Here is a 72,089-nt window from a genome sequence, read left to right as displayed (position 1 = left end):
GGCCTCCTGTGATTAAAGCCATTTCCATCAGAGTGAAAATGGAGGCAAAACTAATGAGGAGAAAACAAAAGAGACTGTGGAAAACAAAAGAAATATGGTTTTCATTTACTTGTGTAAGGTCCAAATTATATGCTCTGTTGTCTGCTGAAGTCAAATGGAGTGTCTGACAGTTCAGAGCACTGCAGTTTCGCAAGAGAACTCTGCTGTTGTCTCAGATGCAGCACACCTTAAAATTTTCAGTATTTCATGTTAGCAACCACGTATGCCTACAATTTTATTGCAGTTCGCTTTTCTTAGTGTTCGTATTTCTCAGGCTGCAGCAGGTGGTAAAATTACCTCACTCAGATTCCTGTGCAAGACCTGTTGCCTCACTTGGTGTTAGTTTTCCTGTGGTCTATGCTGAAATGCAGTCATAGCTGCATGCAGAGTGCACTTCTGCATTTTTGTGATCTTCATGATATAACTGCAGTTAGATCCACCCCAACTCGTCTGTGTTGGGATGGCTGTCACAACCATCTAGGCAAAACCTGATAACTAAACAACTGTTTTATTCATATTTATAATTCACTCAAAGAAATAAAGGATGTTTTCAAAAGTTAACATGAATTCTCACATTATTGCTGCTATAAGGTGGCATTGCTAACTCGAAAGCAGAAGAATAATCAGATGAAAAATTAAAAAAGGTGAAGTTTCAAAATAAGACAAAGAAATAGAATTCTCTGAAATTTTGATTTAGAAATAAAGGAATTTGGGTGAGCGAAGAAATACTAAAAATTCTTTCATCCTCCTGAGGCTTTTCTTGTAAGTTTTCTAGTGATTACTATCTCTTTTCAGGCTGGAAAAGATAAAATTATATTTTAGAAGACATTTCAATGCTTAATTTTAAACCTAGCCAGAAAAAAATGCAGTTATGAAAAAAAAAAAAAAGAGGGGCAAAATGTTTTCTGAATTACAAATTTTCACTTCTAGCCATTGGATGGTTCTGTTTTAGTGGAAACACCTTTTTCCAATGTACTGTTTTATATTAAAAATCCTTAACTACTCAAGTATAAAATATTGATTTTAAAGTCTAAAAATATTACTATCTCATTTAGTGGATGTATATGTTTTACAGCAAAAAAAAAAAAGAGGAAAAATTTTAAAAAGGCTTCCTCTGCTCTAGCTTCATGAGGGTACGTATGCTGTTGGATGCACAGTAATTGGGCTAATACACATGAAGAAATTAGTCATGCTTTAATTGATTCCTGGATTCAGAATCTGCATTGTATGAAAGTATTTCCATATAAACTATTTTTTATTGTTTTTCTCTTAACATTGATTCCTACTTAGGTAATTTCTACGAGTCTATTTCTAAAGTTTAATTTGTTGTTTTTTTCTTTTTTTCTACAGTTTAAGCTTTGTGTGACCTTTCACTTTTCACTTTGAGCTGTTGTGTTGAATTTCATGTCTTTAAATCTTCTGAGCACCGATTCACACATGTAAATCTCCAGCAAAACGTCGGCTTAAAATGCATTGTTCCTATCAGAAGAGAAACTTTGTTTTTATAAAGTGTGAACAGCTGTGCAAAATACTGACCCAACTTTAAAATCAACGTCAAGAACAAATGTTCAGGCCTTTTGATTTTTAAGTTTCTAAGCTGGGCTATCCAAACTCTGACAAACAAGGAAAATGAGAGGGGGGAAAAAAGAAATTAAGTGAAGCTTATATCCTCATGTAACAGGGAAATGTAAACCACTAATATTCAAATATTATTTAAAAATATGGAAAACATTTAACATCTTCTACATATTACTATTTTTGCAAGAGTATATAATATATTTGTAATTTAAAATTTTTTATTTGGCTTAGATTAGTCTGTTAATCAACAGGTGCCAGGTGGAAACTATCAATACAAGGCAATAGAGTTCCTGAGGCTGTCTTCCTGGAGAAAAATCACTGTTTAATTTAGTACTGTGGAAGCATACTGCTGTTTGTGGAAGGAATATATCTGAACCGCTTCCAATCTCTGAAACATTTTAGTATGAGAAAAACACAAGTAGCCTGTTAATCTCAAACGGACGAGAGGACACTGCAGAGAAGTTTTAACAAAGTTTTTTTTTTCTTTCTTTCCTTTTTTTTTTTTCAGAATAAAAAAAGATGTCACAGATCTGATCTTTCATATTTAATGTTGAACTGATATTCCAGCGGTGGCATTTGTATCTCTGGCTAGTTCTGATTTGAATACTCCTTTCACGTTCATCTTAAAATATTCTCTTCCCAAAATAAATTGACAAGGGAGAACCAAAGGAATTATGAAGGACTACTGAAAAACACTGGCTATGTAGGAAGCAAATGCAGTCCAGGGGATGCAATAAAGTTTTTTTGTGGGTAAGCAAAGAAAGGTAAATGAGATTGTTCCTGGAGCTGTGGGACATTTGTGGTATTGAAGGAATACAAGCCGCAGGACACAACTGCAGACAGCTGTCTGACACACGTGTGAGTCCATGGTGAACCCATGAAAAAGAGAAATGCGTCAAAATACACAATTTGTGTGACCTGAGTGGAAATACCTTGAAAATTTTCTATTTTCAGGAAATAATGATTTAAATACAGCACTCCTTTTATATTTTCTGCAGTTACATGTTCAAGAAAATAAAACTAGTTATTATTTCTAAGTAGACAAGACTGCAAACATTAAATTGGTGAAGGATAAACATTTTATACTAAGAAGCCCAGATACTGTAATCAGAATGGAAGCTGCAGGCTAAGATACACACATAGAAGGAAAGCTGCACCATGTTACACATGTTCTTTAATACGTTTTACACTCATTACTGACTTACCTGTAAATTATCTTTCGTGTATAATATTGAACTGTTGGGTGAAGTAATGGTTTTAAACCAGATTTTATTACGTGATCTCAGTCTTTGCAGACAATATCAGTTAAATGCATATATACATGTATATAAAACATTAAATATATTATTTTGTAGCATGTCAAAGAAGAAATATCAGTCTTGTTCAGTTTCCACTGACTTCCCTAAAAATATTTTTACTTTTACATAAAAATGCAATCCTATGCAACTTTGCATGAGTCACAGATTCTGTTAAGAAAAAGCTGCTCAGCTGAGGGTATTCCAGCTCATACGGGGACAGTGCATTAAGTTAGATTTCCAGCCTTTTTTTTTTAACCACAATTGTCCATATTTGTGATCAATAAATAGATCATATGAATATCAGTCCTGCTAACACTTAGAATGGGCTACATGAGGAGATCATCTTAGGTAAAATGGTGAAAAAACGTAGGAAAGTGGAAGGATAAAAGCTTTCTTAAACTGCTGTAGTAAAATGCTGTTTTTCTAACCAGGTTTTTTGTTAATTTTATGAAGCATCATAAATACCTACAACGATGTGTAAATAAGAGAGAGAAAAAGTTATCTTTCGGATATGGCCATCTACTAACCTGAATCTGTCCTGACCAAATTACATCACCTATTCACAAAAGATCTTTAAAATTGGAGAAATCAGATCCCAGTTAAAAGTATGGGTCATCATGAAGCATTTAAGACTCAGATTTTTGTCTTTTGTTTTTCCTTGTTGTCTTTCAGCAATGGCACATCTGATAGCTCCTTTTCAGCCTGTGCGGACCACAAACCTGGCAATGCTAGGAAGTGCCTTTAGTAGAGTTTTACAATATTTATTATTTAAATGTTTGAACACACCCTGCTTGTCTCATAAGAAATCGATAACACTCCTCCCTCTGTTGCAAAAAAAAAAAAAATCTATTAAAAATATTTTTTTCCAGAAAATTAATCGACATTGACTTTTTGGTGGCCGAGTAGACAGATTTTGCAAAATAATATTCTATAGAGGTACAAGTAAGGCAAGCAGATGTGCTCTTAGTTTTCCTCTCAACATCAGCTCTTTCAAAATGGCATTTTATCTAAAAGCATTAAAAAATTCTAAAACAACTTCAGAGAGAAACATACACTCATTCCTTAATTATATACACAGTCTGAAAGCTCTACTGCAGAGTGATGTAATTCAGTGTCTGAGGACTGTGGCTTCCCTGCTCAATCCTCCAACATGGCTCTTCCTACAAATCTTTCAGCATTCATAGATATTCCACTATGAACAATAATATTTCAGTTGAAATAATCATCCCTTACATCTATTTCAGATGTTTTGGGTTGCCATTCTTTTACTTTTCCCGACACTTTTCACCACTGGATTTGATTTTGAAATTATGTCTGCCGTACATCTTCAAAAAACGTCTTTGGCTAGAAGACAGACAGGTTTTGCAATGTTTGTGTTATCTCAGTTCACCTTATAATTGTATTTTTCAGATAATAAAAAAAAATCAGGCGGCTGTTGGGAACTACTGTGGGTGTTCACAACTTGTTTCTAATATTGCTTCAAATAACATAGGAAAAAATTTATGCAGAAATAATACATTTCCATATTATATTTCACCTTTCTGCTCCCTAAGCTCAAAAATTAACTGATATGAGGTGAGCATCGCTTTTCTGACTGTGTTAGTGTTCTGAAAGTGCTTTTGTGGAGCTAAAACATGCTTTCAGAGGAATAAATGACTTTTAGTTTTTTAAGCCACTTGTTTCAGACAATGTAAAATTGCATAAATTTCTATTATGGCTCAAGAAGATTCAGAGTAATTAAAGGCTTGAATAAGTTATTATTGATACGTGAACGTAGGACAGAAAGCCTGGAGAAAAGGAGGCTCCGGGGAGACCTGATAGCGGTCTTCCAGTGCCTAAAGGGGGCTGCAGGAAAGGTGGGGAGAGGCTGTTCAGTAAGGCCTGGTGTGACAGGACAAGGGGTGATGGTTTTAAAATAGAGGGAGGTAGATTTAGGTTGGATATTAGGAAAAATTTTTTTTACAATGTGAGTTGTAGAACACTGGTCCAGGTTGTCCAGAGAGGTGGTGATGCCCCATTCCTGGAATCATTCCAGGCCAGGCTGGCCGGGGCTCTGAGCAACCTGATCTGGTTGGAGATGTCCCTGCTTCTTGCAGGGGGGTTGGACTGGATGGCCTTTAAAGGACTCTTCCAACTCTAACCATTCTATGATTCTATGATTCTAAAGTATAATAATCTTCATAGATTCGTATGGATCAGAAAACAAGGATATACTCAAGACTAACAATTCTTCTGTTGAATGGAGCAGGAAAAAAAGGGTTTACGGGCTAAATAACTGTCATCTGAGACCTCTATCTGAAAAGTCGTAATGTACTTTACTCTTAATATTCAATGTTAAGAAAATACTTCATACTCATTGAAATTAATACACATACTGAAATTAATTACACATTCATATACTCAAAGGTTGCAGGGTACTTTTGGTATCAAGCCATGCTAGTTCTAATACTAGCAGGACTCGCGTAACAGATTATTAAAACTGTGGTCTTATTTCCTGTGGGCCTGCAATGGTGAGGAATTAGCACAAAAAGATCATCTGTCTGTTCCAAAATCAAACCCAAGTTTTTCTCACAGCTCTAGCACAAAGCCATTTCCTAAATTCGTGCATATCCTGGTGATACCATTCAATTTAAATCAGCAAATAACATACAGCCTGATTATTGCTAGTGCTGTCATGTCTTATGTACTCTCTCTCCAGAGCAAGATGAGCACAAACCAATAAACACATGGGTTAGGGTAGATAACCACAGAGAAAAAGTGATGAGCTATTCCAGTTTGTAGTACTTTATTTACGTATTTTAAATAAAGCAGTATAAATAGTATTGTGAGAGAACCGGCTTGAGATTTTAAGATATTAGTTTCACTTAACAGTCTTCCATTTTTTGTATTGTCTATTAATGATGCCTTTTGCATTAAGATCTGCTTGCCTGACCACAAATTCGTGGCACCAGCAGATGGAAAAAACATGCTCATTTCAACGGATTTGGTCCACCTCCTTTGCCAGCAAGGAGTGTTCACTTCAGCACAGTTTATGTTCTATTTGGCATGAGCGCTGCAAATGATGGCAAGTTGACCACTCCCTCTGGAACACCAGAGCTTGTCCCAGTCGTGTGGAATACTGAATTTCTTTCCTGTGGCTTGTTTCCCAAGGAATAGATTCTGGGAAGCTGTGAAGGTCTTTCAGTTTCAACAACCTAGCCCGGTCATACACAAATCCTTATTTTATGCCATCTTTTCTCCCTTATTAGATAATTCTTCTTGTCATAGGGGCAGTCCAGCTGGTTTGGTCATGTGGTTTTATATTGTCATGGATCTGACACGTCCAACTGAAGAGCTGGTTCCTCCCGGTATCCTGCAAGACCTCTCGCGCATTGCGCCCAAGAGAAAAATTGAGCTTGCAGGTTTTGCTTGAGGCAATTAGCAAGACACTGGCCTCTGCAGATACGCACGCACATCCCCCTAATGCCTGTAGAATAGTATTTGGAGAAGGTCCGTTGTACTGACTGAGCTTTCTGGAGTGTCTTTTTATGTGCAGACGACACGTGGAGGAGAAGAGAACATATTACAGAAGTGAGTCCCTTTATACAGCTTGTTCCCCTCTGTGAGGCTTTATCAGTGGAAAAGCTGCAGGCAGTAAAAACAAGATAGCCTGTGACTGTGTTTGATTTTCATTTGAGAAGACTTTTAGGCCATTTCCAGCAAGTATGCCATCGCAAACTTTGATGGAGGAAATTTTCCTTGGGAAGATGATGTATAGTAATTTTTGGAGCAGATAATAAATATCGTCTTTTTCTAATGCATTCCATTTTATTAGCTAGATCAATATTGCTGTAATTTCTAGCCATTAGCATCTCATTGCTGCATAGTACATAAAAATATTTACATTAACACTGATCAAAATTGCTACAGCATATATTAAAATATGAATGACATATAATCAGAATTTTCTGTTTCTACTGCCTCCAGTTATTTGTGACCCCAGATATGAAGTTCAAGTTTACACTTAATAGCACAATTATGTAAATCTGTAATTCTAACACTGAATTACAGCTGGTAATGATCAATAATTATATTTATGTATGATGTGAAGTTAATACTGCCACCATAGATTAATGTAAACAACAAAATTATTTCTGCAGTCAAGAGCTAACAAATCATCATAAACAAAGAGAACTAAAACAATCTCTTCGGAGCTTAATTCCCCCAGTGTAGTAAACAGATTTTTTATTTCCAATGAATGTAAAAGCACTGATTAAAGAAAACACATCTCTACAGAAATTGTGCAATGGTTGTGTCTGCTAGCACAAGTTTTTTTTAAAAAAGAATCTTTGAAGCAGTTTGTTTGATGGAACGAATAATCTCTCCAAAGAAATCTGGATAATAATTTTGTTGGAAGAATTCTGGGGTAAATAAACTCTGAGGAAAAAAAGAAAGGATTAAAAAGAAAGCAGAGCGAGGGATAATCAAAACAAGATTTCATAACTTTGGAGCTCTTTGGAGTTCACTCACCTGTTATATTGTTCTCTGCTGAAAAGGACAACAGGGAACTGTGAATCAGGACAGACCCATCCTTGGCGAAGCTGGGAGTTGGCTCAAGCAGGTTATATCAAAGAACATTTTTCCTGGTTTGTTTATTTTTTCAAAAATACAAACACATAATAATAGTAAGAACTTTCAAAACCTTCCATCTCAATTTTTTTTTTTCCACCTCACCTTTGATGTTCTTAATATGCAACAGATTCTGCACGGCTGTACCAGAGAAAGAAGGAAGCGCATGGGAACCTTCTTCTAGAGCTGGTCTTGCCCTGAAAAATGGGGCTGTGAGGTTGCCCAGAGCTCCACAATTTTGTCAGTGCTCCAACCTGGGTCTACCACCTCGATGAAGCCATGTCTGGTTAGTTAGAAAGGTGATCTGTGCACGCTAATAACCTGATGCCACCCTTGCAGGATTGGTTCAAAATTTGCCATACAGAAGCTGTAAAACCCAAAAGTTGTGGATGGCTGGTTGAAATAGGATGCACTTACTCTTCAAGTAAGAAGCTTGTATGCCTATCAGCATAAGTAGCAACAGTGCAGAAAGACACTGGATGGTTGAAGAAGTATTGTTAGGGTATTCTTGGGGAGGAACAACATCTGGTTGGAGCTCCAGCAGGCAGTTCCTCTCTTCTCCTTCAAAAATGTTCTTCATGGCTACATGGTGGGAAATTCGTTCAAGTGAAGAAAAATGGTGAAATGCGATCACAGACTCAGAACAGGGGAAGTAATTATCATCTATATTCAGAAAATGTCAGCAAGCATGGTTTTGGAGCACTAGTTGAGCTTTCTCTGCAGGGCCAAGAGAATGATCCAAAATGTACCACAGGCCTTCACTAATCTCAGCAAACTTTGTCTCACTCCTTAACTCTGTTTTTTCTCTGATAGATATAGTCACAATTAATTTTTTAAAATTTATTGCTGCTGTTGTGCTTCTCTATAACCCAGATGAGGCTTATGTGTTCATTAAATGTTTCTCTCTGCAGAAGGAACTGTAATGACAGCTTTTAGCCAAACGTCCTTATTTACAGGCTTGAAATAACTGTAAGACCATGAGTTCAGTAGGAAGCCTGTGCTGCAGAGGCCTGAAGGAACATCAGTTGGGTGGAAATTTTGTTTAGTCTTACTAATGTGGTTTTTTAGGGTTTTAGTAAACATGTAGGAACATGGAAGGGAGCATCTAATTATGATAATTCTTTAAAAAAAAAAAAGTGGTAATTAATTACAAATAAAATAAAAAAAAATGTTTTTTTTTTTTAGTAGCCCTCTTTTTGGCACTTGAACGATAGAAGAAAGCTGCCAAGTTTATTACTGCTTTCTGTTTTGTTGTCAGACAGTGCCCTAAGTGGGTGCAGGGTTGGCTCACAGCTTTTAATTTCATTTCTTAGGCAGTTAATTTCTGCAAGCTCCTGTGAAGATGAGAAGATTAAGAACTAAATATCTAGGAGGAGGGTAAACACCTCTTGTAACAGGGAAAATTGTTTGAACAAAATAGGGAGAGCTGGAATCATTTCAGTATTAATTTTTTTTTAAATTGTTTGTCTTTCCTTTCATACCTCTTTTCACTTTACTTCCATTCTATCCATAATATTTCCTTTTAAATTAGCTTTCTGACTAGGAGAGCTCTTGCTAAATAAATAGCAAAACATTAAAAAAACATTTAGCTATACAATAGAATCAAATGGGGAATCCAAAGAAACGGAAAACAAAACCAAGAGTAATAGTCTTAAGCCCAAATCAAATCTTACAACAACATTAAACCTAATCCAGAGTCTTTAGAATAAATTTAAAGCAGACTCAAAGTTTATAAAAAGGGCAAACTGAAGGATTAAAAAAAAAAAAAGAAAGAAATAAGAAGTCCTGAGAACAAGTCTCCGTGAGGCTCAACGGTACCGATTTAAAAAATTGCTGAAATGGCTCTAGTTGCAGTCATGTTTTTTTTTATTCACTTAGCATCTGCAGGAAAACCAGGGAAACCTCGTGCTATGGCAAACACTTTATGAAAGATGTAGTGCCCAGCATTGGGAATGACTCTGCAGGAAATTTTGTAGAAATAAAAAGCCTCCTGAATTCTTTTGATTTATGTCCACAGTAATTTCAGTGGAGAAAAGAGGTGTATGACATACTAGAACAACAAAGAGGATCAAGCAATTACACTCAGAATTGAAATAATAATCAGTTTGCCTCAAAGGATGAATTTAGCGTGGGTTTAGTACAGGATACTTACCCAGTCTGCTTCAGAATAATGACTCACTCTGAAACCTTCTCCCCATCCACACTCAACTTTAAAACTATGCCAAAAGAAGGAGCCTGGGAAAGTATTTCTTTGGGAATCTTTTCTTCCCATAAAACCTTCATGAAATTTTTTTATTATACCAACATAATCCAGAGTTTTATCTAATTCTGTTAACATGAAGAGCCAGTAACATTTGACATACTAACGGTATGGAAGACTATCGGATAATTCAGGCAGAACTTATATTGACCACAGCTAGGACAGAGTTTAAAGCAAAGCACCTGAAGAGACTTCTCCTTTACCTGGGTCATCATAAAACATATATTGCTTCCCTCCACACCTGATAATATTCCCTGGATGCCTTTTTGGGTGTTCCTTATCTTGTAGGAATTATTCATTATTTGAGATGGAACAAGCAGTTTGCATTTGTTTAGTGGTCTTCATGTGGTGAAACAAAGAAGAACGGGTTAGAAAATATGTATGTTTCAGCATGAAAGGTTTTATCAGTGCATGTGAAGGAAATAATTTAAAATACTTTCATTGCTGAGTACAGAAGTTCAGAAAACATTCCTAGAAATACGTGACTAGAGCATCCATTAAAAAAAACAAAACACAAATGGAAGAACCATTTTAATTTAAGCCATATGCTGAAAGACGGTAGTTAAACTACTTAAGTCACATTTACCACAGTAGAAAATAATGTGGATCACGATACAGAGCATAAGTGCACATGTTACTGAAATTTTTTCCATCTTTCTGACAAATTTGGAAACTGATATAAAAAAACTTGTAAAGATGCAGAACAAATATTCAGACGTATCATACTTGAGGGCTAGCCAGAGGCAAAGAGAAAAGTCATAGTTTCGAGTTCTCCGTTATTGGCCTGTTTTGATAGTTTAACCGTTGTGGGGGATGTGCTTCTGTGCAAAAGTGTCACATTCATGAAAGACACCTCGCTATCAAATCATTCAAAATGAAGGGCCAAAAATATCCTTCTGATGCTTTATGTAAAGGGATATATTGCCAATGTGGTTTTGAAACGGTGGTCGTGCTGCAAGTTTTGACCTCTGCAGCACAACACAAGTACGAAATGGAAACTCTTCAGCAGAACATAGCAACCCTCTTAAAATTATCCCTGTGAAGACACAAAATTTCTGATCAGATGTTAAATTAAACTCAAAGTGCTCAAATTTTGTTTATATGAGAGATGGCTCACAGTACTCTGCGTCAAATGGAGGACCACAATGAACAATAAAGCCATTGCTACTCAAGAAAATAAAGCAGAATGTCCTGGTTTCAGCAGGGATGGAGTTAATTTTCTTCTCAGTAGCCGGTGTGTTTTGGATTTTGTGTGTGAAGAATGTTGATAAAAACATTCTGATGATACGAGTTGTTGTTAATGAGACCAAGGACACTGTCTGGCTTTCCAAGTCTCGTTAACGTGCAGATGCGGGAAGCTGGGCAAAAGACAGACAGAATAATTGATCCAAACTGGCCAAAGAGAGTATTCCATGCCATAAACGTCATGCTCAGTATAGAAGTGGGGGTTGCCCATAGGAGGGGGCATCATTTTCTGGTATTCCTTTTCTTTTTGGACATTCTTGTCGGGTATCTGTTCGGGCACCCTTGGCATCCTTTTCTTCTCTCTTGCTTGCTGGCGTCGTTCCCTCTACCTTGCTAGCTTGCTCTCCCCCCTTTGCTTGCTGCTCGGTGTTGTTCCTGTGATCGCTGCTCGGGACGGGCTGCATCGGTCATTCGGACATCGGGTGGTGAGAAATTGTACATTGTTCATTTTGTATATTTTGTATATATTAATATCCTTATATCCTGTTAGCTTTGTAGTTTTTAGTATTTTTAGTAAACTGTTTTTATCTCAACCCACGAGTTTTCCTTTCTTCCCAATTTCTCTCCCCCGTCCCACTGGGTAGGGGGAGGGTGAATAAGAAACAGTGTGGTGATCCGGGCTAAACCACCACACAGAAAAATGACTATTTTTCACTATTGTTGAATATAGAAAGATGTTGTGGAAAGAGTCACCCAGCCCATTGTTTGTGGCTAAAACATAAAAACAAGATTGCAGTGAAAACTAATTTGTTTACCTCCAGCAGTAATGGCTTCATTAAGATGATGACAGCTCATAAATAGATGTAAGAAATGTATTATGGCAGGACAGCAAGGTTGCTTTCTCCCCTTCAACCCTGGTGAGCAGGTAGAAGCACAACAAGGAGGGAATTAGAAATTTGCTCAGGTCTTGGTCAAATAAATTGTTAAAAAACAAGGACAGTTTATGTTCAGGAGGTGTCAGAAGCGCATCCTGAGATCTATTTTGAAATTAGTAAGCCCAGCCACATTAGCATGACGGAAATATCCCTGTTTGTGAAGGAATTTAAAAAAAAAAACAGTCGAAGAAGGAGTGAGAGCTGCTGGGAAAGGCGCTAAAACAGACCAACTACTCTGCAGAGAAACTGAAACCCTCCTGTACGGAGAATGACTCAGTGGAGGGAAAAAGAGGACACAGCCTATTTCCAGCCCCAGCCCTCCATGTACTTGTAGATCGACACAAACCAACCCATAACCTGTGCTGAGGGTTGATCTCTCCTTCCCAAGATTTTTGTGAGCAGAATGAGGTCAGGAAGGGCTGGCCAATCTCCGCAGGGTGGTCTCTTGTGGAGACAGCAGAAGACTGTCTGAGACCTCAAGTTTTCTGTGGCACCTCTACAGCTCTGAAGAATGCCTTCACTGCTCAGAGCTGTGATGAGGCCTTTGGTGATTAATGGCATTGGTTAATGAAGAGAGATTGCTGCTCAAACTCTTTTGCTATTATAGTTTCTTGTTTCTGTACTGTAACACAATGCAACACATGAGATATTAATGTAAAAAGACAGAAATACGTCTCGATTTGGTGCATATTTGGCATGCCTCCCCTTCTCCTTGGGTTTTTTTTTTTTAATTATTACATTGATTTTCAATGCAGCAGTGAGTAAAATTTAGCAGAGCTTTACTGTTTGTTCTGCAGCCTCCCTCTACTTGTTCACATACACAAGCTCCCTCTGCATTATACAGAAGAACCATACACTGGCAACTTTATTTTGGGGAATTATTTTGGAATAGTTTTTGCTCCACGCTTGCGTTAAATTGAGTGTGCTTTCTTCCTATGCTCAATACCACCTCTTGCAGCTGGAAGGAAGTGCTTCCCAAAGTTCAGTATGGTCTTTGCTTCTCTCAGATGAGACTATAAGTGGTCACCTAAAAAGTTTTCCATTACGACTCTGCATTGCATTCTTTTGCTATAATTTTTGTTAGAGGATTCCACCTTTAAGAGGCGTATTTCCAATGAGGAGTCAAGATTTGCCCCTTATCCCACTGCTTCGATGTCTTTTACCAGTTAGGTCAACACTTGGTGTCTTGCCTTTGGCAAACTGCGTGCACTTGTGCTCATGCACGAAGAATACACCAAGGGCTAGGGCTGAGGTGTTGGTAAGAACATCTAGGGTAAGACATTTGAGGAGGAATCATCAAAAAAAAAGGTCAATCCAACTGTAGTAACCACCTGAATGAACCGGCCTTTTTGGTATATGCCACGGGTTGCTAACAGTTGTCTAATACACTCCAGAAACAACATAGAGGATTTACTCAAAATTGTTTTGTTATCAGTCTTAGAAATCCACAGTTAGCATTTATTATCACTTGTAAAGTACCAATGACTAGCACTGCTAAAATCCCATTTTTATTCTTACTATTGCATTATGTGCAGCGGTTACATGCAAAACAGCACAACATATCCATCAGACTCTTTAAAAATACAAATTTAAATCTTAAGTAATCTTTCCCAAAACATACACCCACTGTCCGATGCAATTCACATCAGTGCCTGGTATTTCTACAGCAGCATTGATATAATGATTTAAAAGCTGTCAAACAACCAAAGAATGACTGGAAAAGAAGAAATCAACTGGAAAAATTATATATTTTCTGCATTGTGATGAAGATTCACTAACAAAAAAAAAAAATATTACTTTAAAAAAAACCCCAAAAACAGTGATTACTTTGTTTTGCTTACTTCAGTTTCCTCAGGCAAAACACCTAATCTTGCAATTTCCCAGCACTTCAGAAATCTGGCATTTGTGGTGCTTTTGTATAGGGAATTGTCAACAGTTTATAAGTGAGCTCAGGCTTTAGAAGGTAGGCTTTCAGGGAGGTTGTTTATTTTCTATTTGTTCTAATTCTCATTGAAAACCTGAAAAACAAGGTTTTTCACAGAAATACTCTCAGAAACAGATTTTTTTTTAAATTTAATTTTATTTAATTTATTTATTTTTTTTTTCCTAGCTGTGCCAGAGACCTCTCCTATCCCAATCAATAGGGAAATAAGGCTGGTGGTCAAACCCAAAGCATTAGTAAAGCCTGCAACTGTTATGGCAATATACTAACTTCATTTACAGGAAAGCAAGCAACATTCTCCATAACTCATGTTTTTACCTTTCTGCCATTAGGAGATGTAGTGGCTTTATCCAGGTGACCGTTGCTTCCAAAATAAATCTCCCAGATACACATTTTGCTCTTGCTTTCTTCACAGCACTATGGATGGGCCATAAATATTTGTTCTTTTACTAAAAGTTGTACTTTATACACTAACTGTACTGTATATATCTGTAAATCACCATGCAAGAGAGGAGTAAATAAAGCTTCATTTCAAAGAAACTTTCAAAAGCCCATGGTCAATTCATATCTTAAAACCCGCAACTTTATGTAGTTAATTACCTTGCAAATTCCTATCTATCTGGTGTGCTTCCTTCTTTTTCAGCAAAGAAGCTGAAACAAATACTCTGCAGTACCAATTATCAGCTGTTGCCGACCTTTGACCCCTACCACTTGGTAAAGAATCTGTGGTTGATGATCCTACCTTCATCACCTACAAGTAAAGACCATTGACAGTGCTAGACTTCGAGGCGATGTTTGATCACTATCCTTTAGGAGGCTGAGTTTGTGATCCGTCAGACGCGATGTCCTGAAGGAACCCTTACTCTGCACCGAGATCCTTCACCTTTTGCCCAGACTTATTCTTCATACTATTTATCTCGTAAAAAAAGAGAGAGTGGGCTGAAATACAGCGATAACCTAGATGACCGTCAACTCAATGCTCATGTTAAGTTGAACGTTTTTTTCCCACGGGCAAGCCAAAATAAGAAACTGCATCGATACTCAAGGACCAAAGAAAAAAAGGTGGGAGATGCATTTTGAAGAGAACATCACTTGTATATCTGAACTGTTAAATATAATGGGTACTCAAAATGCTATGGACATAGTGTTCATGTCTATCTGCCATTGACTAAAAGATCATGTTTCATTTTACTTGACACCTGCAGGCTCCTGAAGATCTCTATATTTGGGTTTCTACTTCTTATTACAACCCATTATATGCAGAAATAAAATGATTTACTATGAAAGTTCAAAAGGTACAAGCTGTCACAAACCATCTGCTTAACAGCTTAGTTCAGCACGACAGCATCATGAAAGCAAGACACTCTCTGTGAGGAGTCTTACTTTAATGGGACATCTATTTAAGCGTTTTATAAAAATATAGAAAAGCTACCCATAGCATTAGCGCACAGTAGTACAGATCACACGTGGCCTTTGAGGATGACCGGGTCTTTCACATGAACTAAACTTGTGTGGAGCCAAAGTAAAAGCATCAAAGAAGGATGCCTGATTTCACCTGGGAGCTTGGAAACAGGACACGTGCGCCTCAGTCACATCCAAAGCTGAGAGAAATTCATAAAAAGTACATAGGACACTAGGCAAAAGCATAACTCTGATAATGAGAAAAGTTTAAAACCCAAGTATGGTTTGATTTTTCTTTACAAGCTGTAGGAGAAAAGGGTAGAAAAAAGTAGAATATTTCAAGTATACAGATGCGTGTGCTCAATTACACATAGTAGTTAAGGCCAGGTAGGTCTATACCACTTCCTCACATAAACAAAACAGTTATGACACTGGAGGCAAGAAGCTCTGTTTTTGACTATCTGGTGTAAGAAAAAGTACTAAATACAATGGGAGGGAATGAAAAATAAGATATTGTGTTGAAACAAGGATTTTGTTGTTTTGATGTCAGCCTCTTTTTAAAGCAGAGTGGTCCTACCAGGAGAAGACAATCACATCACAAAAAAAAATCTTTGACAATAATTGTCTACACTTCCAATGCCTAAATCTGCAATACAATGTGCATAATTACTCCTACCACACAAGCACACTATATTACACATGACTGCACAACAACTTAAACAGTTCCACCGGCCTGTCCTGTCTCATGGTGCAGCGAGGTCAACAGCTTTTATTTGTCATCCCATCCATTTCCACAGCAACTGACCAATGGCAGTCACTCAGACTTGTGATGCCTCTACCAGGTCAAGCAAGAGGATGAGGTCCAGCACGAGAAGAGAGTTTTTGTGCCAACAAAACCAACTTTGATAACAGCAGAGCTGTAAGAAAAACACTAGCAAGTAAATTATCTTTTTTTGGCATGCTCTGGAATACCGGGAGTTTCCTTTCCCTGCTGAAATCATGCCCACCATGTCTGCAAACCTCCACGCTTTAATAAGAAGGAAACTTATATCTTCTATCAGAAATCTCTCCAATGCAGATATTCCCAGCAAAGAACAAAGACAATTCTGTGTCCTTGGAAATAAGATATTGCTTTGGGTGCAAGTAACCGACATGGGATGTGGGACTGAAAAAATCTAAGAGACTGAAATAATTAGGTTTTTTTTATTAAAATATGTTTCTTTGATGCTCAGCTGTACAAAGAGTGGTGTGAATGTTTATATACTGTAATTGCCTCTTCCTCTTTCTCTCACATGTACATCCATGACATGCATAGCCCTGTTTGTTTTAACTGTCTTGGCGTAACCGCACTGTGGAGGTTGAACTTCAAGGTCTTATGAATTGGTCACTTGCTTCTTCCGGCAGGATTTGGCTTAAAACCCTTGCAATCAGTTCAGAACTAAACACTCCTGTAACTGAATCAGGAAAAGTGTTCTTCCCTCCCTCTGACACATTTAAACTGCAACTGGCCTTAAGAACTTGCAGCCAGACATGGATACGGAGACCAATATTGTTATTATTCCCTCTCTGTCAAGCTATGCTTCCAGCAAGAATTCTGTATTTGGGCTCCCTTCCTGTTTTCAAGAAAGTTTTAAAAACTAACAAAACAGTCAGAAGAAATTTAATTTTTATTGTCGTTCCTTATTTTGCCCATGTTAATTTCAAATACTTTCTGTATTTCTACACTTCTGCCTGATTGTCTTTTTTTATTTTCTCTTGCTTCTCCACCTCTTCTGTAACAAATTTCATCATCCAGTTCCCTTCCCACTTTTTTTTTTCTATTTTTTTTCTCTTTTTTGTCTATCTCACACCATTTCCCAAGACAACAGCTCTACGGTCTTGGTTCTTCTAATTTTTATTTCATCCTCTCAATACTTTACCCTCTTTTCCCAGTTTTCTGCTTCTCTCCTGTAGGATACTGTGTAAGAAATATGTATTTTTAATGCCATACAGCAGAGAACATCCTTCCAGAGGCAAAAATAATGTAAGATTATACGCAAATAGGAAAGTTTGGACAGAGAGTAAATTAAAGTAACTCAGTATATGGGTGAATCAGAGACATTTTAAGGTTTCATTCTTTTTCATTATGCTTTGAAACCTTTCTTTCTTTCTTTTTTTTTTTTTTTGTGAGTTTCTGCCCCTTTCACTTGTCTATTGATTTTAGAAACCTTTTCTGTGTTTTTTTCCACAGGAATTCTTGTCTCTTGACCATTTTCCTAGACTCCAGACATAGCAGCAAAGAAATCTCAGCCCTCTGTTCACAAAACCCCAACTGAAAATGAAAGAAATTAAAACTGTCTTTTAAAAAAAGCAAACTTAAAATATTATGGAGTGGGTGAGCTCTTGTGGAGGAAAGCTGAGCTTACAGTTAGCAACAGTGTGGGTAAGAGAATCAGGAACTAAACATTAACTTTTTTCATAAGTGTATTTTAAACATGGGATTTTTTTTCTGCTTTATCCTTAGGGAAATTAAGAATGGCAGAAAAGAAAAAATTGACTGCCCTAAGGAAACAATGGATAATCTGAGATAACAACTGGGGGCTTTATGCATATCCAACCTAAATTAATCTTCTAATTTTTATGGTTTACCAAACATTAAAGACAATATTGAACAATTTTTAATGGACAAACAACAAATGTGTAAATGGACAAAACTACGGGTATTAAATTTTTCTCTAAGAGACAAGTCCAATCTTTATGACTGTAGGAGACTGCAGGAAATTTATTTTACGTAAAATATAATAACTATCTCATCAGATTGTTCTTGAATCTGAGAGTTCAGAGAAACAGACATTTCAAAGCCTCTGTCACCACTACTTGAACTATCCCTTAGAGTCCCACTACTAAAACTAGTTGCAAATCCACACCAGCATATTTTTCTCAAATGGATAATTGAGGTGTTCTCTGTGATGCTTCTTTGTCGTAATTACTGAGCTTATGAAAAAAAATCTAATGAGCAGATTTTTATCAATTAAATTGTTACTTTAAGCAACAAAAATCAGAACATTCATACTTAGGACTAATGTTCTGTCTCTAACTCACCTAATTATAAGCAGGCATTTCAAAAAGTGTGGCGTACAAAATCACCCATTTTAATATTTCAGTACGACACGTCCATTTTTAATTGGTAACTGAAACTTTAAGGTGGTCTCTGGATGAGACTTTAGCATAGGTTTTTGTATTTAAACTTTTTTTTTTAATTTTTGCTGTACACAAGTACAGTGGCTGAAACATGGGAGGCAGCCAAAGATAGTGTATAATTATGTATAAAACCTTAGGAAAACAACAGTAATCCAAATTTCAAATGTTGTTTTGGAATTATTTTACATCTGAAATGAACAAATTAAGTCGAGAATGGTCTTTTGTGAGCTGGCATTCACATAATACAAGGATAACAGCCCACAGTTTGTGACGTGCAGGGGTTCAATTTTGGTTTTTTAGGTACTTAAAGTACCTTAAGCACCTGCCTTGCAAAATGTTATCAATAAGCCATTCATTCAAGGCATGTAGGATACTTATCCATGTATAGTGGGGTATGTAAATGGCAGCAGAAGAAGGGAAGCATAATCTGATTTACCTTGCAATCCTTAACCCTGTTGCCTTCAGTAGAGTTAACTCCTCGGGAACAAACAGGAGTAGTGGAAAACCAATCCTGCATACGGCCTTTTACAGTAAATAAAAACCCTCTGACAAACCCAGCCATGCTAGAACCAGGGCAATACTATATTATAGTGACCAACTCACCGTTTCTGCATAATGGCCACTGTTTTTCTCCATCAGTGTTCCTTTACAGTTTTGTGTCTGGAGGGAGTGAAACTGCATAGGCTAATTTAAAAATCATCCTGTTAGTCCCAGTTGGTGGGATTATCCTCTGAGATTTCCTTATTTAAGAGGACAAATGTAAAGGGTAAAAATAGGAACTTCAGAAACTAAAAAATTAAAAACTTGCGTGCTAAAAATAATTTTCATATTTCATAAATAATATCTTGGGTGCTTCCAAAAAAGCCTTCATGTACCTATAGCATGTAATGGGCGCGTTCTTATATTTTCCAAGGAAAAGTATTACCCAGATAATTTATCTCCAAAATTATTTTGCAAAAGCTGCAAAGATTAAAGATCATTTCACCTACACAGCTGCCGTCTCATTTAAATTTGCATCCAATCTACAGTAATTATGAACACACACACGCACGCACACATACACTGTAGCTATCTACTAGGTTGAAAAAAGATCCCTAGTAAATGAGACCTTTACATGCCTCTACGAGAAGCTACAAAACTGAATAACAGGGTGCGTCAGGCTGCATTGTTTTGGCTTTCAGAGTCGGTACTAAACACTGACAAATACTTTTCTCCCTAAGAGGAAGGAATAAGTGAAATTAATTCAGCTTCGAAGATTTATTTCAGAAAAGATGACAGATTTCTGTACGTAGACATCAGCCCACTTTTGCGATGCACAGGACGACCTTCAATTGAACTGTGGGAAGTAAATGGCAGGAAAGTTTCCTGAAAAAGTTTAGTGAGGATATAAGAGATTAATGAATGTATTTGTGTTGGACACTCTCCCCTGTATAGCATATTCAGAGTGATAGAATCATGTTATTTATTGTATTTTTCAGATCATTTGCAATGTTAATTTATATGAGTTTGATATCGCTTTTGTCTTTTAGTTGTGTGTTATTCTGAGAAATCCCTGGGGAAGGAAAGGATTTATATGCTTTGTGTACACATTCTGCAGACTAAGCACTCTGGCATAATTATTTTTGGCACTCACTAACTGATTAAAACATCCAATTTAACTCATGATCAGTAAGATTAAACCTTTTTAATATACCTCAAAAGTAAATTATCATTTGCTACTCAAACATCCCTTTCTGCACATGTCCCCAATAAAGCTGTTCTTTTTTTCCTTAATGTACCTTTTAACGAGGATTCCCTTTTATTTCCTCCTCTGGGCAAAACTGCCTTATCCTTTATAGAGAGGTAGGAACAAAGATGAGATGGAAGCTGACTGTGCTACTACATGGGTTTCTAATGCCGTACCAATTATAAGTCACTCTTTTTTTTTTTTCCTGTGTGTGTTCTGTACAGACTCAGCTGTTAAAGAAAACACATCCCGGCTTTGTGTTTACTCGATGTACAGATAAATGTCAGCAGTTAGAAGGAAATAATATTTGAAAAAAAATCATTTGCATGACTCAGAATAAAATTGTGTAGACTCTTATTTCACTTGGCAATAGTTGGGGTTTTTTTGGGTTTTTTTTTTTTTTTTAGGATAACTTACATTTTAATTTTGCAACAAGGCCCATTTAGCAGCATTTCAAACCATGCTTCAGCACTAGAACTTGGAGGGAAGAAAAGCAGTGGCTCCTAAAGAATGAAAACCCCTTTGCAGCCCGCCCTGCATTGGAAAGGAAATACTATCTGCAGAGTGCAAAAGAGGGTGGGCACCCAGACAGATGTCGCTGAAAATAAAAAAATAATGCACGAGGCTCCTACGCTAGGACCAACATGGAAGTCTAGGATGACCACAGGACAGAGATCATAAGCTTCACTGAAAATGGTGGCTGTATAGATTTAGCAGCCTGTTATCCATGTGGATTTTGTCCACTTAGCTCAGAATGATGGATCTGTGAGTGGAGAAGCCTTGTTTTAGAAAAATCTGGTCAACCTAGCTTTGCATCTCATGGAATACTGCCTATGTGATGCCACCAGTCCAAGCTATCACCACCAATACAGTTGTCTGAAAGGGTTAGCTCCAACCCACTGTAAAGATTTGTGATTAGTGCTGTTAGTATTTCAAAACTGAGGGAGTTAAAGTCAGGCAGCAATTCAGAAAATGTTCAACGTGGAAAAAGCCGATGCAAAACTAAGCAGCAACTTCTAAGCTAGCTGTTGTATCTGTTTCTCTTGTTTGTCTCTCCACACAGAAAAGGGTTGTCATAGAAGCAAGCTATCACCAGGGTTTAGAAACTCTGAAAAAATAACTCTTTGTGTCCAATAAAACAAAACAAAAACGAAGGAAACAGCTTCTGAGCAGGCAGCTCCAGGCAGCTCTCCATGCCAAGTCAAGTTCATTAGGGCGCTGAACCCTCGGCAGTGATGCAATACTCCATTACCCTCTGCTTTAACTGATTTATTTTAAGCCCAGGAAGAAAAGTCAAGATTGGACACAGAAGGAGACAATTGCTTTTGGCCTTTTGTGGCTGGGTTTACATGTAGAGGTACCTTCTGGTCTAGTAGCTGAAGGGGAAACAAGTTCAAACATCTCGGCCTTGGCTGTTAGGGTCTGATTATAAGCACTGTGCTAGAGAATTCATGGATTATTCATGTGTAATTACAGATAGCTATTGTGCTCTTTTAAATCATCCCTATGGCCCATTATGGCCCATAACAACTGAAATAGCAATTGTCATAGTAAGGTTTGGGCTCTGTCATAGTGTGTAGGCTCTAATCAATAATGATGAATGGTAAAATTTAGCATCAAGCAGGAGAAAGTCTAGTTGCCTCCCGCCATAAATCTGTACAAATACCAAGCCGTGCAGCTGCTGGATCTGGAAATTTAAAAGGCAACACTCTCCCTCCACCCCCTACGCACGCACCTCTATAAAAGTTGAGAAAGGAGAAATGTGCAATATGTCAATTCTAATAATCCACATGCTGTTAAGACACTTTTCTATTTATTCAAAGCGGGGTGAACCCTAGGTTGTTTTCAAGGTCAATTCCAGGTGAAAAGGGGGTCATCTGGAGGCCACCTCGGCTCCCATGCAGGTCAATAACGCCTCCTCGCCGCCCCAGAAGACAAGCTGCTCACACCCAATCAATCCACCAATGCTGCCGCGGCACCCGGTGTAATGAACAGCGAATAAATGTAGCCTATCATCACAAAACATGCTTTTTAAGTACCTTCCCTTTTCATGTAAAACCTCTCGCTGTCAAATTCTACATTCACTCATCCAGCAGTGAGTAGCAAAAGTGAGAAATCAGGCTCTCATTGGGGTTGGTAAAAGGTCATTGCTGACAGACACGGAGGTTAAACTGCCGAGTTAAAATACTGTTCATTACCCACTGCAGCTTTTTGCTAACTACACTTCTTTGTGTTACAGCCAAGCAGTACATCAATATGCCCCTCCTCCTAATTCATTAGCAATTGTTGAATTGTACAGAAGGGGGAAAAGAAGGATTGATCTTTTATATGTTTTTTTTTTCCCTGTTCCATGTCAGATACTTCTACTTCTTTATCCACTTGGTATTAAATACTCTGCTTGCAGACTATGCTGTCTGCTCGCCATGAACAGTCATCATTACAGGTACAATTCCTGAAGGCAGAGGTGGCCAGTTCGCCTGAAACCCCAAAGGTCTGGGGCGGCTCAAGCAATGGTTTCTTTTCTCTCACTCTTTTTATTAATTGCCCCTTGCATAGTGACATCTGTACAGCAATAAAGTTGAAATTTCGCACAGCAACTATGTCATATTGAAACATGTTTGAAGTATAAATCATGGGAAAAAAAAAATGCTCCTCCTGCAGATGAAGTAAAAATGGATAAAAACAGATGCAACATGCTAAATTGATATCTAGCTTAGATAAAATGCCTATGACCTGTTCTTGCCGACTGGGTTAGATCTTTATCAAACACTATCCTCGGTGTAGATCTCAAGACACTCCCTAATCTAATATTTTATTAAGAAATGCTTAATGTCTGCATCTTTTCCACGATTAAAGAATTTTGATGTATCCAAAAGAGCCATTTAGAGTGGCAAGGAATCACTGGAGTTCAAATGGAAACAGCAGTGAAGGTTTCATTTGTACCAAAGACAGTGATTCAGTGGGAATTCTTAACAGTTGAGACCAATTTCCCAAAATGAAATTCCATTCTTTGATTAATTAATAAGTAGATGGGATTCCCTTTATTGAAATGCAAAGCTTTTGTATTTAAAGATAGCCATCTTAAAAAAAATAATCTCACAGAGCAATAGAAAAATTATCTCTAATCATGAATAAAATAAAGGTTTATTTACATGCACACTACAACAATAATTTGACTCAACAAATTACCATTATCTATTTAAATCTTTAAAAAATGCATTCAGAGATTTCTTCAGGAAAATATATCTTTTTTTTTTCCTCCTGTATGCTTTCTCTCTCAGTGGGACTGAAAATAAAATGTTATGACTTAAATCACAAGAGGCTAACATCATTTTTAGCAACAAGGGCTGCATAATTTCAAGACTATGAGTGAGTGGCTGACTTTAACTAAAATGTTTCAGTTCTGTGCGTATATAGGTACATAAATAATTCAGAATTAATCCCTGCAGAGGGGACAATGGGAATCGTAAATTATCCATGTGCCGTCCTCAACATTAGAGGCAATGAACCTATAGTAACAAACTATGAGTGTTACTCATTACATACATTTCTCAGACACCTTAACCTTTTGAATATTAATTTCCCTCTGCAGCTTGTAGCTAGGCGGTATAATTTTTTGTCCTTTCCTTTCCTGCTTCTTTCTGTGCCTTCATTCTTTCTCTCCCTCTCTCTTTTTAACCTTTCCTGAACAGCGTATCTGTTAAGCTATTGAGTGGGTTGTGAATACTGAAGGAATATTGATTTTTTTTTCTAACTAAATAGTTACCGGAAAACATTTTTTTAAAAGCTAGGTTGTTGTTTCAGTAATATTACATGCGGCACTTTATGTACTCAGAGATTAGGTGTGTGTAAAATACTGGCTTAGCGATTCGATGCAGTCTGATGCATGTAAATCCATGGTTCATGGCTACCTCTAAACACCAGGCACGCTCTGGAACTGTTACCATTTTCTGAAGCCAATAAATGTCACAATCATTTTATGACATCTAAGCTTCCCAAATTTTCCATTAGGAAAGTGGAAAGTATTTCATCACAATCCAAGAGAGGTCACAGTAATATAATTCTTACCTAACATTTTTTTCTCTGATAACTAAGAGATAGGGTGTTTTGGTTTTGTTTTCTTTGGTTGATTTTTTATAAACTCTAAATATGGCACAGAAGAATAATTATTTTCTAAAAACTATATTCAAAGGGAGACATTAAGTAACTCATCACAAAAAATTGCACTTCTGCCAGAGTCATGAAAATGCAAGAAACGTATTTTCTTTGGAAGCATTTTTCCAGAGAAAAATATTTCAGGAACAACACTGAAACCATACTTAAATGCTTCAATACCAAAACCATACTTGGAGGCTTTTAAACACACAAGAGGAGTCAATGGGAGGTTACGTGCAGTATGCAGCAATTATGAAACAAATTATACAGACACTTGCACATTTCAGGTTTAGCTGAAATTATACCCTGACTGCTCCGTAACCCTTACTTCTCTTCGGAAACTCTACTGGGGCTTTTCATAAGGGGGTTTAGAGGATCAGTATCCATTTGGAAAGCTCATGATGCTATTTCTGTTAAAAAGTGGAACAGAACAATATGGTCAGGACGCTAATCCTCTGATTTCAAGGGGACTTTATTCACATGAATAAGGGTTGCAGGTTCAGGCAAAGGTCTGTTAGATGATTACTATGCATTCTTCTACTTTGTGTGCATATTCATGTATTTTTCTGTCAGCACCTAGGGCTGCTTTGACAGAAACAGGAATGCTGGGCTAGGTAGATGCTTGGTCAGACCCAGTAAAGGGTAATAACACCAATTTTTTTTTTTTGTCAAGTGCATCCAGAGAACTGATTTGCTGTGAGTTAAAGTTGTCTCCATGATATAATAGTACGAAGAAAGCAGAAGGTTTGAGCCTTTGTTCCATGTGATTTAAAAAATTAATCTTACTGGTTTTGCAATGCAGGCCCCTTCCTCCAGTCTTTGCTTCCCCACGTCTCTCTGACATAGTGGGATGGGCTTCCTAATAGCTTTTCCTAACACTGTGTGCAAAGGAATTGAGATGTGCTTGGCATCAGGTCTAGCTATCTCTGATTTGTCCATCCTCGCGCTTAAGAAATCCCTTTACAGTAAAGTTGACTGGGGATATCCAGTGTTTTCATGTGTGTCTGGAGAACCACTTGGCCTCATGACCCCGGATTCACAGCAAGACATCCTCAGAATTTGAATGGTACACCTACACTGGTCTTTACTTGATTTAATAACTCCATGCTTAAAATTATCCTACCTTGTCGTCAGCGTGTCTTGTACAAGATTTTGTAACTTCTACTTTTCTATTTTGTAATCTTGAGATTGGGTTTCTTTTATATGTGGAAATTGCCCCAGATTTTCAGCACTGTTATTTATGTTGCAGCACTGTAGGATCCTGTTTCCTGAAGTCTGTAGGACTGTTCACTTTGAAATACGGAAGAGTCAATTTTTTTTTACTGGGCAAACCTTCATTCTCTGATTCATACAAGATGCACATGAAGTGGATTCTTCTTCTCATTGTTTTTATTAACTTAATACAGCATTAAAATGCATGTATCATAACATCATACATGCATTAGACAATGCCATCACACAAGAGTATTTTTGTGCCTAGCAAGGAAGATATCTGTAAACTGATTTAGCTTTTTAAATTATTTGAGCATAAACAATTCAGATGCAAAGATTCTCTGTGATGGCAAAATATGAAATAAATTGGTGTCTTGTCACCATGTGAAATTCCATTGAAATACTCCAATTTACGCCATTTATTGGAAGACAAGCATTTATTTCTTTCACTGTCTTCAGAAAAAATATATAATAGAATATTTTGGGGTAGAAATGATGGTAACCACAATATTAAGCATGTTTCCAAGGAGCAATATGAGTATAAAGTGTTCACAATAACACAGTCACATGGTTGTGCTAAGAATAAATGAAAAAAAAAAGCAAAATAAATATTCAAGTGTAGAATTTATGTTAAATGAACTTGCGATAATTGTGTGCTAAAAAAATAAATCATGTTAACCTACTTGACTGAGACTTACACAGTTTCTCTTCTTAGAGAAAAAAACCCTCATAAACCACAGGCCAATTATTCAATTTCCCTTACTAATTATGGAAACTACTCATTTCTTGGCCTCAAGCACTAGATGATGTATCTCTGAAGGGCAACATAAGATTTATCATAATCTGTGGCTCTCTTATTTAATGAGAATAAAAATAAATACTTCAGAAGATCCAGTGTCACAGGTAACTTTGGATTTGAGCTTGAACTTGACTGATGAGTTCTCTTACGCCGAATATCACAACTCAAAACATTTTCTGCTGTAAGGTCGTTGCAAAGATTGAAGTGTTGGTTAAATGCAACAAAGACGAAGTACAGGTAAAGAACAAATCTGTCATTAGCTCTGACAAGGCTACAAACTGTCCCCTACTGCCCACCAGACCTGCTTTGGTTGTTACAACATGGAGATGTTATCTGCCACGATCCATTTAAAGAAAGCATTTAAACACAATCCCGTGTCATCTCAGATTGACGGGTATATGAGTGGTTCATCTGATTCCACGTGTATTCCAGGGCTGTCCTGAGCTAGTGGGTAAGAGGTAGCTAGGAGATGGATAACACCAAGGAAGAACTAAAGACCTGACCTGGCACATGTAAGAAAAGTTGAATTGTACAGTGGGCTTCAGGAGGTTATTTTTCTTTTTGAAACAAAGAAGAATAAAATACAAAATTTCCTCTCTGAAAAGAAGAAATAGGAGTTCTTGGAAGAGGTTCTTCTATGTCCACATCTTAGTTTGTCTTGGGCATGAGAGGTGGGATTGACCTGCCAATAGATATTTCTGCAGCAAGGACGTTTTCACTTGTGTCTCTAAAATCACTGGAGCAAATAATTTCTGTGGCACAAATCACTTAATCCCAAAGTACATATCTCAAAGGCATGGGCTGGATTACCCCCTAAAAGCAGCAGTTCACTTCATTTCTCTTCACTGCTGTAAAAGGAACTTGGACCTAGTTGCCTATGGCTGTAGACATCTCCAGTTATGCAAGACAAAACCCACACAAGCTGTCCCAGTTTAGCCCAAAACATTTACCTGTAGCAAAAGTTATTCTTTCCTTTCAACATCAGATACAGAACAGGCAAAGTTATACAAAACAGCTTGGTACACAATGAGGAAAAAGCTCATATTCTTCATGTTAAAGTAGTGACCATAGAATCATAGAATCATAGAATGGTTAGGGCTGGAAGGGACCTTCAAAGGTCTTCTAGTCCAACCCCCCTGCAAGGAGCAGGGACATCCCCGACGAGATCAGGTTGCTCAGAGCCTCATCCAACGTGGCCCTGAATGTTTCCAGGGAAGGGGCATCCACCACCTCTCTGAGCAACCTGTTCCGAGATCAACTACTATGCAGTCCCACACCAATGGTCTGCAAATTTTTTGAATATTTTTTTTATCAGACATTTTGCAAACACTTTTAATAACACTTTTCTCAGGTTGTTTTTGTAATGCTATTTGCTGCTGCTCTTATTTTAATCAACTGTTCGTTCTCTGCTCATAAATTTATCTCCTAGATTTTATCCTACTGTTTAGGAAAATTGAGAGGAATGTCTGGAGCTTATGTTCCACCCTTGGACACATTGATTAAAAGAGGGCAATCAGCAAATGTTTGGGCACTTAAACACTATTGTCATAAACACAGCCCTCTTGTTTCTGAAGTGCTTTATCCTCTGCTCATATATAAACATGGCTGTAGTGGCTTTGAAAAAGATAAATAGAACTGTGCTTATGTTCCAGCATCAACATGCACTGTCCAAGGAAAATTCTTCTAATTATTATCAATCTCTTATGTGAAGAAGCTATTGACAATATTCTGCCTAACTTCTGGAGCAAGTCTGATCTGATTATTCACTTGACAGATGTTAGCCTGCATTATGTCCTAGTTTCTGGAAAGAATTGGAAAAATCTGCCAAACAGCAAATGAGATGAATGATACGACCATTGCTAAAGGCAATAGTTTGGGAGTTCGTACCCCGTGCATGGGCATTGCAGCGTAAGAGTATTATCTGAGGGAAAGAGTGGTGCAGAAGTTGTAAAAAGTTAATCTTGAAACTTGTCAGCCCAGGCAAACCAAAATAAATGGACAAAATCTGTAAAAGAAGAAAAAATAAGTAATAAAGGTCGTAAAACAGCTGTTGAAAAGAAATTGAAGAGTAGCCAGAGATACCCTGTGCTGAACACACATTTGAAAGATGGTTTAAAATAAAGCAAGCATATGTAATCTAAAAAGTAAAAAATGTTAAGGACTAACAGCAGACATCATGACTATAGACAGAGGATATCATGATCAATAGATGATGAGCTTAACAGATCAGAGAATCAAATATAGCATGTCGAAACAAAAATACACGGCCCCTCTGCTTCTTGTCGAAGTCTCCTCAGGAAAAATCATTTTCCTTTCCAAAACTAGACAACACTGAGGAGAAACAACCTAGTAGTTCCTTATTAAAACAACACCAAATCCAAACACAAACACAAAAGTTTGACAAACTAAGATAACATCAGGCATCTGGCACCATCAGTATCAGATGATAACGGAATGTGTGTACTAGAAGCAGCAGTAGCTCCCGTAGGAACATGAAATGAGGTGGGAAAGAGGAAAGGAAGGAAGGGGAGGTGAAATAAATATCTCTTTATGGGTAAGTATTTATGGGCTTTTCTCTGACAAAGAAGATTGATCAACCCATAGAAATGTGCTATTCAGGTATGGTTAGAAAAATGTACATAATTACTTGTAGGAAACTGACTTTTGTTACTATTTTTTTGAGACCTTGCTTGTGTTATAAGGACACGTCCTGGATTCTAAAGCTGACATAGTTTAGTATTGTCTTTTTCATTAATCACTTTTCCTTATTTATGACCAATGAACACTATACAAAAACATTCTTGCAATGCTTTTCAGATAGTAACCAATGAAGTTTCTGTGTAGAAAAACTGTGTCCTAGGACGGCAAAATGTATATCCATATTTTTCATCTTTGGTAATAGAAATTGAAGATGGCAGCCGTACACACTCTGTTGTTATTGATACACTGAATGTGCACGAGTTCAACTGTAAGTCTTTCACAACCTATCTCCATATGCAAAAGAAAAAACAAAAAAAAAAAAAACAAACAACCCAAATCTGCTCTGCAGTACTGTTGGAAGATAGAAAACAAAGGAAGATTGGAAAACATAAATTAAAATTCAACCTTGAACAAATCTGTGCACCAGATTAAGATTAAATATACATTTTTGTTTCTGGATATACACTAAGTTAAGATAGAAAATGTATGCAGTCATTTCCAAACTAAAACAACTTGCTCAGCCTTCTGAATTTCCCAGTCTTCTGAAGCAACCACTGGCCCATGGCTACTGGGTCCAGGGACTGAATCCGCAGTTTTAGGAGAATGCCTCTTAGGATACTGAAAATCTCTAGCAAAATATACGAGCAATTCAAACAGGCAATTTAATTTTGCTTAAAAATGAAATTAAAAACAGTTAACATTGAGAAAAAATATACCTCACTATTTCTCAGCACCAAAAAGATATAAAGATTTTAGAACAGGTTCTAACACTCTGCAGATTAAAGCATAAAAAAATTTTGGTGTGATGTTTTTTCTTTTTTTTTTTCCTGGAGGAACAGGGAACAAAAGAAAATAAACCCCTCTGAAAGATATCCAGACTCATTAAAAATGGTGAGTCAAGTACCTGGATAGAACAAAGATATCAACAGAAAATGGGGTTGATTTGGCTGATATATTTTCATAAAATATAAGTATGTAAATATATACCTCTTACTTTATAAATACATAGATTGTACACCAAATAATACATTAAACTGAAGATACATGTGAGATAAATAATAATAAGTTAAACAATAATATTATATCATAAAAGTAAAGAAAATAAACGCTGTTCAGGAGTCAGGAGCAAAAGTTTAATTTCTTCAATTTGTCGGATTTTCAATGACTGAAAAGAGAAGCAGCTTGACATCTGGTTTCAGAAACTGCAAGAGCAAAGGCAAACTCAGGACTCAACATTATCTAGAAAAAGAAAAGTGTATATTCTGAAGCAGATCCAAATTATAACAGGTAATGTATGATGTTTTTTATGCAGTGAGCTAATCAACAAACAAACAAAAAGTTGCAATTTACACAGATGCCCCGTCAAACACTGCAGGGGAAGCACAGATGGGGCACCATCAAGTGGCATAAATGCTCTAGTACTCATTTGTAAAATCTGCATAATTCTCCTGAACATCTGAAGACCTGCAAAAAAACACATTTAAAAATAATGATGGAAATACCACCACATATTAAAAAATTGCAAAAAAATATATATGTGTATGTTTAGATGATGATAAGGCAAGGAGTGGTCGTTAAGTCATGGCTGCTTCATAATCTATGATATTTAGGGGGGAAAAAAAAAACGTGGTCCAGAGACAACAGGATATCTTGTGGAAAAACACTAAATACTAGGTTGTTTTAGCATCAGTTGAATGCGGCTTAGTATAGACTACTTTTTCAAGAAGTTTGTCGGACTTTCAAATGTTTGGTCACTTGGCACTTTTAGACTTGTTTCATCTATCTAACTTCTTTTGTTTTTTTTCAAACTCCTCCAGCTCATTTTAATTTAATTTCCATGGAGAGTCATCCCTGGATTGTATTTATTTTTGGATCTTTGGTTTTGTTCGAACTAAAACTTCCTCTCACTTAGGATCACAGTTCACTGCACCATCACAGCTTTTGAAAAAGAGTTTTAGATGGCAAAGTGTAACATGTTTCTAATTTAATTTTTCCATTTAGGAGTAGTTACTAAAATGTCATCATCATTTAAACGGAAAAGAATTGCACACCACACTGTGCTATAGCACTAAATATCTGGATCAAATGTTGCCCTGTTCCCAAATATATTTCTGTCTATTCTTTCCCTCAATAAGCAGGGGCAGAAATCCAAAGGGTACAAAAAAGCTGCACCAACTCTGGTTTAAAGCAAAATGCACAAAACCTAAATTTTCATCATTTTTATAACAAACTTTCTATTTCTTGAACATACTTCTGAGCCCTCCAGACTGGCAAAAATCTGACACTTGGCTATGAAATCAGCCAAGTGTATTTTCTATTTTATTAGAAAACACATTAGTAAAATATCTTGCTTTCCCCTTTGTGAAGGGAGTGAAACCCTTCTCCTGAGAGGCTTTTTGTTGGTTTGTTTGCTGCTGTTGAGTGATCCTTGGCTGTACAGTGGAAAGGGCATTCCCTTAGGACTTTAAAGGCAAAGTAGAAAAAAATGACATAAAAGCCTTGCTTGGATTTGATTGATGCACTCTCATATTTGAAGTTCACTCGCAGCTTTGTGCTTGAAGACCAGGGTCACTCCATCCAGTCCTCTAATGAGACTGTGCATGAGCACTTGCAGCTTTGTAGGCCTTGTTTTAATCAGAGGTTGAGAAACACTCCTGACGGATAGTCTTCAGGATCAGATCTAAACAGAAAATAACATGCTCGATTTGGCCTCTGAAGGTGGGTTGAGCAAATCTCTGTGATGTATTGGAGCATTTGCTGAGTGCAAGCGCACGTGGTACAATTCCTATTTCTGTCGGCAAATACAAATTTTTCACTCAGCAGGCATAATCAGAGCTAACTCGAGAGGAGAAATAACAAAAACTCAACAGCCCTTAGCAACTCAGCATGGCATAGAGGGATTTAAGACTTTAGCATTTTATCTCTATCAGTATGAAAATGTATGAGGAAATCAGAACTTTGGAAGTGCAAATAAACACATTTAACACATTATAAACCACCTATTCTATCAATGACTCCTGGCTCTTTTTTTTTTTTTTCTTTCTGTTTTTCCTTTGCCACCTTCTCTCTCCTGAAATAATAAAGCTGGTTCATTAATTTGGGCTTAAACTAAAACGAGTTTGTTTTGACAGAGTTACTTTAGAAGTAAGGGCAGAAGCGTGCACAATAATAGATTGTCAGCATCTCTAAACTAAAAATGGAGACAAAATAAAAGTCTGCTTTTCATAATGTTTTGCTTCTCTGCAGTTCCTATTTACTTCCCTTCTCTTGGCTGAGAGAAGAACCCAGTCCAGTACTTGAGGCTGCCGAGGACAGGACAGTAATAAAAGTGCTAGGTATCCTACCTCAATCTAATTTAGGTAATTGCATTCTGCAAAAGTAAAATTCACTCCGTAGTTTTAAGTAAAAATATTTGCTTTACCTCCTAGGAACGGCTGTGTTAGTGGACAGTGGACTGTGGTTTACAGTCACTAACATTGCACTGTGTGTGAATGTCTGTATATAAGCGGAGACTTTCAAAAGGAAAAGTAGATATTTTTACATGGGATAACAGACCACTAAGGAAATGAAAGAAAAATAAATTCACAAGCTTGTGTTAACACTGAAAAGCATTTGAAACACAGGATTTAACACAGTGGTTCTTTCTCAGCTTGCTTCCCTGTCCTTCCTGGGTTACTGTATTTGTTTTCTCTATCTCCCTCTTTATTGTATAATCTGCCTCAGTGGCACCTCCTCCATGTGCCATTTTCCACACCGTGTCAGCCTGTGTCCCTACGGCAAACAACGCTGTACCCCTGCCTCTGAACTGCGTTGTAGGACTGGACATCACCAGCATTTCATCCCTGGGTACCCTTTAACACATTCACCTCCCACGAAAAGGAACTAAAAAGAGCTTCTTCCCCAGAACAACAGAACAAGCGTGGATTTCGTAGCCAAGCAACTAAATAATGAGAAAAAATTGAAAAACAAAAAGAAAGTGTTTAAGTTGTTCTAAATTTAGAATGGCTTCTCTGGCTTATTCCAGATTCCCCCTCAAAAAGCAATTTTTTTTTTGGTAAAGATGCACCATGTAAGCTTTGAAGAGGGGCAATTTCTTCTGTGTGAGGCAATTTACAAATGTAGAATTAGAAATCAAGCTTGTAGCAGGAAACGTGCTTAACTATAAAATGACTGAAGAGCCTGAAATAAACTAGTGAATAGCTTCAGACTGACAGATTTACAAGTGCAAAACAGTAGATTTCCATTTCTCTACCAGAATTCACAAAGGCTGTACCTGTTAGTACTGATTTTGGTATCAGATGCCAGGCTGTTAGGATCACTATTTGTTTTCATTCCCAGTGAGTTTTTCTCTGTTCCTTTTGGCATGCCGCTACAGATGAAAAAAAAAAAAAAAAAACGAAACACAACTTTTACTGAGTAGATCTAACTGCTAATCACTTACTCAGAGCTGAAAGCAGCAAACTGTTATGAATCATTCTGTGGGTATTAATAGACAATGAGTTCTTTCACATCTTCTGGCTTAATTCTTTCTCTCTAGATAATATCCCTTATTTCAATTACACTGTTTATCTTTTGAAGACAACTAACCCTCCCTCTAATTGCATTATTCCTAGAAACACCTTGCTTTTTTTTTTTTTTTCCCCTTCGTACTTCACAGCTCAATATGAAAGGCAGCATCCTTAAATCTTTGCTACCTCATGGGCCGCAAAACTGAAGAAGGAAAATGTTGTTGCTCAGGCCATAATTTAGTGTCCACATCAACCTGACCCGCGACAGATAAGGCAGCCCCATTTTAATGCTCCTTGGCAGAGCGTTCAAGCTGCTGCATCGTATTTCCCAAGGGCAGGCTCTGAATTTGAGTGGTGGAGTAGCAAACTCCAGCTCAAGTGCAGAAATTCCCTAAAACAGGGCAGTTCAGCCATCCAATCACCACGCGGGTGGGTCTCTGGTGGAAAGCCTATCTGAGGACTCAGCCTAGAGATAGGAGAAGTTCGGTCCAAACCAGCCATATCATGAGGACAGGCCTGCTTTCAATCAGCAAGTCTGCAAACATGGAGATCAGGAGTGTCCTTTGCGAGCCCACCACTATGTTAATACATTACTTTTGGGAAAAAAGGAAGACTTTTTTTTTTTTTCATTAGATATGTGGCAAACACTGGCATTGGCCCCTTTTACATTAGTTCCTTTTTCAGGAGAAGATCTCCTTCACTAGCCACGTCCTCATGGAAAGCCACCCACTGCCATTTGCTTACAGAAGCGTCAACTGCATTGAAGTTCCTCCTGGATTTTCCTTCTCATGTCAAGAAGAAGCAGTGCTGAGCACTGGCAAAAGCATAAATTTGCCCCAGGGAGAGTTCTACTAAGGAAATGTAGGGGAAAGGAGTGGTTTCCTCTGGTCACCACCAACATAAAACCATTCTTCAGCTTATTCGCCTGAGAAACCAAATCTTTTCAGAAAATATCAGATCATGTATCCGTTATTTAGCATTATACTAAACAAGAAAAAAGGAATTATGGTGTCCTTTTTGTTTAGATAGCTGATACTTGTTTAATGTTTTCTTTTCCGTTGGAAACAATCATCTTCCCACTCCTCCTTCTTTTCTAAATTACCTTAGGGCTTCCTTGATTTCTTGGTGGATTTCCAGTTTTTACTACTTCTCTAGCCAGATCTCATCCAAAAAGTGCTCTTGTTAGAGCCTGAGTTCACTCAGAGTTGTGTAAAATGTAAATCTCAATTTACCAAACCCAGCATCCTGTGCCTTTATAACTTTTTTTTTCCAATCAGATATATTGATTTACCCTCTTTCATGTAATTTTTCTAACATCAATTGCACTTACTGTATTTGCACTTTAGTAGCTTAAATGTTAGACTTAAGCTATATAAAAAAAAAAAAAAGAATCATATGGCAAATGTTATTAGCAAAAGCAACTGGTTGAAGGGAACTCAGTCTGGCCCTGCACCTTTGACAAGACTGTAGCCAGTTACCTGAGCTACATAAATTAGTAAAGTAAAAATAAGAGTTCAGAGAGAGGTAAAGGTGAAATCTGGTTGTTGTGGAAGCATGGATGGATATTGATTTTTAAAGAGTTCTTATTCCAGAGTTACTAACCTCTTACTTGTCCCTTTTCCTGAAGTGTATTTACTGCTATACGCAGTCTTTCCTCAACCATCACAGAGAAGCAATACATGTCTGGCTGAGATAATAAAGGATATGAGAATAATTAAAAAGGTCTTGTCTAAAGATAAATTAGTGTGCTTGAAAATAGAGGGTCAAATTCCCCTATTAATTTCAGCAGTGAGGCTCTATTGAAAATCAGTGGGGATACAGTAAGAAAATAGAAGAAAATGCGCCCTTAAAAGCTTACTGGGGTCTGTGTGGCATGTAATCAGTGGACGTGCTTCTCTTTCAAATCCAATTATTTAACATTTTCCAAAATGAAGTAAATTATTGAGCTCATAGTGCTGTTGCGGTAGTGCCTGCCTGTAATGATACAACACAAATTATATTAGTATCCCCAAAACTCTTTCCTACACTATCGAAGTACATATGTAAATCAAAGTGAGCCATCCAACTTAGAGACAACAATATGATGGGACCTAATTAAACTGGTGGAGCTCTTCCTCTCTGAGGGCAGGAACATCCTGTTCAGAAAAAGGCTCACGGAAGTTCAAGACAGAAAATTTTAGAATAATGTGTAAATGAACTACTGTGTTTCTAAGCTCACAAGTTCACTGTTTGCATTTATACTAAAGAACGATGTTTCAGACCTTTCACGTTTTTAGAATGTACTATAATGATTTTGAGTAGAATAAAACAATAGAGTTTAATATTAATATATTTAAATTAACACAATGGCTACAAGTTTTCATCATGTATGTATAAAGATCTATATCGTACATGAAATAATAAGGTGTCATAAATAAATGAATTTAAAATTAAAATGCATTTATTTAAATATAACAGCATCATAATACTTTCTACGTATCTGTAGTCCAAGGAAAGCTGTGAGTAGAGTCACCATGAGGAAAAGTCTTCAGGGGCAATACTTTAAAATAATAAAAGTATCTACCTCTCATGCAGAGCAAACAGAAAGAGGGAAAATAATTTGCAGAGGCTCTTGAAAAATATCATCACCTGTGTTAGGTAACTAGAAAAAAAATATACGCTTACCTAATTTCTGCTTACCTGGTACGTTGCAGCTATAGTGGGAACATTACTTTCTTTAGTAACTGCAGATAAAATTAGCATCCCACCCAGAGTAATAAACAATCTGGAAAAGAAACAAAACCATGATTTATCATTATGTTTTGTTTTGCTTAATTCAGCTATATTTTGGCTCCGTGTCTGTGGCTTGAACACATTCCTGTCAGGGCAACAGCTAGTTTCACTGACCCAGCGACAGTGCCAGGAGCAGTGACTTGGCCAAGTTGGCTCAGGTTACGGACTAGGCACCCTCCGGCCGAGCAGCTGCCATGCTCACATCCACCTTTCGTCATCATCTTGGGAGCTGGCAGAAACATTTTTTTTTTTTTTTAAAAAAAAAAAAAAGAAGCGCTTTCCTGTAACGGATGCTTGGATATACAACTCGACATCCTCATAACAGCTTTTCGGAGACTTTCCTAGACGTTTTGCACTCAGAAAATTCCTCTGTGTGTCTGTGCTATTTTGCATGTACTCAGTGGTATACGGACTTAAAAAAAGAAAAGAAAAAAAAAAGAAAAAGAAAAAAGAGAAATGAGATATAATATAAACAGAAACTGAATTATCAAAATGTTTTTGTTTCAACAAACAGAAAAAAAAATCTGAAATATTTTAAAATGAAAAGCTTTCTTTGTGATGCAATTATAACAAAGTTAATAAAAATACATGTTAAGTTCATATTTCATTATTGCTGTAAAGGATGTACAGACATCCTGTAAGAGCTAGCAAAACTCAAAATTAAGGGTATACGATAGTACAGTACAAGTAACAGGCACCAAGCAATTAAAACACAGGAAGCAGAAGATGAAAAGGACCGTGCCTTCCATTCTTAGACAAGCATCAGTTATAAATAACTGCTCTCCAAACACAAATGCTTCTGAATCAAAGAAAGAGAAAAAAAAAAAAAAGAAAAGAAAAGGTCTAACTGCCATGTAAACTCATTTTAAATGTCATGTCTTATTAGAACCCAATAAGTGGAATGTCTGTTTTCCCCCTTTGGTTGAGCCATCAAATTTGTCAAAATTTTATGATAATTCGTTCCATCATTCCTCAGACATTTAAATGACATGGGAAATGTCCTTGGGAAAAAAGAATCCCTGTAATCCTACTCTTCATGTTAAACTGCCTCTAGAGAGGTTTTTAAAGTATAGCACATCATGGTAGGAGCAGAGCCCTAAACTTCTCAATTCCACTTATGATTTGCTGCCTTTTTGGAAAATGACAATAAATTGGCTCTCTACTATTCTTGACCTCTTGACTTCTGAACCATGGCTGTCCATGCCTTAACTTTGCTTGTTTAAGTCAGCAGCTATCGTATCACTCTGATCCTCTCCCAGAGGGTCTGGAGATTTAACTCTCCTGAACGGTTAAGCTCCCCCTCTAGTGTTCACTGCTCATCACATTATTCCTCCAAGAAGAAGGGAAGAGACATGTCACTTTATAACTTCTCACAGAGACGGTTTCTACTCATTTATAGCTTAAGAGTGCAATGGCAGTGGCAAGAAGATTGAAAGGTAAACCAGAGCCCTTTACATTCATTTTTATTTGGCTTCTTTCAGCTGACTTTGTAAGAACAAACAGAAAATAACAATGAAGATTCTAATTTGAAATTACTGCAAAGCAATGCCTGATCTTTCAAAAAAATATCTAGTGGCATGCAGAGTATCTGAAACAGTCAGCGTTTAGGAGGCAAACAGCAGTATAGCGTTATCCCTGGGAAAGCATCAATTTGTGCATAGGTGAGTAAGTTAATAACTGAAACCAAGGCGCGAGAATTCTTAGTTTAAGTGCTGATTACTAATCAAATTGGGGTAGGGGTTTCTCACATATCTGTTTCCTTACTAAGTGTTTCCAGTGACCTGCAAAAGATATCCTTTATCGCTCGAGGGTTGGTATGTTCATATACAAGCATGCTCATCGATGATTTGGATTTACTTTAATGAAAGGAAATCTAAATGAAAATCAGTTACTAGTAATAATCAAAATCTGGAAGCCTGAAAGGTTAAAAGTTCAATCTCTTTGTTAAACGCAGCCTTGGACCCACAGCTCGACACAGCCCAGAATTTATTGTACTGTGGAAACACGGAAAAAATAAAGCCTGGCACTTCAGATGAGGGTACATCAGCATGTCATCTGCAAATCTGAATTGATTTTATTTTTAAATGCATGGCGTTTCAGTTAAACTGATGAATGCAAAAGCAACCTTCCCCTTCAAGTCCCCCCTGCAAATCCCAAACATAAAAAAAAAAACCCCTTCATACAATATGATTAAAAATTCAAAGCACAGATGCTGGTATGCGACATAAAATCTTTTGTTGTCTATTAGTCGAGATAATTTTTCTTAACTGGTATCTACCTGTGATTCATTTAAGCAAGACTTCTCTCCATACAGTAGCCACTGTTTAACTGAATAGAAATTAAAAAAAAGACAGATGTCATACTAAAAATTACTTGTTTTCTTTTGCATAAGAAAACATCTATCAAATGATCTCCTGGCAAAATTCTGATGGAGAAATTCCTGCTGATCTACTGATTCTCTTGCAAAAGAAATGCTCTGGAACATTATGCTGAATATGCCAAAATTTTCTTGCAAAAGAAAAATAGAAATCATGCCCTGTTCGATAGCTTCTACATGGCCTATTTAACTTCTACATTTTCCAATGTGACTTTCCTTTTTTTTTTTTTTTTTTCTTAATGTTAAGTATTGGAGCATGTAAAAATTGAAGAAAAAATGTAAAACATACTTGAAAAAAATCAGATGCTTTAATGGATTTAGTATCATATTTCCTCACTCTACTAGTTTGTGAACAATTTCAATATCTGTATTTATTTTTCATTCCAAGCCACATTGAAAAGTTTAACTCCTTACTGCAGCGGACAATTCCGCCCCCCACATGCCTCTGCGAGGTATACACATTAGCAAATTTCTTGCACTTAAAACAGAGAAGTGTTTTAGAAAACACAACTGGGAGTTTCACGAGCTGCTGAAAGTTGTTTATTCTGCTGGTGCTGTGGCAGGGCTCTGTAATCAGAACATATTTGGACTGCTTAGAGCAGCGAGTTGCAACTACGTGTGGATTATGTCTGGGCTGGGGAATTTGTAGCTGAAGTGGACAGAACTATTGAAATTCAGCTTAGTGCAATCTCTTTACAAAAGTGCAATTTCTAAAGTACTATAGAAATAAGCTGTCCAAGTGCAAAGGTAGGGCATGGATTGATTATTTTGGAAGAAAGCGACAGATAAATATGAAAGTATGAATCGTCATCTTTAATGCTATTTATCCTGCGTACAGGGCACCATTGCACAGAGAGCTGAAATATAATTAGCACTGACTAACGAGGGCGTTAAATCATCCATAAACCAAAGACTGATGTCTTCCTCATGTGTAGACCACTCCATGTTGTTTGCAAAAGCAAATACCTAAATACCACACACCTCAGTTCCTTGGCATTCCAATGGCAGTGCCCATCCTGTCCGGCTGTCCTCCAGTGAACATCCTGGAGACCAACACATTTTTGAGGCTGAGGAGAAGATTTGCCTGGTGTCAAGTTGGCTAGTAGTCCCGAAAAGGGAAGATGATCAGCTATGTTGCAATACGATCGGCCTGATTCACAGAGCCAGGGGACACGTCAGATGAGAAACCCACCAGAGGCAGGACGTAAATAAAGCTCGAACTGTAACTCAGAATCTTAATCAGTTTCTAAACAGTTCTTCTGGCAAGATATTAGTTACTATGGTAAGAGGAGGAGGGTGCAGAGAAGCCTTTCAGGAAGAAGTAGGCAGAAAGAGAGGAAATAAAGACAATTATTTGGTTTTTTTAATAACAATTTGTGTTGTTCGCCACACAAACTTCCCCATATGGAGAAGTCAGCATAGAGTAATGGACATAGAATTTTACTGAAGTCTTTTGCTCCTGAATTCTTGTTCCTTCAACAGTAAAAGTCAAAATAAAGAGATATAAAGATTGTTTCAGACATCTAAGACTAAAAGATGGCACATACTTCAAAATATATATTAAAAAATGGTATTGACTGGTAGTGTAGACATAAAGTGAATAAGAGAAAGGTTAAAAATAAAGAAAGAAAAAGGAATTTCTCTACCATTCTCCCAGATAATCAAAAAGCTTAAAAAAAATAATTGCAGGAGATAACAATAGAACTAATCAGGAGTTCTTCATAAAAACATGTATAATGTCTTAGTAATCAACCACACTTACTGTTACAGGAAATTATGCCCGAAATATGTTTAAATTGGCAATTTAATGTACTTTTGATTTAAGAAAACCTGACACTAAAGGTAATAATAAGGCTACAATTATAAATCCAACGTGAGATTAGAAGAACAATTCTTCACTTGGCAATTTACTGTGGTATCCCATCTCCTGCAGAGGTTATTTGAGCACTATTTTGAAACTATATAGACAATGAACATGAATCAAAACTATTTACTCTGCTGTCCTGGTAGCTTTCAAAAAAAAATGTTGACAGCATAGACATCTACTTGGAAAAACCTTGAATTTCACACATCAAAGAATTATCCAAAGAAATCGTGTGTGATTGGACAACGTTCTCCTCTTTCATCCAGTAAAACCCGCTAAATATTTGTATAAGCATCAGTTATCTTAGGTTCTCTTCTCCCTTAACACTTGGAGCAGTTATATGATATATATATCTGCCCATAAACCTTCAGGACTATAACAATGTTAAACCTGCTCTATCGGAGTTTATATGCAAGTTCATCTGGTACCCAGAAGATGTTTCCTTCTTCACTAATTTCTCAAGTGTAGCTTATATAACTACATTACGTTGCTGTAAACTCAGGAATAAAACATCCTGTTGCCACTTCAATTAAATCAAAACTATTTCTAGCTTGTTTATGAGAGTGATGGGACAGAATGCTGATGTTCTTTGAACTCTCTTCCTACCTATTTAAAATATCTTTCAGAATACTGCTTCATTACTATATATCCATCTGTCTTCTACATTTTTAAAATCTAAGACTGCATAACAAAAGCAATCACTTAACTTCTTTATTTCTTTCCTTTGCGATTGTAAGGGAAGTTGTTTGATTTGCTGATAGGCTTTTTGTTTGTGTGTTTAATTTGGTGAGAGAGTTTATGCATGTGCATGTTTATTATATGTGTGTGGGAAGGAATTTTTTTCTGGAAAGACAACTTCCAAGCCTAGTTCTGTGGTCAGTTTTGTGTCCTTTCTTATCTCTCGCAAGAGTTCATGCCATAATCAAGGCTGAGGCTGTGAAGGGAGAAACTTTTTCATTCGGCTCTTGAGCATCCCTCCTGTTAGTCAACAACTGCACTGAACTGCTGCCATGAAAGGTCACGGAAGGAAAACCAGTCTCTCGGATATCAAGGATCAAACCCTTGGAGGGATCTGAGCAGCAGGCCAGAGACCTTGAACCAGACACTGCCATCCGTGCAAAGCCAATACAGAGCACTTAGAGTAGCACTGGCTGTTAAGCAAACTGTCTGACAGACCTTTCTGGTGGGACATACATGTATACACACATCCTTTCTTTCACAGTTACTAGTTCATGCTTTTTCAGGATATATGTTTCCATCCTTAGATACAAAGAGCAGCAATAACACCGCCTCATATTTATCTTCCTCTTTAATTTTGTTAGCAAGCACCAAAGCTTTCCAGTTTTCCGTAACACAAACATTCTCAGCTGCAAACAATGCTGTAATTTTACCAATTCTTTCTCTGGGAACTCACTTTTTTTTTAAAAATCATTTTTTATTTTTCTTGTGGATGTTTTCCACACTATTCTTCAGAGAATCAATCAAAACTCCTTTTCCCAGTGCAAATCAATCAATCAATTTCTCATGCCTGACATTGCCGTTTAGATACTGAAGAATCACAAAGCATCCATTTGGATTTCCTTAACAACATGTTTACCTTCCATTTAACACAGAGAGATTGCCAAGTACTTTAGAGGACAAATACACACACATTTATGTTACTAGCTTCTATAAACTGTTCCTCCTCTATTATCTGATTTCTGGTATCACACCTGCCTTTAAAAAACCTGCCTTCTCAACCTTGAAATACATAGCGTTGGCTGGAAAAATTAAACTGAACAGAGCTATCACATTTTCTATACCTTGCAATAATACTACAGTTATTTACAGAAAGAATTCCTGTTCTTTATTATCATATTAGAGCTGTACTTCTGATGGGTAGTGTAGAAGGGACAGTTTTCAAGTCATTGCCTTCTGTTCTTTTTGCCCCATCAAAAGGGAAAATATTTTTTTTTCTGCTTTGCAAGGGTGCCTGGCACCCAGAGGAAGACGATGGAGAGGAAATAGGATGATGAACCCTCTACTAGCCCTCCTCCTCCTCTTTTGGGTTTGGCTGGTTAATTGAAGTTAATCATATGAAAAGAGTATAACCTCTGATTGCCACTGACTTATTCTGGGCTCTTCTCTAACTCTGTTCGTTAAGAAGGGTTAATTTTTTTCCTTTTTCTAAAACTATGATTTATCATTAATTTTAGTAGTCTCTATACAGTAGAGGCCTATAAATTTCAGATTAGAGAATCTGACTAGCAAAGGAAGTGTAAGATTTAGCACTTCTCTATAATTCCCCGAAAGTGGGAGCAGCTAGACACCATTTGAAAACCTTTTGCAGCCCCCAAATTGGCTCTTTTTGTGTTCTTACACGCACAAAGCACTACTCCAAAAATGCTAAAGGGCAAAACGTCCCCAGTGCATATACTCCTAACTCAAATGTGCTGTAATTTGGAGACAATTTTGAGAAATTATTTTGTTCCATTAATGGATATGAATTCCTTAATGGACTTTCCATTTTTCTTTGTTCTAACTTTGTTACCTGTCCCTTTACAGAGTTAACAGATAAGACTGAGAAAAATAGAGACGCTGAGTTTAAAGCAGATGTTTTCCAGCTACCACATAGTGAAGAAGCCTTTTAAGTTTTTTTTTCTGCATTTCTTCTTCTGCATCAGACCATATTTACCACCTGCCAAAAGTGCTAGATTGACAGCCACTGAGACCTGCTCAGTATCACAGGCAGCAGAAGTGAAAGTTTTCTTACCTCACTTTTCAGGTGGGTTTTACCCTTTCTTAAGATGATCCACCTCAAAAAAGAAGTGCACTCTCTACATCCATTCAATACTTAAGTCTTCTCTACAAGGTGACAATATCTTTACTGGGTATTTTGAGAAGCACACAGGTAATCATATTTAATGTTGATTATGGAGCATCCACTAACAAAGAGCCATGACTTTTAGTCAACCAAATAATATAGCTGTGCTTTAACATTAAGTTTAAATGTGTCTTTACTTAATATGCTGCGTGCATCCAAAAGTAATGTTTCTCATCACTGAAATGGATAATTTTTGAGCTTAAATCTTATAGCTCCTGTTTCTCAGAGGCAGCTGATGAATGTACAGTACAACTCATTTATAGGTGAGAGTTAAAGTACCTTTAAGTTGATCTGATGTTTTTTTTCTGATCTTGAACAGACTTGTCTTTTATTAGGAGAAAGATACAGCACTCTAAGCTTTTATCTGTATTATATCTGCCTTGGAGAGGCCAGCTGGAGTTGGGACAATGCAAAGACACCCTCACGGCTTTTGCTCAATCTCGTTCATATGCCAAGTACAGGACTTGTAGATGGTTGCAGACGTAATACTGCATCTAAGTATAGTGTCTTTTTTTCCTGGAATTAGATACACTGATATTTGTCAAAATTGGAGAAAAAAAAAAATCCAGAAATATTGAATACAGTGGTTCTAATTTTTATGTTCTATCATGTAGGAGTGATTAAAGTGCATAGAGTAGAAATGCACAAGGAGGTTTTTTTTTTCAGGCTTATCCAGAGTGCTTCATGTTCTTCAGACTTCTTAGTAATGAAATTACCAACAGACATAAATAATTCTCAGTATGCTTTTAACATCTTGAGTTTTTCAGAACAGTTCAGTCTCCTAAGAAGCAACAGTACTATTCAACCTTTCTTATGCAGCTGTGTTTATGTTGGAATAAGGAAAGCCAGGTCCTCATAGCCAAAGGTCAATGTGGCAAATGTGGAGATCTTCAAAACTACAATAAAAACACTGAAAAATATCTGGTCTTCTGTTAAGAATGCCAAGTAGTGAATGCAGGAAAGGCAGCTGTGAAGTTTACCTAAGTCGGTGCGTGTTTTTTGTGAGTTTATCTCACAAAACTGTTACAATATTCAAATACCACCAAAGTATGTATTGACTTGGCTTCATGCGGCATGAGACAAGCTGAATACCTCCTAATGATGCCTTAAAATTAACAATGTTTTACAATGGCACTAAATACTTTACCCCTTATCACCAAAACACCATCTTATCAAGGAGGAGAGTGGATCTGCCATTAGTGCCAACAGTATTGCACAGGGCAGAAGGACACGGAAACACTGTCAGTTGACTGCTACCTTCCTTCTTGAAATCATATTTCAAGATTTTTGATCATTTTGATTCCGTGTAACAATAGTACATGTTGCATGGCCTTGCATAGTAGATAATATTAAAGTTCAAACATTTTAAAATTTGAGGATGCTACACTGAAATAAACTGAGATAGTTTTCCTGACTTCAACAGCTAATCCTCTATTTCAAAAAAATAACTTCCTGAGACAATTTTACACACCAGCTGCTTTTTTCTTGAGACTAGGAAAATTTTCACAACAGCGTTTTAACAGCTGCAATGTTGGGTTGGGCTACTCTAAAAACTGAGATGACATTCTGCAGGCAATATTTTAATTTGACTTGATCCATGCTGATTTATACCAGATGTAGCCTGACCCACCTAGAGTTTAAAATGACTTAGCACCCTGTATCATAAAGTAACACAAAGCTACCTGTGATTCTTATGTGTAGAGACAGTTTGCTAAAACCAGATCAGAATATGTCTGCTTTGAATCAACCTCAGCCAGGATGCTGAATGCTGTGGGCATATTTACCGGGCTGCACTGTGTGGAAGAGGCACAGTAATAAAAGCAAATGGCATGAAAGAGCAGAGATGCTTTCCTCTGATTTATCCTCCCAAAGCTCTACTCAACAGTCAGAGAGCTTGGACAATTTAGGGGACAGGTTATCCCCTACAACATGTTTTAAAGTGGAACATAGGATGCATATACCTTTCCCCGAACTGCAGCCTCTGTAGCCCTTTCTCAGGGTGCTGAGCATCCTGAAGGCTAGACAAATTTTTTTGTCTTGCAGAAAGTTTAGAAGATTGTGGAGCATCCTTCAAGGCCTTGAAGATACAAGATGGTGATCATGCTGCCCATCTATACTACAAGATCTTACTGTCCCTAAGACTAATTCTCATGAAGACTTTAAGACTACTGTTTTTGCAAGCTTTTCAAATGTGTTTTCTGTCCATATTTTCAGAAGGAGTTGTCGGTAGTCGGCATCTTACTTTTGAGCTACAGAATTTAATCACTTTTAGTCTGTTTTTCAAAGTTTACAACATCTGCAAACATCAAGCTGTGGTTGCCAGTGTCTTTTATAATCAGGCCCAAAAAGGGACAAATTGGATGTTCAAAATCTGTGTGGGCATTTGGCCATCAGTATATGAACATTATGGAGAAAATTTTGTCAAGACACTTAGCTCCTCTATTATTCCTTCCACCCAATTTCAGAACAATAGAATACCACCAGTGTCAACACTACCACATTTGTGGTATTTTCCACTTGTCCACTTAGTAAAACCGGAGACAGACAACTTATAAGACACACCAGAAATCATGGAAAAGATCAGGAGATGATAACTCCTGACACTCAATATTACATCTACTGGCTACCTCCATCAACTTGTAATTATGGTTTGTCTAATATAATTTCAAAAAATTAAAACCAAACTTCTAAAACTTCTGCTACATTTTAGCACTGAAACTATCTGTTAGCCCTCATTTAGCTGTATTATTGTTCCCCAAACACACACAGCATCTTGCATGCGTGCGTGTGTTTAGCCTCTCTTCCATGAAGAGTATAGGATTGAAATCTTGGCCCCACTGAAGCCTAGTTCTCTGTTATCTTGAGACTAAGACCAAGAATGGCAAGAATACATTCTCACAGGGTGAATTAAGAGTGAGAAAAAAGATGGAATAACAACGACAGCATTTTCAAAGTTTGCTTGGCAGTTCTTTGCAGTAAGCAAATTACTTTTTTTTTCTTCCTAAGAGTTTTGTGGAAAGACCAATAAGATATTGCAGATAATGCTGGAATACAGTTTTGAAGTAAGGTAGCCCTCCCTATCATCCTCATTCACTTGCTGATGAGGAAATATAAAACAGCAGAAAGTTTAAGTGATAAGAAACAAGCAGGCACATTATCTTCTATAATACCGTGCAGATGAATATTGTTTTCTTGAATTGCTCACTGAACTATGAGGGTCACAATTGCCGATCCTATTCAACACTGATCATTACACAAAAAAAAGACCACAAATGAAGAACATTGCTGGCTTCTAAACTTAGATCATAGAATCATAGATGAGGCTTAAATTTTATCTAGCTTTTAAAACGTGCATGGAAAACCAGTATTTTCAATTAATTGATAGGAGGTGACGTCAATGAACTCTTGGACTATTTTCTGCCTTGATGTTTCTCAAAATGCCTTTTGGTCATTCCACTATGTGATTTGTGTATTATGCTGCTGAGATTCTTCACTGTGATGCTGTCAGTACACTGAAAATGACTCCAAAAAGTGTCATAAGAAGAAAAATTCATAAATATGGAGTCCATTCTGAAGTCAATACAAGTGAAAAACCAGTAACTTGAAATAAACAGAATTGCACAAAAAACATGGCCCTAAGATAAGGGTGAATCTTAAGGTCAATTTATGTTTAAATTAGAATCAAATAACCATTAAGATCATTTACAGAAGACATCTGGGCATTGAAACTGGATTGCGTAAGAAAATTGTTCTCCTTTGCTTGGAGTTGGCATTAATACAGTTGCTGTTCCTAAATTACTTCTGAAGATTGTCTTCTGTATTGTAATGGAATTGTTGTGTAAATAGGGCTTAGTACATAAAATTAGAGCTGTTAAACTGTTCCTTATGGTTTTGTGCTGATCTATAAGGAGTCTACTATGTCCACACAAGTCATAGCAGATTCTGCCCTCCGGTGCCCCATGGTTTGTTCTGCTATTGCTGTACGCCATCTAAGCTGGCACCAAGAGTAAACGCAACTCCCGCAACAGAAATGGAAATACCTAATATGTGGAAATACGTAAATGTGCAGGTTATATAAGCATCTTAAATGTAATAAGAAATTAATTTCACAGAATGCTGGCCAATGTGTTTTTAAAAACGGATTTTTACTATGCAGAATGTTATTTGAGGGTGGCCCAAAAGGACATGGAGCAACAGATACTCATTCTGTACATACATCCACTAAAGATACTAGAGGGTGTGCAAAAACATCATTTTCTAAAAGAAATCTCAAGGACACTAGAACAGAGACCTTACAATAATTATCACTGTTTTTCAGGAATGGAGCTTTGTTCCTATCCTTATGAGTAAAATAACTTTAAATAAACTGTTTGGTTTTTTTTTTTTAACTCTATCTATTTTTATAGAAGACATCATCTGAAATCACTAGATTTAGGAAAAAAAAATACTAAGATGCTTAAACTGTAGAAGAAAATCCTGACATTCAGCAAGTTCTGAACTGCTCTTTAAATTTGGTATTATTCAATATGATTAAGTATTTTATCAGGATCTACATAAACAGGACCTGATGGATACTGCTTGTCAGACTGAATTATTAAACTTTTAGCAGACGGGAAACAGGGAAACTGATGGATATTTCCACCTTTTTTGCTTGTGATCAAAACCGGCATGTTTTGTATATTTAGAACTAACATTACAAGAAAAGCAGTTCAGCTGTACAGTCTTGTCTGTTGGTACACGACCGGAAAAAAAAAATCCCATTTAAAGTGACACTTTAGTGTTGAATTACAGCCATTTCAGTGTGACTACTATGCAATCTTACTGTGTTTATCAGTGTAAAATGTTTTTCCAGCTTATCAGAAATCATACTTTCCTTTTTCTGTTTCATTTATCAACAGAAATACCAGATAAGGCAAACTGAAAACAAAATCTGTGCCCACTGGTTGAACGTTAGAAAACAGTGCTTTCTTTTTATGGGGAGAAATCACTTGCATGTACTCCTATTGTCCTTGATTTGCAGTTTATGCATTATTTACGTATGCAACCACTTGTGCAATAATACGGAACCTCCACGGGTGTCTACATTAAGCAAAAATATCCCACGAGGAAGGATATCATCATATCAGCATCAAATATTATGACCCACATGTTCAACAGCTGGCAGTTTTGGAATGACAGGGACACCGGAAACCAACCAAACATGGGAGTGATGTTCCAAAATGTTTTTTGTCACTTGATATATCATCGCTTTCGAAACTTTATACTAATCTCCTTAAGTTTTCTTGTGGAACAACAACATCCACGCATAATCACTTTTGTCTGTACCAACATGAAGCAATAATATGTTAAAGTCCTATTCATCCAGAGAGAGCCAGAGTCAATAAAAAGTCCTCATTTCAGCAGAAGCAGGAGCGGAAACAAAAGGACTTAATGAAATGATCTGTTTACAAAATGCTAAGTGAGGGTTCTCTTGGAAAATGGCATTAAATCCAATTCTGTTTTTTAATGTGGCTTGGAAAGCTGTCTCCTGAAGCTCTGCCTTTTCTTTGCGAATGCACTGGCATGACTTTTCAAAAAAACCCCACCAAAACAAAACCTGAAAAAAAACCCCATTTAACTTCCCCCCCTCCAACTTTGCTCTGGCTCTCTAAATAGCCCAGAAGAGATAAATCAAAGGCTGAACTGTAACCTTACACTTATATACTTCTTAAATGACTTTTTTACAGTCTGTTATTGCTAGAAATTGGATTGCTTTTAAACTAATGTTGTCTGGCGGGCAAAAGTGAGTGAAACCGCAAAGCCTGGAGGAACACTAATTACTTGTTTTAATTAGCAGCAACTTTCACTAGAGTATAATCTCCCTACAGGCCACTTTTCGGTAGGTGTGGAAAAAAAAAAAAGTAGAAACAAACCAATAATCTCTTATTTGCCCCTAAATGAGAGCCATGCTCTTATTCCAGTGCAGGCATAGGGTTTATCGTGAACTGCTCGCCTCGGGGGGAGCAGGGCCTACAATGTGGGCTGCCCCGCTTGGAGACCTTTAGCAATCAGCCGCACAATGCAGCCCCTTATTTTATGCTGCTACATCATAAAAGTGCTCCTTTTGTTACATTTCCCCCCTTTAAAGGGCCTTAATCCCTTTCTTTTCAGGCCAGGCCCCCGGTAAATTCCTCAGGGACATCCCACTCACCACAAGGACTGCAATGGCCCACTTGGGAAGCACCGATGAAGCTTTCAGCTTTATTTTATTTTATTTTATTTTATTTTATTTTATTTTATTTTATTTTATTTTATTTTATTTATTTTATTTTCCCTCCAGAGATTCTCTCCCTCCAGAGAACATTAAATTGCACTTTTCATTCCTCTCACCATAGGGGGAACCCCCTTAATGATGACAGAGAGAGAGAAATTCCTTCACTATGACACCATTTTGCTGCTGAGCAGCATCTCCCTGGCCCGGAAATCAAACATGGCTTCCAGCAGGTGGACAGTGCTGAAGGTCATGGGCTGAGAAACGGGGAGGCTACGGGGAGCTCGGCTTCCCACAGCAAATTAAGTCGTCTGTGAAACCTTTTTCATTTACCAGGGACTGGATTTATGACTGCTTTTGAGGCCTGAAAGAGCTCAAATACAGATGTTCCTCATCGAGATTACAAAGGCTTGCGTGGCGGCGTGACTCACCCACATTATTATTATTTTTGTTAATAACAGGTGACGTAAATTTCAAAGTGGAAGAAAAGAAAGGGCACCTCTGTTTTTATTATTGCTTAATACAAAGGGCTAGGAAAAGTACTAATATCTTTATTAAATATTGTCTGGAGTCACAAGCATAGGCTAAAGCCCACTGCACATGTAATATATGCTGGATATGTAGGAGCCAATATAATGATCCTTTTAATTTCATTTATTTGGAACAAAATTTGGGCTTTTAAGAAGAAAAAGAGAGCATGTCCTCATAACTAATTTGTGTTACACTGAGCAGACTGAGCTTCTCAAAAAAGATAACATCTACAGAGCATGAATTTTACTAAACTGTAGAGCTGTGCCAACTTTTGCCCCATGTCTGGAGACGATACCTTTGAAATCTGGACTTTTTGACCTATCATTCATTTTCCCTCTTAAAACAAATGCAGAAACTTTACAACAACAAAAGGATAAATATTTCCCAGTTAAATGCTAATATTTATCTGACAACCCTTGTTAACTGGAGTGTGAGAAGGACAACTTAGAAAAATATTCTCCAATGGTGAACATACTTTTGTGTGTATTTATACACACACGTATATGTACACATACACACGTGCTTCTGGGCCATTATAGAAACCAATCTATAATGTGAAATTTGTTGAGATGTGTTATGATAAGTACCTATTGATGAAGTAGAGAGAGCACATGAAAAATCTGTTTACAGAAATGCAGGTTACAGCTGCTGGAGTGGCAGCTGCCACCTTCTGATCAAAGTATTCATATTTTGGTCTCAATTAATCTGATGCAATGATACAGAAAAAAAAAAGGCTTTTTAACTACTGCTTTTTATTTGCTTTGGATTGTACCTGATGAAGTTGCAAACCTGTACTTTAACATCTTTACGTGAAAATGTTTTGCAGCGTTATCCTTTTATTATGCTTTTGTCATGTATAGGCAGGATTGCCACATTTCATAACATATTCCAAAATGTACTTTGTAGTGTATTTCAGACATGAAAGTAAATAACTGCTTTTGTAAAACAAAAACTACTCCAGACCCAGAAACAAAAATCCCTGTAAGCTAGAAAAAATTAAAAAAAATATATAAGAAGGGCAAAAAGCAGAAAGCACCAAGGAAAACTCTGGACAGTGTCACACAATGGATTCTTATTTGTGGTGTCTTTGCCTAAGAAGGAAAAGTGTCATTTCTTAATAAATAACGTTTTTACCATCTGGAGGAAAAAAAAAAAAAAAAGAGAGATACAAGGAGGAAAATATTCACTGAGCAAATTAAAGCAGCTCTCTTGTCATCGTGCATCCACACAACCAGCCTGCATCCTCAGTGAGAGATGAGAGGTGGTTGTGGATATTAAGAAAAGGAGAATTACAAGCGCTGGAAAAAAAAAAAAAAAAAATCGGATTTCTTTGCACCCACTCCTTGGGGCACTGGTGCCGGGACGGTTTTTGCCTGTGTTTTGCTGTGTTTTTGGCCACGGTGGAGCATGTGCTGGATTTCATTTTCTCTTTCTCTGCCTCCCTGCGCTGGCTCCAGCGAGCTGGTTGCCTGCAAGAGCGAGGCTGAGGGAAGGAGAGATTTGAATGGAAGAGGGGGAAGGAAAAAAAAAAAAAAAAAAAAAGTAAACATTACCAACAAAGACGATAATTGAAAGGGGCTTTGTGAACAAGGGGTGTTGTCGGAGAGCAGAATGGGCGAGGGTGGGGCTGCCTGGGGCTCTTTGTCTCGGCGCACACTGGAGCTGCCTGTAGCGCTGCATTGTACCAGGCAGGAATTTACCATCGCGCAGGCAGCCTAATAGCTGCCTCCGCAAACAAATCGAACTATAAGCCTTAAATATTTATAGCTATTTATGACTCCATTTTAATAATTAGTGGCCACCTCCACTTTCAAGGCCTGGGTTGTTTTTTTTCTTTTCTTTTCTTTTCTTTTCTTTTTTACTTTTCTTTTTCTTTCTTCTTCTTCTTTTTTTTTTTTTTTTTTTTATGGACTGTACTAATTGCTTGTTAGGCTGCCGAACACCACTTCTGAAGCTGTTCTGTGGATGCTCTGCCACCCAGAAATGACTGAGGAAAAATAGCTGTACAACGGTTATTTGTAGTATTTTACAATCCAATAATGATTTAGAACCACAGCCTCAGAATTCCTACTTGGGCACTTAGAAATCTTGACGGTTTTTGTTTAGGTTTCCTGCAAAATTGTTTTTTATCATAAATTTAGTACCATCTACTGTGCGTAGAATGGAAATAGGGAAAATACAAATGGAAAAAAAAAGAAGAAGAAAAGTGAGGCTTAGAGTGTGGGTGATGACTGCTAACTACTTGGCTGTGTTTGAAGCAGTTTGTGCAAAGGAGTGCAGCTGAACCTGGTGCACAGTGTGTAGCCATCCTATCACTAAATTATACTAAATGAGGCTTGGAAACAATACCAGGAATAACTTTAATTGCATATTTTAAAATCTCATCTGTATACCTACAGGATCTATGCAGAGATTTCAGTACAGCACATCTCTATAAAGTCTCCTTGATTAAATAACCTTAAGCTGCTACTTCAACTCTTTTATTACATTTCTTTATAATTTTAAGCTATTCCATGTGTATCAGTACAAACAAGCCAATGAAAACTTACAATATAATTGATAGAGCAAAACACACACACACAAAAATCTGGAAAAACCTCTCTTTACATTTTAAAACCGTTTACCCACTCTGGTTCCCCTATCACAATGTTTTTCTATTTGCTGGGGTGCCGAGGTATAGTTTTGATTCCTGACTTTCTTATTACTGTGGTGAAGGCGATAATAGTATTTTTGTTAACATATGTTCTCTTTTACCATAATGCCCTCATAACACTGGAGTAAATCTCATAGCTCAAAACCAGTCCTTAAGAAAATAGGAGATTGGTTAAAAGGATGCAGGGAAGTTTTCAGTTCATCAAAGGCTTCACTTTTGGATGTTTCTTTTTTGTTTGTACCTTATTTAAGGGTCTGATCTAACACTTGTAGGAAACAGAAAGATCCCAAGTGGCTTCGTTGGGATTTGAATAAGTCAATAAATCCCCCCTCTCCTCTCTGTACAGCAGCTACACCTGAAGAAAAGTCGTGATAACTACCCTGTGAGATCAGAACACGGCTCTGTAGCTGTAAGCAAAATAGCTCAGTGCGGAGCACACGGAGACATGGATTTGCTACGTAAGCAGTAGGTTCAACACTTTCTCCTCTGGACGCGGTGTTCTCAAACGGTAATACGTTTGAATTGCCAGTGTCTGAAGCATTCCACGAACTGTGGTAAGTGTGGAACGGCGTTTTCAATCTGAGAGGGGAAAGTGCTTTGTTTCATACTGTTCATAGAAAGGTGTTAATAACCACTTCTATGCAAACATTTACATCTACATCTACTAATGTCTTTATTCCATCTGAAATAGTTTTTCGGAAAATAAAACAGTCACTTGGTCTGCATTCCACAGCGGTAGCAATGAAGTATTTAAATATTGCTCTTTTAGGAATTATCAGTGTTGGAAACACTCAGAATGGTTCTTATTTCTAACTTTCTCTTGACCTCTTCCCTTAGGAAACTCATGAGTAGTTTTTAGCTGTCAGTGCCATATAAGGCACTGAAATAGTGTTTTCATGGTTTAACATTTTTTCCCATTCTCAAAATTACTAAAAGAAAACTGCAAGAAAGACAAAAGCCACCACATGGAAACCAAAAGAAGATATTCTGTACCTAGGTCTCAGTTATGAGACATTGATAAAGGCTATGCTACACCTTTGTGTAAAAACACAAATTGATTTCATTAGTTATTTTTTGGAAAGTAATATAAAGAAATATTCAATTCTAAATGGAAGAGTAACACTAAAGGAGAGTATACCGAATTTTGTTTCATGAAGTGTATTAATATTAAGCCAAACTGGATGTCCTAAAATTTGTGTAAAATTATAGGCAGAAGAATTTCTGAAATGTGAAATTTATAGCCTCTGCTCTGTCTGAAATTAGAGAATATGTTGATAGTGGTCCATTGTGTACTTAAAATCTATAAAGGCCTAGTGAATTTTTAAAAGTACTTGAACTGGTTTTTATCACCTGCTGTATGAATTTCAGAATTGTCTTGATTATTGCCTGCATTTTCTCAAACAACAGTAAAACAACCATCCTCCATGTGAAGGTGTGTATCCTCTGTGATGTCTTTCTCTTATCTGCCAAAGTTTCTTTCCTGTTATTATCAGGAACTGCAAAATCCAGAGACCAGCAATAGCTAAACTATTTGAAAGGGAGCTGGATCCAATACTTATCAATCATTGGTATAGGCTTTAATTATAAAGTGTTTAAATAAAGTTAGTTGCTCATCAAATCTGTCCTAAGGAATTGTAGTCCACTCACTCAAAGACAGCTATTGGGGTCATTAGGACTCTGGAGGCTACTACCTTGCAAGAGCATAAAATAGAATTCAGGTTGTGAAAGGTAATATCCTTCAGGTCTATGTCTCTCTAATCTGGAGCCTTTGAGAATTAAAAATCACAGATTTCATTTATGGTGGCCCTGGGGAAATGATGGCCTCACAAGTCTCTCATGACCTTCAGGCAGTGTGAGTACCCTATATATTTGACTTTTTATTTTGGAAGGTGAAACAAGAAGATATAACTAACTGCAAGGTTCACAAGCTGGTAGCTGGTGGCTCTTTATGCAAAATTTGAAAACATTGAGGGTGCCAAGAACTACAGTTTTCACCCTTCACAGTCTAAACACTGAGAAAATCCTTATCACTGTGAACAGACATGAACCACACTTAATGTATTTTTGGGAACACGAGGTTCTGAGCTCAGAAGATGAAGAAACCTCTTCCATTGCCAGTAGTTACTCTGTAACTCTTACCATTGCAAAGAGAAGACAAATTACCCCATTAGCAGTGGAACTAATTGAGCATGGTTTCTTAAGATGTTTGATAGGCTATTCTACCACAGTAATTACCCCTCCACCCCTCCTATTCCCATAGTGAGATGATGACTTTAGGAGCTAATTCTCACCTACGGACCAGCTTCAGCTGGTAGGGAACAAGAACATCATGGTGGTTTTCCAGCCATGGAAGCGCTGATTCTGCATCTGTGTATTGACTGGGCAATCATGGTCTGATAGCACCCCTAATTGATAATCTTGTACTACAGGAATAAGTTGAGTCTGTCTTCTGTATCCACTCACTAATTTTCAGGAAACCTGCAGGAACAAAGTTATTTTATGAATGTGTGAAATTTCTTTGAAACCTGTTGAAACTGGCCAACTGGTCAAAAATTACTAAACAGGAACTAACAGGCAGACAGATGGACAACACAGCCTTATTTCTCTGGAAATCAGGCTGTGCCTTCACATCCCAACTACTGTTGCTGTAGTTATTTCCTCACATGTGTAAAAAGTGTTTGTTAGTGACCTTTGCAAAGGTCAGCTAGGTGTCTTGGATGAGACATAGTAAAACAAAGTCTTCAGTGACTGGCAAGAAAATTAATTTTCTCATTCTGAATGATTACCTGTTGAATTATGCTTCAAGCATATCTGCAGAATGTAGCTACTTCCTACTAAATATAGCAGATTTTTTTTTTACTTAACTAGGTATCTTGGAAGAAGAGGCTTGTCTTTTACCTTTCGCTCACCCACTTGCTTCACTTATGAGCGATATTAAACCCATTTGCCTGCCTGTCACCTTGTCACACACAAGTTTACATCTATACTCCTGCACTCATCTGTATCTACAGCCCTTACATACAAAATGCTTGCATAGGAGTGGTTTGTAAAAAAAGACCATCTTACTGTCTCCTCAAGATCAGTATTTGTCATAAGGCTTACAAGAGATCACTCAACTAGTCAGCTAGTTCTCTTGAAGGAACAGACAACTCTTTCTTTTCCTGTAAAACAATTCCCATACAGATCTGAGCATAGTGAACTGTGTATATTAAATTTAATCTTTTTTTTTTTTCTGCAATTTTTGGAAACTTTTTGGGACCGAGATTGCTCCCAACAGCTTCCTCCTCCCCTTTTAAACCTTAAATATTTTGTATCAGCTACTGTAATGGAGCCTGTGTCCTGTGTAAGGTTCTTAGGTCTGGTGGTATCATGTGAAAAAAAAAATAGTACAGATTTCTTGTTTTTATTCAACTGGAAACAGTGTGTGGAAAAGCCCATTTTATGATTATCTGAAACCTCAATTTCCAGTATCATTTGAAAAGAATAACAGGGCAGAAAAGTAGCATGAGGATGAGAAAAAAATTATTTCTAATTTAACTGAACACTGAAAAGTTTGTCTATGGCTAGTAATTCTGGACTATTTCTAGTCTTTGTAAATGAAATTGGCTGTTCTACAGGTATGTTTTACTGCTGGAAGGAACCCCACTGAACCCCGTGAGCAGTGGGAAGAGGATTTGGCTCAGGGGCTTTTGCGAGCTCTAGTTAAGAAGTGAGTGACAAAAAGGATGAGTTCATTTTAAGAGTGAACTTGAAAATATTCTACAGAGGTGTAACATTCACACGCTGGAGTAAATATCACAAAGTGTCTTTTGCTTCTGAAACCTAACTGCTGTCATAATGACCATCTGCTGGCTGTAGATTTCTAACATTCCCTGACCTATGACATTTATGACAAATTACGCACCAAAGTGCTAGAGACGGCTTGTTAAAATGAAGCCTGAGGCCCACAAGTTCTCAACCCCTTTTGTCTTTAAAAGCATGGGTTAAATGGGAACAAGAAGTAGTTTGGACAGAAAACAGACATAGCAACGGCTAAAAGGAAATAAAATCCTAATCCTCTAACCCTTTGACTTTTGCAGCTTGCTGCACAGCAATGTGCTTTCAACCATTAAACTACCTTAACCTTCTGAAGAGTCAAATCAGTTCAAATTGACTGAAAATTTGCACATCACCACACAAGCCTTGATTGATTCCTATTTGAAAATTGTATGGAAGACAACCATTTAATGAAATATTTTTAACCAACAAAATATGTTTCACAGTCACCTCTAGTGCAGAGTATAATTGGTGTCATATAAAAGCAATGTGAAGAAACACTTTTCAAAGTCACAAAGTTAGTCCAGCTGTAAAACACACTGGTGCCAGTTAGATTTAGACAGATCTCGAGAGTTTCTTCAGGGCTAGCTAATATGTACAGGAATTTAAAAAAATATTTTCATTATTTTTAACTCTTTCTTTGCTATATTCACCAGCTCATCCTGTTGTGTTTCTTCTGAGTTTTTAGCTTTAAGACATCAGAAACTCAGATCTTGTTTCAAAACATTAAGTTTATTCTATAAAAAAATAATTGAATTGTGGACCTTACTTCTAAAAAACTGTCTATTTAAAAGTGAAAATGAAAAATTGTAATATTTTATTTAATCAGTGTGAAGCCTCTCAAGTTCTAGCAAATGCTACAAAATAATTATCATAAACCTAAGGAATAAAAAAAGGTACACACTCACATTGTATGTGTAACACTAAGAGACTATGCATAAAAATGTCTAAAGAATAAACCAGCGCATATTAATAGTTTAAAAAAACACCCGTTAAAAATTCATAATAAAATTAAGCTGTTTAAAAATTCTATATCTAGAATCTTAATTGAATCAGCATAAGACAGTGCATTGAAAAAAATCCCCAAATTAATAGTATTGCTAAGGTTCTGATAAGCACATGAAATAAAAATAATGGGGCTAGAAGGACCTCCAGGATTAGATATATAAAATGTTCGTACATTTCCAAATGCTTTTAAAAAAGACTTTTTTTTTTTTTTTTGTACTCTATCCCATGACCTGCATATTAGGTAATGACCTGTGAAAACAAAGTAGGCATTACATGAGAATGTTACACGACTAGATGATGGTGTTTGGCCAAACCACTGTAGCATTTCAGTACTGCAGGAACGAATGCATGCACCTTCAGCTTCATCAGAAACCCCCTGCCATGTAACTTTGCTGCACAAAGTCAGAAACAGAAAACTAAATTTATCGAAAACTTGCATACAACTTAACAGGTCTTCTAACCCTTCCTCCCTATAGGCTTCTACTACCTGTGTTTCTTTCCTCTTGCCGTCTTCAAGAAGGACGTCTCATAGTTTGGTACCTCCATGGTGTCTTTAGGAGTTTGCAAGCTGCCATGATTGACTTTGTCTTAGACTGTGTCTAGCCCTTGGCTTCTCCTTTCACAAAGTAATGCTGCCCTGAAATGAACGAACAGCATCAAGACGGCTATTGGCAGGAATAAGCGTTTATTTTCAGTCACTTGCGCACCAGAGAATCAAGCAGGATTGTCAACTAAGCTAGTAAGGAAAAAAGAAAAAGGTCATGCAAGGAAAAGGTGCATATAAAAGGAGAAAGCAGAACACGATGGATATATAAGACTCATAATTCAGGCAAGAGTTTAAGCAAGTATGAAAATCACTCTTTCTGCATTTTCACATTAAAGGCTTTGTTTAAATTGGATATGCTTTTAATTTGCTTCTGTTAGAAAAATACCACACGTGATCTTCATCTCCATAAAGCCCCAGTCACCTTAATTTTCTGCCACATTGGTTTACATGAAAGGAAATTCGGGAACATACAACTTAGCTAATGCCTGCTGAACTCTTACCTACAAAGATATATGGAATCACTCACTGTAAATAAAGTAGCCTACATGTGAAATATCTCTGGGGTATTCTTATCTAACTTTAAAAATGTAGAAGAGATAGTAAATTATTTTTCTGTCTGACACAGGACTATAAACTTTTCTTCAAATTTTCTTTCCACATCAGCATAAAAGGCAGGCTTTGCAAAGTTTGCTTCATTCTTTCTCTCAGAAAAAAAGGGGAAGAAAGGGGATTAAAAAAAAGCAACTGAGACCAGGATAACAGGCAGCTCAGTGAGCTCAAGCATTCACACAGGGAGCAGAAAATTTGGATTTTGTTCTTGTACTGCCAGTTTTCACATTCCAGTGCTCCACTCCTTTGTTGAAATAATTAATTGTGTTGTGGCAATCAGAAGACTTGACATAAGCACAAGCACAGGGAGAGGGTGACAAACCTTAAGTCCATAATTACTTATTTCTGCAAAATAGAATGGCTGCAGCTGATGAGACTAAGATCCAGATCCGCTTCGACTCCCTCAAGTACAAGTTTCAACCTTGTCTCCCATATTGCCAGGTGATTATGGTCACCGCCAGTCAATGGTCCTGGTTTTGATCATGAAGAGTGCTAGGAGGCTGAGAATTTTTTTTTTGTATTTGACTTGTTGTATTCTTCTTTTCTCCTCCTGAGGTCTGGTTTTTATGAATTGATTTTTAAAAAATGGAATCTGTAAGTCAGAAAAATGTCTGTCTATGCTTACTCTTGACTGGAAAGAAACTATCATCTTTGGGTAATTCTGATATGGAGAGGCTTCAAACACATTTAATTTTATTCTTGAATTCATTATAGAGCTTTTCACATGCTTAGGCAGAAAAACAAAACAATACTGCACACTTACAGATGAAATGCCTTGGTAACTTTGCCACCCAAAATGTACAGATATCTGTTATTTGAGCTCATATACTGAGCATGACAAGTCGTGAAACGACACCAAGAAGAGTATGCCCAGACTCTGGACAGGGCAAACACAAATTCATAACAAATGGGAGGATAGAAAATCTCTTCTATGTCCACATTAAGGCTTATGCCAGCCTCATTATGCTACTGGATCTTCTAGTCTTCTTCCATGGGCAAGACCACATCAGACCTAGCGTAGTACAAACACCCCTTCTGATAGCACTTCTTTGATCTTCATCCAGGCAGCTTTGGAGTTCCTCTCTTCTATTGTTCAAAAGATATCAAGATACAGATTTTAGACATGTCCATTTTCTGTGTCCTCTGAAAGACATATCCAAGAGGGTTGATCCTCTCTGAAGTTTGTGCAATAGCCCTTCAAACCCTCAGCACTCTGTAAAACACCTCCACTTGACTATCCTAAATTAGAAAACTTTGAAGATGCTGAAAAATATGGGACATTGATTTTGTTCAGAAATTGCTTTCTATATGGATAGATATTTTCTGGGCTGTTCTAAATTATATTGTCATAAACATATATGAAAGTAGAGTACAGAGCATGTTACATTTTGTTTTCTATCTATTGCTTGAGAGACATCTATATCAATACCATTGAATGCAGAAACTTGAAAGTACGCAAGCCATGGAGTAAAAGATAAAACAGCTTTATATATGAGCACTAGTCTTCCAAATACTGTGATTACAGTATTAATCATGAGTTATGCATCCTAGTTCAAACTGTGACAATATATTACGACACTAAGATTGTTAAAAATCCCAAACCTACTGGTGTTACAGATATGATTTTAAATACCCTTTGGTCTGTCAAAACAAATTAATAACGTAAAATATTAATGAGTAGATTTACGTATGAAATTACATTATCTCTAAACAACTTACAGAACTTCCACTCAAAAAGTCACTGAAATCCACTTGGATACCTGAATAACAGTCTGATTTCAATTTTGTACACACTACTGTGTACTTCATTACAAGCACTCTTTGTAGTTTGTTGTTTGCAAAGCAAATCTCATGATTTGAAGCTGTCATGGCCCCTTCCCTCATATGTTTTTTGTAATCTACTAAAAACATCAAAGTAACCCTGTGACTTAGGGTCCTGTCTACAAATAATAGCAATAAAAGGCTCACTTCACATGTTATGTAGAGGTCATAGATACCAAAAATTTTTCCATATGGGTTTGCAGCTATTTAATCAGATTTATATGAGCAGGTTAGGCCTCTCTTCACCCACTAGGATCCTCGTCCTCCAAGAGGATTAAATACAACAAAAGGCAAGACATGTTACATCTACTGCCTTGGGCTTCTCCCATGTGGAAGACAACAGCCTTATTTTTCAGATTTGTCAATCAGATACTGCTGCAGGAGCGCACTGAGACCATAGAACACGCTACAGTTTTTCCCCACTATACGTTTGAGCTCATCTGTCCTAAGAGCTTCTCTTGAAAGTTTTGGTGCTCCAGCCATAGCCTGTCTGTCTCAGAAGTTCCTCTGACAACAAAGACAATGCTTTGGTAGAGCATTGGTTCTGCAAAGTGTTTTGCAGAAAGGATTTATCTTCTTGTTGCGGTGAAGTTGGTAAAACACAAGTTATGCCACATAGGAAATATCAAATATTTTCTTTTATAAATATAATTTAAATGGAAGTGGTAGACATAGCTCAGCTGTGGCAGACTTTTCTCCTCAATGCCTTGATATTGTACCTGTTTTACTCACACAGCTGATGGAGTTGGAAAGCAGTAGGGAGGACACAAGGCTGAATGCTTAAGGAATGGACTTCCTGATTTCTCTTCGAAAGAGAAGTTAGATAGTCCGTGTTCTAAATGAAGTGGTTCCAAAAGAACAGTTTTCCCCCCCAAAAAAACCCCAACCTTTTCAATAACTCTGTAATTGCCCTGTTTTGGGCAATTCACTCTAAGAGACAAAATCTTGAATAATGGTCTGTTAACATTTAAACCCCTAAAATTTTATAACATAGAAATCCTGAAATAAAGGCAAAATACCTCGCTATCACATTATTTCAATAGTCTCAAGTAATAGCTCATATGATTGGTAACATTTTTTTTTTACAACTAGAAAGAAATACTTAATGGAATTTACAGTATCCATACTTATGGCTTACCCAGCAGATGCCAGCATTGTTCACACTTAATGATAAAACCCTGGAGGAACTTCACGGGTTCCTTCTCCTTAATCTGCTTATCTCTGAATAAATAAATAAAAGGACTTCTTGCACCTTCTCCCAGCAATGATGGTAAATTTATTTAAAATACTGTAGACACAACAGCTATGAATAACTGATGTCAACATATGCTTGAAAATCATATTGCTATCTGGTACATAAAGAACAAATACTCTATCATTTTTGTATTAAAATTAAAAAATAGGTAGGGAACATAGGGAAAAGCTGTGTATCACGGAGATCTAAATTTATGCTGCAGTCAGATTGTGAAACCAGTCATTTCACAAAATGACTGAAAATAGTAGAGAGACATCACATGAGATGTTAGTTGCCAGTTATTTCAGGTTATTACTAAAGTAACATGCAAAACAATTTTCTACAAGCATATTAAAAAAAAAATCGGTAGTTTTATATTTATTTTTAAAATCATTGGCAACAACTCTAGATTTTTTTTTTCTGCAATTAAGACTAGCCTGAGACTGGCTATCATATTTCAGCTTTATTTAGTGACAATGTATCTACATGTTTTACAAAATCCTTGTCTCTACCCATAGAAAACTGGACTAAGATCCCACAGAGCAGGGGAAACAAGACAGAGCAACTCCCAAATATTTCTGTAGTGTAGTTCCACCTCACTCTAACACAGCAAACAGGTTATTCTTAGTTCTTTTAACAATGATGTGCTCTGATACAGGTAATCCATAGGAATGTGGTCAGATACATTGACTTCACGTCTTACCTGCCTCATGTGTAATTGGTTGTGTTTTATCAACATTCTTGTTCTGAAATTTGGGCTGTGAAGTCTTCCTGCATTGTTCACAGCAAGCCAGCATACATAATTTAATTTTTCTGGGGAACAATTCCAGACAGTGGTTACCTAACCATGGTAGGTAACTACCTAACCAAAGACTTCTTGGCTGTAGGACTAGTTTACATGGAGAAATCTGATGCTCTGGAAGAATCTGGAGAGACATTAGATCTGGAAAAGAGTTTATGTTTGTTTAAATTCCTAGTAACGAAAGCAATTGTCTGAAGTAGGTCCATTGGTGCAACAGGGACGGTGGGAGAAGCATAGGGCACCAGAGGTAACCACACTGGGTGGACAGCAGACAGCAGATGGTCACCCACAAAAAAGAGATTACGTTGGTGTGCCACAGACCTGTACATTATACATGATTCCTTCCAAAATGACAGATAACTCCCTTGGTAGACAAATAAAATACCCAGGTCCCATCACATGAGTATGATCTCCCATCTATGACACAGGCCTATAATTAGCACTACCATTGGTATGTTTCACTGACATGACCTGTTCAGGATGTCTTGTTTTTTTTTCATAGACCAGCATGAACTAAGGCTATAAATGCTTTCTGAGATCATTTCTGCATTAAATACAGATCCCTTTATATTCTCAGCATGGGGAAGAAAGCAAGTAGCTGAAGTACCACATCTTTGGATCTGTCAGATATAGAGAGCTAAGAATGAAACACAGGGAGATGTTAGTGGTAACTGATACAGAGAAGGGATGGAAATTTAAGTTCTGCGGAAGTACATAGCTCTTCTGGGAAGACACCACTGGAGGTGTGGGGTCTGACTGAGGATGTGTGTGAAATCAAGACCTCAGACTAGCCAAATATGTGAAGTTCCCACTGGGAAGAGCAGCCTTTCTCCTCCCTCTCTAAGCGGCTGAATGAAATGAACAGAAAATAAAAAGAAAACATGCAAACTTTTATTCAGAGTTCAGTGAAGGTGTAGTAAGTAAGAGGGGAAAAATAATCTTCTATGCAATGCTATGTATACGCACTTCGTTACAGCAATACCTTAGACAACTGTTTAAACAAAGAATAGAAAACTGAAATTACAAACCAGGCTTTAAAATACTGTAATACCATACTGCCATGGAAAGCTATCATAACTAGATCTCTATATTCAGATAGATAGATAGATCTCTATATCTTCAGATATCCATGCGGCTGAAAAAAAATATCCATATTTAAGCACTTGTCTAATTTTCACAAAGACGAGAGGAACACTGGTGGAACTTGATGGTGACTGAGTACTGTTCAACAAGGATGATTAAAAAGATCTTAAACAGTTATACACACACATATATGTTGATACAGATATCTCAAGGTCCATTGTGATACGAAATTAAAAATAAACTGCTAGTATACTGCTTGAGTGCTTCCCATACAAGATTTATGGCCTTTTTGCATGGAAAGAGTTAATTTTCCAGGTAAGAGGAGGCCAAATTTTCGTGCCTATTATACTTCATTATCATAATTAACAAAGTTTCATCATAATCTTCATCTTCAGGAGTTTATTATGGAATACAGAAACATTTGAAGCTCTATTTCATTCATTAATTACTCACTTGGTCAGCTAAAACCAGCTAACCAACTAATAAGTTGTGTATGTAGCTTACGTGAATTGCATGTTGATGAACTCTAAATCTATTGCGTAATTTGTCGGCAGCAAAAATATTTGGATGGTATTAAAAATAATTTAACATTCTTATTAAAACACTAGTATAGTCTCTGTATTTTTGAGTCATTCTGTTTTCTCTTTGAAAAATCTGGTCAGTGGGTCTAAGCCTTTCTGAAGGGCCTTTGGTTTCTTCCCTGCCTTATGCAGAGAGGCTACTAGCTACCTTCATTGCAATTTCCACTCCATTACTTTTGAAGAGTAATGGCAATTACAGGGAGCACCGATAATGTCCTTGCTGTACTCTGGATTCTCACAACACATGCTATTTTTTTTCTTAAAGTTCTTTCTCATGTTAGCTATCTAATTACTAAGCTACTTTGATTTTATTTTCCTAAGCAAATTTCTAATTGCTCCACTGAAAAAGTATAAGCTCTAAAATAAACATCCAGGATTCAATATTTATTAGTGTTATTTTTAAGTCTGATAATATCTTGGAGCTGAACATTTTTTCCTGTGACCGGGATCCACTAAGCACTTATGAAATCAGCTAGACACCACCAAGACGCTCCAGTGCAGTGATGGGGTATGTGATCTAGAGGGAAAGTGTGATTTTTGTCGTATAAAGACAGACGAGGAAAGGCGACCACTGGCCCTGGTGCACTGGAAGCACTCCAACAACAGCTTCATTTGTGCAGTTACACTAGAATTACCCTAACAATAGCGTATTCGCTATGGATAACCACCGAGTGACAATATAAGGATGAAAGCATTGCCCTGTAGGAGCTGGTAAAGACAAATCAAGCTGGTGGATCTGGCACTGTTAGGACCTACTGGCACATCTCCCCATGTGGCAGAGCTGCACATCAGTAGCTGCAGCAGGGGAAGAGCTTTACACCTTCAGCTGGCCTGCACTTTTCTGATAAAGAGAGGTTTCATCACAAAAAAAAAAAAAAAAAAAAGACAATTCATCAAAGACAGAGAGTTTCAAAGCAGAACATAAGTTTGAATGCATTTATCTCTATCCAGTCATGTCTGTCCCCCTCAAATCCTGTAACAGGCAGTCCTCTGCAGTCAGGATGTGCTGTCAGACTCACACTTGCTTTTCTGTCAGCTCCCCAGTAACTTTTGAAAACCCTACTGTGCAATTCCAGAGTAGGCAATAGGCTGTCCAGGTGGACCTTTGAAAGACTGAAAAGCCTGAAACCTCAGCTCCTGTCAACGTTCAGCCTATCTCCTGCTTCTTTCTCAGGGACTCAAGGCTAAACCTGAGACAGAAATTTCTGGTGCTTGATATTCAGGCAATCCTAACTTGATTTTATATCAAAGCTTTTTTATCTTAGATGGTTAGTTTATTTTAAAACAGAAAAATTACAAACAATCCCAAATTATTTTCTTCCAGAAACTTTTAAGTGTCTCCTAGAAGTTCTTCAGCGAAGGTCAGATCTGAATTTCGCGATGCTCAGCTCATAACCTTATTCATGGCTGTGGGTGCAATGAGAGACCTAGTTTTACTTTTTGAAACACTGTGAACACAGCGCTGCTACTTGAACTGCAAAGCTGTAAGGTTTAGTTCTTTATCTCAAAACACCTCTGTAAGGTAAAATTTTCAGACATACCTAGGTTGTCTGTGACATTGTATTTTATAATTGTTATTTTTCATCTTGGAGTCAGCACCAACAGAGATTATACAGATGCAAACATTTCATGATAGAAATGAACTAAAGGTATTATTTGTATAAAATAAATACTTATTTAATATTTTTATCTGTACCTTGTCTTTCCTTAGTTTATGTATTCTTAAACGCAAACACAAACTGCATTCTTTATTATATCAGACTTGGCCAAACATCTATTGTAGAATCATAGGAAGGGACTTTTAAAACCCACCCAGTCCAACCCCCCTGCCAGGAGCAGGGACATCTCCAACCAGACCAGGTTGCTCACAGCCCCGGCCAACCTGGCCTGGAACGTTTCCAGGGATGGGGCTTCCACCGCCTCTCTGGGCAACCTGGGCCAGTGCTCCACCACCCTCACTGTAAATAATTTTTTCCTAATATCCAATCTGAATCTGCCTCCCTCTATTTTGAAACCATTAACCCTCGTCCTGTCCCAGCAGGCCCTGCTGAAGAGTCTCTCCCCACCTTTCCTGCAGCCCCCTTTAGGCACTGGGAGCCGCTCTCAGCTCTCCCCGGAGCCTCCTCTTCTCCAGGCTGAACAGCCCCAGCTCTCCCAGCCTGGCCTCACTGCAGAGCTGCTCCAGCCCTCTCAGCATCTGCGTGGCCTCCTCTGGACCCACTCCAACAGCTCCACATCCTTCTGATGTTGGGGGCTCCAGAGCTGGATGCAGTGCTGCAGATGGGGTCTCACCAGAGCAGAGTAGAGGGGCAGAATCCCCTCCCTCGACCTGCTGGCCACGCTTCACCTGTCGTGGTTAAAATTACCTGAGATTATCCATTATTTTACTGTAATTGCATTGCCTATAATTTTAATAAATTTTAACCATTTTGGCTGAAATCTTCCAGGCTGGCTCTTTGCATTAGGATACAATTTTATGTGGAGGCCCAGCTAAAGGAATACAGTTAATGATGTTGGGAAATTAGTGTATTTTTTGTATTATTAATGTGGCCTGGCAATGTTTTTTTTTTCTGAGAAGCACAGATGCCTTCAAGCAGGAGGTGGGAATTGTGAGCCAGTGGAACTGAAAGTCAATTCGTGGGACAGAAGAAAACACTGAGATCATATGAGAGCTGGAGAGAGAAGGGGTGGCAGAGGTGGGATGAGTGAGAGGTCAAGAGCAGGTTAAAAGACATTTGGGTCAATAAACGTAGACTGAAGAGAGGATAGACTGGAGTGGGCAACTGGTTGTGGCTGATGAAGGAGAGCTGGAGTAACATCATATGAGGGGAACTAAGGCTGAGTGAGAAAGTGATTTGGGATTGGAGTGGGAGTTGGACTCAGGTGGAGAGCCCGAGGCAAAGAAGGTGCTATACAGGCAGGAAAACGGAGACCAGAATGGAAGCCAGGGATAAGAAAGAAATAGGATAGCTTGGCAGTGAAAAGGAGGAGGACAGCCTTGTATCTGTCCCCCAACAAGACTCTAAAACTACTTCATCAATGTGGCATCCCTTTCCATGCTGTTCTAGTTAAATGGTAATCACCTACTGTTACTGTCTGTTGTTTTGTCAACAAAATAGATGAGTCTGTGAGCCTTAGAACTTCCTTTCCTGTTACAGAAAAATAAAGACACGTAAAACCATAGGCATAGATAGAATTTCTATGTTTTCAGTTTCCTTTTTTGAAAGCCTGAAAAATTAAATAAAGATCCATCTAAAAACATTCTGGTTGTGAAGTCATACATGAAGAATTTGGAAAATATAAAAATTAAGGCTGTTTATACAATTGTAATCCACTTGCCCTGTAAATATATCTTATGATGTAATCTTTACTTGCATAACTATGTATGCTTTTTAAAATTTTTTTTTCTTTTTTTTTTTTTTCCTTCTCCTCCAAAGGACTATAGCTCTGTTGGTTTACTAGATGAAGGAATACGCTTCTAGGACGAATCAAGATGCTGTGTTGACAGAAGCTCCCGCCACTAAATAGTCCTCATTTATCCTGTTGTAAAAGTCTGAAGGCTTGCATGAATAAGGTAGAAGACACTATTAACTGTACAACTCTTGCATATAAAAAGAATTGTGGGAATAGTTAGAGCATTTCAAATGATTGCACAAGTGTGTATTTCTAAGAAGAAATGAATTTGATTTTCAAAATGTTTCTTTAAATATGTGCCCTGCACAAATTTGCTTAGCAGTATCAGTGAAAATTTCTTGATGCCTCAAGAATAGGGAAAAGTTATTTTGTCTTCATCTTTCAGGCAGTAAAATTTAACCTGGTTGTGATAGCTGAGCAATTTTTAGAACAGGGAGAAGAGCTAGGAGGGATAAGGAAGGTTTCATAGACTGTGAGTAGAAAAGAGGAACCTCTGAGAAGCATTTGTGGGATGAGAATTAACACATCAAAAATTGCTTATATCGGAACTGCAGTAGTTACAAAGATGCTGCAGCATAATTCACATCCTCTGGAAGTCAAAAAGAGAGGATTTCTACTGAGCCATGTGAAATTTCTGGTAAGCCATGTGACCACTCACAATAGATCAGTTTTGAGGCAGTATTTCAGCAGAAAGTGTGCTTTTGAAGGAAAATTGTCCCTTCATACTCTGTATGGACTTTGAGAAAAAGCCCTCTTAGAATCATTAACCCATAAGTTTTACTGAAAGTTAATGAACTGCACGTAAGTTTTTATACATGTCAGTAACATACAGGTTCTTGTCATACTAGCATTCCTTCTGAAATTAGCAAAAATTGCATAAAGTCAGGAGGGAAGAGAAAATTATCCCAAAGTTGCAGTTTAACTGAGAATGCAGAACTAGAAGTTCTCTGAGTTGAGCGCATATTATCACAGGCAAACATGTCACTTATCGTTGATTTCACTTTATCTTGCAGAAAAGAGTGGAAATTCCACCTTCATGTTTCTTCACTGTCCTGATATTTTACAAAAAGTCTTCCTACCAACAGGGCTGAAACCAAATAATCTGCATACATACCCGCAAAGTTCTATTATCAAGAGCTAAAAGGTCTGTTCCTATTCCTACAGCTCATGCTGATGAAGTTAAAACAATACAACCCCCTTTCCATTTCACAGTAATTAAAATGTTAATTTGCTAAGAAGTTTTGCCACTTTTCTTAAAAGCTTTAAATTTCAACATGTAAATATCGGATTTTGAAAACCAGCAGCCTCACAGTGGGATACAAAATCTGTGAGCCTGGATAATGCCTTTAAAACATTCAGAAGCAACAACAAAATACGGTTTTGGACATGCCAGAAGGAGTTAACTGTGATTAATTGCTTTTTACTCCAGCTCATTTCACAATTAAGATTTCTGTCTCAAGGAATTGTCAGTATAAAACAATATATCAAAGTTTAAATATCAGTAATAAAATGGTAGAGGAAGATATTCTGTGACTACTTAGAACTGGAAGCATTTTATTGAAAAAGGCCTTGTTTTATTTGGCAGTCATCCATGACCTCCTACTGTTGACAAAACTAGCAGCAATTCCTATTTGAAGTGTACCAGAAGATGATCCTGCTCAGCAGAAGCTGCTGCTTTAGAGCATTTACAGGATTTATCTCTAAATTAATATTTTCATCGAACACTCTTACTATACACCTTACATAATCTTTAAATTATAGGAAAACGCTAGAAGGGTGTTCTGAGAGTTGGCTGCTGAAGTAAAGCTGGAGATTTATAGCTCTCTGAAGTCGACATTTGTGACTGACCTACAGCACACCAGGGCTGCTATTTCCCTTTCCTGATTCATGATAAGTGCAGCTGTCTCCAAATAAGCCTCCAGAGCCCATTAATGCCCAGTTCATTCCCTCATGGTAAATATGCACATCTCTAGCTCCACTTTTTAATGCTCTGTTGCTGTTAAGTTGAATAGAAAATTAGGTTTTCTATTTTTCCCTCCTTTAAATTTTGTTTTTTTCAAGCGCCAAGGTAGCAATGACTTTAAAGACTCCAGTTCATACATTTATGTTTCTGTCTAAATAAGTATTAAAGAAGAAAAGAAGCTGTTTATATACTAAAGACTACAAAATCATATTTCACTTACTTGATGGATTTTTAATCTCTCTTAGTGTGGTCCCCTAGTTTCCTTGCGTTTGTTGTGCGAAGTGTACACAAGATACAACTAATTAACAAAATCATTTGCAGGATGATATGAAGGTAAATATTAAAAGGAAAGAGAACACACATTTTTAAAATGCCAAAAAAGCCCAACGCATTTGTCATCCCTTCCTCAATTTGTTTTTCATTAATAAAATATACATTGTTTTCCATTCGGAAAATTTTCTAGCGGCAACACATTTGGCATGCGGCTCCATCTCTTTAGAGACGAAGTCTTTGTTTAAGCACCGGCGACGGGGTTTTTTTTGTGCCGTTGTCTGATCTGTCAAATTGGATGAGCATGTGTGTTTAGGGGTGCAAAGATGTGCGGCCACACCTGCTGTGCAAAGCTGCGAACTCACAACTCTCACCACCATTACAATGTGTTGCGCTCGGAGCTCCTTTGTTGTGATGGAGCTGCTGGTGGCTGCGTGGCTGAAGTGTCACAAGTGTCAGGCCTCATTATGGTCATCATGATCGCTCTAAAGCAACCTCTTATTTTGACCATTTAATATTGAAGGGTAGGAAATTAAAGGCTAGCTATCTATAGATTTTGTGATGTTCAGTTGATTGTTCAGCGTGATTCGAAAGCACAAGCCAAAAATTAAAAAGGTCCGTTAATAGAGTAATGTCCGTCGTTCATCTGGAGTGTAGTCTTTTAAATTATACCAACAACACTGTGCAAACAGGTGACAAGCATTTAGATGACATTTTAGCAAGTGATCAATTTCTTTTATGGAATTATTTCTGTAGAGTTACAGAATGTGAGATATTTAACAAGCCAAAATGATTCCTGGAGCTTATGCTTTTACTCTTTCTCCACATTAACATCTTACAAACTCCTTTGTCTTCAGTGCTCCCCTGGGCTTAGCTTTCAACGTTTATATTAAAGAAAAAAATATTTCTTTATTAGCATTTGTATCACAGGTTTTATATTAGCTGATTACAGAGATAACAACTGTAAAACTTGGACCAGATTATTTCTGAGTTCTTCAATGCTAAATAGAGTTCAAAACTGCATCTTTGGTTTGAGACACACCTATATGATAGTTACAATATCTTTCAGTTGCTAGTTGATTTTTACAGTTAACTTTATTTGCAAAAGTGAAAAAATAATGACTTAACAGGAAGCTGGAAATATATGCAGAATATAGAAATATCAATTCTGTCAATAACTCAAATCTTTGAAGGGTTTTGTATTTCACTTGGCTATATATATGGTGTGTTGAATTCTCCTGAACACATTCTCTTGCTGTAAATCATGTTTTTGACTTTTATTTTTCTTCACAAGTTACTGCTCAGCAAACGTAGGTTAATGGTTTTGGAGAAAATTTCACTACAGTCAAGTTATGGACAATCATGACTAATTAAGGAATATAGTTGATGATCTTTATGAAATTATGCTTAAGCAAAACCTACATCTGTTGTCACTCTTATAATGCCATGCAGCTCACCACAGGATTAATCGATTCTAATATAGATGGGTCTTTTTAGGGACCTTAGACCTGTATGGCCTCATTAATTCAGACGATACGTGACAGTTCAGAGGTTTCTTAAACCAGCCATAACCTGTATAAACAGACTTCTGTGCCAGGCTGAGATGCACGCTGTTAGCAGGTTAAATTTTCTGTCTTCCACCTGAAGTTGTTAGGCAGCAAAACCAAAATACGTGGCTTGAGTGTTCATCCTGAATTTTAGGAAACAGCACGCAACGTCACCCTCCCACAACACAACAAAGGGCAGAAAAGCTTACAGGATCACCTATATAGATGCTCTAGTGCCACCCAAAATATATCAGGTGCTGTAAAAGCAAGTACGAGAAGATATAACTTACGAAAATTAAGGAGAAAAATACAGAACTTCTAAAAGAAATAATTCAGATTAATTAAGTTTGACCAATTTCATTTTTCCTATAAGCTACCCACCCAGAATTGCTGTTCTACATAGGCAATGCTTGTCTTTGCGAACCATTAACACTTGCCATTTGTCTGAGGTCCTGTCCTCCTCTTTTACCGACCTCTCTCTTTCCCCCTTCCAACTGAAAATAAATCTCAGTTTCTCACAGCAGGTGTGATACTCTCCGCAAGGGTGTTACATCACTC

This window comes from Chlamydotis macqueenii, chromosome Z (genome assembly GCF_036417535.1).
Source record: "Chlamydotis macqueenii isolate bChlMac1 chromosome Z, bChlMac1.mat, whole genome shotgun sequence".
In the NCBI taxonomy this organism is placed as follows: domain Eukaryota; kingdom Metazoa; phylum Chordata; class Aves; order Otidiformes; family Otididae; genus Chlamydotis; species Chlamydotis macqueenii.
This window is presented reverse-complemented; position numbering follows the sequence as displayed.